The sequence below is a fragment of the Lactuca virosa genome, chromosome 9, assembly GCF_052849685.1.
Source record: "Lactuca virosa cultivar CGN04683 chromosome 9, Lactuca_virosa_CGN04683_v6, whole genome shotgun sequence".
Taxonomy (NCBI): Eukaryota; Viridiplantae; Streptophyta; class Magnoliopsida; order Asterales; family Asteraceae; genus Lactuca; species Lactuca virosa.
The window spans coordinates 42,194,050-42,253,480 of record NC_136434.1 but is presented as its reverse complement, the minus strand read 5'-3'; the positions used below and the strand labels follow the sequence as shown (position 1 = coordinate 42,253,480).

The 59,431-nt window shown below is 36.1% G+C and overlaps 5 protein-coding genes, 1 long non-coding RNA gene and 1 pseudogene across 7 annotated transcripts; 4 read left to right on the top strand and 3 right to left on the bottom strand.

Annotated features, from left to right (window-relative positions):
• Positions 1–9,805: 9,805 nt before the first annotated feature.
• LOC145140953 (uncharacterized) lies at positions 9,806–12,043 on the bottom strand. Of its 2 annotated transcripts, XM_079074326.1 has the most exons (5): positions 11,541–12,043; positions 10,786–10,927; positions 10,526–10,558; positions 10,301–10,395; positions 9,806–10,226 (listed from the first exon to the last, which is right to left on the bottom strand). In XM_079074326.1, exons 1-5 carry the CDS (start codon positions 11,907–11,909, stop codon positions 10,023–10,025), a joined length of 843 nt encoding a protein of 280 aa, XP_078930452.1. In that variant the 5' UTR covers positions 11,910–12,043; the 3' UTR covers positions 9,806–10,022. The 2 variants fall into 2 exon arrangements, with proteins under 2 accessions (XP_078930452.1, XP_078930453.1); XM_079074327.1 differs by lacking the exon at positions 10,526–10,558 and having other exon boundaries at positions 11,541–12,042.
• Positions 12,044–14,131: 2,088 nt separating this feature from the next.
• Positions 14,132–16,000, top strand: LOC145135885 (Tetratricopeptide repeat (TPR)-like superfamily protein). Its single transcript, XM_079070083.1, has one exon. It carries the CDS (start codon positions 14,285–14,287, stop codon positions 15,872–15,874), a length of 1,590 nt encoding a protein of 529 aa, XP_078926209.1. The 5' UTR covers positions 14,132–14,284; the 3' UTR covers positions 15,875–16,000.
• Positions 16,001–19,216: 3,216 nt separating this feature from the next.
• LOC145139171 (hypersensitive-induced response protein 1-like) lies at positions 19,217–23,802 on the bottom strand. The gene is made up of 7 exons (XM_079073092.1): positions 23,725–23,802; positions 23,437–23,644; positions 23,101–23,164; positions 20,870–20,880; positions 19,864–19,955; positions 19,619–19,715; positions 19,217–19,482 (listed from the first exon to the last, which is right to left on the bottom strand). Exons 1-7 carry the CDS (start codon positions 23,800–23,802, stop codon positions 19,217–19,219), a joined length of 816 nt encoding a protein of 271 aa, XP_078929218.1.
• Positions 23,803–25,463: 1,661 nt separating this feature from the next.
• LOC145135981 (transcription factor PCL1-like) lies at positions 25,464–27,389 on the top strand. The gene is made up of 2 exons (XM_079070195.1): positions 25,464–26,625; positions 26,995–27,389. Exon 1 carries the CDS (start codon positions 25,616–25,618, stop codon positions 26,582–26,584), a length of 969 nt encoding a protein of 322 aa, XP_078926321.1. The 5' UTR covers positions 25,464–25,615; the 3' UTR covers positions 26,585–26,625; positions 26,995–27,389.
• Positions 27,390–29,802: 2,413 nt separating this feature from the next.
• On the bottom strand, positions 29,803–30,588 carry LOC145136726 (uncharacterized). The gene is made up of 3 exons (XR_013720692.1): positions 30,535–30,588; positions 30,059–30,206; positions 29,803–29,869 (listed from the first exon to the last, which is right to left on the bottom strand). It is a non-coding gene; the product is annotated as an uncharacterized LOC145136726 (long non-coding RNA).
• A 12,064-nt stretch (positions 30,589–42,652) lies between these two features.
• On the top strand, positions 42,653–44,313 carry LOC145138689 (E3 ubiquitin-protein ligase RDUF2 pseudogene; annotated as a pseudogene).
• A 3,456-nt stretch (positions 44,314–47,769) lies between these two features.
• Positions 47,770–48,330, top strand: LOC145139170 (uncharacterized). The gene has a single exon (XM_079073091.1). The coding sequence runs from the start codon at positions 47,770–47,772 to the stop codon at positions 48,328–48,330; it is 561 nt and encodes a 186-aa protein (XP_078929217.1).
• The last annotated feature ends 11,101 nt before the right edge of the window (positions 48,331–59,431 follow it).

Sequence of the window (59,431 nt, the reverse complement as noted above, 5' to 3'; positions counted from 1 at the left end):
TTAGCACATATTAAAGTCTGGGGTTGTGAAGCTTTCGTAAGACGAGAGACTCACGACAAGCTAGCAGCTAGAAGTGAGAAATGTGTTTTCATTGGTTACCCAAAGCAGTCTTTTGGATATTTGTTCTACAGGCCTAGTGAAAACGTGGTCTTTGTAGCACGAAGAGGAGTCTTTCTTGAAAGAGAGCTCATATTCAAAGAGGACAGTGGGAGCACTATTGACCTTGAAGAAATTCAAGATTCAGCCAATGAAGGAACCTTAGATGACACTAGCACTCAACCAGAGGAAACAGTTCCTGTTGAACCAATCGATAACTCATTACCTCTTAGAAGATCCACTAGGGTGAGTGTGCCACCTGAGTTGTATGGTTTCAATATTACTTCAGATGGTGACACATTCATAAGTGACAGAACACTGGTAAACTTAGATGAACCAGTCACTTATAAGGAAGCAATGGAAGGTCCAGAGGCTTCCAAGTGGAAAGAGGCAATGGACAGCGAGATTAAGTCCATGTATGACAACCAAGTTTGGAATTTGGTTGATAGTGCACCAGGTCGTAAGACAGTTGGGTGCAAATGGATCTTCAAGAAGAAGACAGACATGGATGGAAATGTGCACACATTTAAGGCTCGACTGGTTGCAAAAGGTTTCACTCAAACCCCAGGGGTTGACTATGATGAAACCTTCTCGCCAGTGGCTAAGATTAAATCTATTAGGATATTGCTCGCCATAGCTGCCTTTCATGATTATGAAATCTGGCAGATGGATGTCAAAACTGCTTTCCTTAATGGGAAGTTGGCTGAAGATGTTTACATGAGTCAGCCAGAGGGTTTTGTTGATGCAAAGTTCCCTAATAGAGTGTGCAAGCTTGAGAAATCCATTTATGGATTGAAACAAGCATCTCGCAGTTGGAATCTTTGCTTCCATGAGAAAGTCAAAGAATTTGGTTTCTCTAGAAGTGAAGATGAGTTCTGTGTGTATATCAAAGCTAGTGGGAGTATAGTAACTTTTCTGGTGTTGTATGTCGATGACATATTACTCATTGGTAACGACGTTCCAACCTTGAAAGAAGTTAAGTCTTGGCTTGGAAAGTGTTTTGCCATGAAAGACCTTGGAGAAGCTGCCTATATTCTTGGGATTAGAATATTGAGAGATAGAAAGAAGAGACTAATTGGACTTAGTCAGAGCACATACTTGGATAAGGTACTAAAGAGGTTTAGTATGGAAAATTCCAAGAAGGGAGAGCTACCTATCCAGAGCAATACCAAATTGAGTAAGACTCAATGCCCAAGTACAGATGTTGAAATAGATGACATGAGTCATGTACCTTATGCTTCCGCTGTCGGATCGATCATGTACGCTATGACATGTACTCGCCCTGATGTGGCATTTGCTTTGAGCATGGTCAGTCGCTATCAGGGAAACCCAGGTAGAGCTCATTGGATAGCAGTTAAGAATATACTCAAGTATTTGCGAAGGACAAAGGACTGGGTCCTTGTGCTTGGTGGCAGTGATACTTTGAGAGTAGATGGTTACAGTGATGCCAGCTTTCAGACGGATAGAGATAACTTCCGTTCTCAGTCGGGCTGGGTGTTTTTACTGAATGGAGGAGCAGTTACTTGGAAGAGTTCCAAGCAAAATACGGTGGCTGATTCTACTTGTGAATCAGAGTACATTGCAGCAAGTGAAGCGTCGAAAGAAGCAGCTTGGTTGAGGAACTTCATCGGGGATCTCGGAGTTGTTCCAACCATCCAGGAGCCTATGGAACTGTTCTGCGATAATGAAGGAGCGGTTGCCTTGACAAAGGAACCGAGAGATCATGGTAAGACCAGACATATCGACAGAAAGTACCATTTCATCAGACATAGAGTTGAAGAAGGCCATCTTATAGTAAAGAGGGTGTCATCTGAAGATAACCCAGCAGATCCCCTCACAAAGGGTCTGAGTAGGGCTAAGCATATTCAGCATGCTCGGAGCATAGGACTGAAAGATGATATTAGTTTTAGTAGTTAGATTAGTTTTTGAAACTTGTAACAAAGTAAATGTAATTGACTTTTGGTGATTAAATAATAAAGTATTATTTATAAGTTTGGCTACTACCTTTTGTCAATTGTTTATTATTGTGTTTCATTTTTGCATGTTTTACTTCCTGAATAATGAGATTATTCAAACTCCACAGTCGCTCGTACTCTTGGAAGTAAGTAGTGAATTAAGACTGTCATGAATTGGATTGCAGATTGTCTAAGGATAGACATGGCAATAGAATTGCTGCAATGTTCATGAGTACTCAGAAATTGAGATTTGAGTATTGGATAAACCCACGCTCAGAGTATTACTTCATGGAATTCATCACGAGTAATACTGAGACGATAATATCTTATAATCTTGAAACGAAGATATATGAGTTGTAATTTACAAGTCGGTTGTGCATTGGTGATACGAAAACGCATCAGTAACTTGGTGTTATAAAACGTATTGTCATGCATAATTTGATGAGTAAAAGATACAAGCATATGAGTCAACGTTTATTCGTTCCTTTTGCCCTAACAGGAAAAGCGATATATGTGGGCCCCTCGATGATTTGGTGTTGACTTATGTGCTGGGCCCAGCCAGGACTAAATTGATGTGTTCAATTAGAAGTCCTACATCATCACAAATCAGGAATCGGGAAACATAGATTCTGGACAAAGAGATTGATTATATTCCATGTCTTTTGTCTGGGGATATCAAGCAGAACGAAGGGTTATATGATCACTTATCTTAGGACACATAACTGACTGGGTCAGAGTTCGGCAGCAGCTTTTTGGAAGCTACAATTTGCTGGTCAAATTTAGAAGGCATACTAGCAATTATAGTTACAGACTTATCCAAGTGGGAGACTGTTGGATTAGGTGTCTAAGCCCATAACTATAATTGGTATGTACTTGAATTGACAGCAACACAGTCCTTTTGGGTTGCCCTCAACCTAGCAACTGGACAAGGAAATTATGAAAGGAGAGATATTAATTTATAAGATTAATAAATTAATATATATATAAATGATTTATTAATATGTTAATGGATTAACATATTAATTAGAAATCATTATGTTTAATTAATTGTTAGCCAGAAATTAATCAGAATTGATTTTGGGGTTAAAAGAATTAATTATAAGGTACAGGGACTAGTTTGCAATTATCTAATAGTTGAGTGGAAGGCTCTAGAACCCCCTTGGAAGAGGGTGGACGAAATCTTTAGGGGAAACCCTAATAATTTCGTCCATAGGGGCTTGGATAAGGCCCTTGGGTTTGCTTAGGCCCTAAGCAAAGGATAACTAGGGTTTCCCTTAAACCCTAGATCCCTCAGCTATATAAGGAGCCTCCTGGTTCATGTTTTTGGTACTCTTTCTTTGGAAGAAACCCTAAGGCCGAGATTTTGCATACTCCCTCCTCTCTCTCTTCTTCTACTTTCCTTCTTGCTAGTTTGGGTGTGATTCCATTAGAGGCATTACACTTGTGGTGCTAAAGCTTCCAAGAAGATCAAGATCAAGATCAAGGGAATATCAATTGTTTGCTATAACAATTGAAAGGTATGTAAACCCTAAACCCTAGTTTGTTAATTTCGAAATTAGCCTCTCTCCTCTAGGGTTCTTGTTTTGCAATTCAAAGTTGTATGTTCAATAGTTAAAACATAGATCCAAAGTAGGTTGCATGTGAACTTAGGAATTGTTTCTAGTTTATTTGTTGTACCTAAAACCCATCAAAATCCACATATACCGTGAAAAATCGTCAATTAGTGTGAAAATGTATCGATTTTGACCCTTCGTTGACGGTGTTATCGGACCACATAAATCACCGTGAACTAGCTCCAATGGTCGTGTTGCTTTGTACGTCGTCATTAATGGAAATGACTTTCTTGTTTGCTTGCCCACCAAACAAGATTCACATAATTGATTCTCACTGTCAAAATGGGGTAACCCTTTGACTAGACCTTTCTTGGACATCTTTTTCATTGACTCGAAATTGATGTGTCCAAGTCTTGCATGCCAGCGCCACGTGTCTTCACTTAGTCTTGAATGAAGGCAAATTGGTTCTCCAATAGTCAACTTTATTTTATAAAGGCGGTTTGGAGTTCTTTGTACCTTCATTAATAAGCAGTTGTCGGCATCATGCATCGTCAAATATTCGTCTTTCATCCGAATATCACATCCGGCTTCGGTTGCTTGACCGAGACTGAAAATATTATTTTTCAGATCCGGTATAAAATATATTTCTGTCATCAAACGTTGCTGCCCCGATTTTCCTTGGAAAAGAATTGAGCCTTTCCCTTTTATTTCGACACACGAATTATCACCGAATTTAACCTTTCCGGTTATTCCTTCGTCGAGTTCGGAGAAAAATGAACGATTTCCCGTCATGTGATTACTCGCCCCGTTATCCAAATACCATACATCGTTTTCTTGTGAGTTGTATCGAGACGGTATCACCTTCTCTTCGTTCAAAAATACGGTCTCGTGTAAAAATACTGTTTCATCGGCATCGTCATGTTCGGTAAAATTACTTTCTTGGAATTTTTGGGTTCGGTCCGGACATTTGGATGCGTAATGGCCCGACTTGTCACATCTGTAGCATATAATCTTCGACAGATCTTTTTTCGGGTTTCGGTTTGAGTTCGAATTGGAATTGGGCCGGTTATTGGGCTGTTTGGGCTTATTATTGGGTTGGGTTGATTTTGACCCAGATCCGTTTGAAGACCCGGCTCCACCGGATCCACCTGACCCGGTTCGATTAAAACCCCTCGAACCCCCTTTTCTTCCCTTATTCGACTCCTTCTTCCCTCCCGACGATCCCCCTGAACCAGAACCACCTCCACCGCTCCAGCCACCACCGTGGTTTGAACCTTCACCACTTCGAGTGAACATAACTCTCTGCTCGTTTCCGCCATCATCTTCTCTTATCCTTTCTTCGTACGCCTTTAGTCGACCTACAACATCCTCAAATCTGATCGTCTTCAGATCGAGTACCTGCTCCAACGAGGCGACGATCTGAATAAACTTCGATCGTGGCAGTGTTTTCAAGAACTTCTTAACGAGTTTAGACTCGTCTATCGTTTCTCCGAGGGCCGCTGATTTGGAGGCGATACCGGACAACTTTCCGGCGTAGGAATCTATCGATTCAGACTCTGTCATCTTGAGCCGATCAAAATCCGTCATTAAGGTTTGTAGCCTTGCTTCTTTCACTATTTCAGCCCCCACGTTTCTTGATTTAATTGCATCCCAGAGTTTCTTTGCTGATTCTTGTTCACCGATTTGCATTATCAGGTTTTCTGGCAAGGATTGATATAGCAGTCCCATGGCTAAGCAATCTTTTTCTTCATTTTGGTCGGTTCCTGGATCGATCACGATCCACACCTTGTGGATTCGAAGCACAACCTTCATTCTCATCGCCCATACAGTGTAATTTGTGGGTGTGAGCATCGGACATGTGACATTGGATGAACCGATCAACTTCTCCCTCACCTGAGGAGTAGCACCTCCAGTATCATCGACATCTGACATCTTCTTTTACTGGTGTCCTTCTTGATCACCAGGTATGAATTCAAAGCCCCTGTTCTTGAGCTCTGATACCAATTCTAATATTGCAATAGTAAAGACACAGACAAATATATATATCAAAATAACTCTTTGATTGATTGGAAATATAACTCAAAACCAATTACATATATATGTGTATATGTCTATGTATGTTGCTGTGTTTTTGGTGTGTTTAACCCTCTTGGTAATACACTGAATATATAGGATTGATAGAATCATTTTAATCCTATAATTAATACACATGAGACCCAACCACTTGTTGGTGTCCCTTACTTTGTTCCAGGAATTAAGTTTACTTTGTTGGAGTGGAAAACATTGGTAGGGTATTAAGGAATTTAAGATTCCAACAAAAAGCGATCCCAATAGCTCATCGCCTCCATCGCACATTGACTACACCCCCTGCGCCATCTTCTCTGGCGAAGACCACACAGCGCCGGTGAGGTATGTTTCTGCGTTTTTTTTTTCTTTTGTTTTGCCTTTTCTTCCTGAAATCAAAAAACCTTTGATGTTTATTGTCAAATTACTGATTTCATGCTGAAATCAAAGTTTGAAATTACTTCTTTCATTATTCTTGGATTCAATTAGATTGAAGGGTTAGCATAAAATCAATTGACATGAACTCTTCATAATGTTTTTGAGATGAACTAATGTTTGAATATGTTTGTACATTCTTGTGTGAAATCAGAAATTAAAGATTGTTATATGCTTATGAGATCAAAATTTATTTTGTATGAGGAAATCACATTTATGTGTTTTTGTTTATAAAAGATTGTTTTATGTTGTTGAAAATATGATGAAATCACATTTTTGCTTGATTTATTTGTAAACATGTGTTATGTGGATGATTTATTTGTAAATGTGTGTTATATGAATGATTTAGCTACTTTTTTTTTTCTTTTTTACAATAGACATGACGGATAAAAGAACTAGGGTTAGTTGGAAGTCGGAATTGGTGGACAAAACTTTTTTGGAAGCGTATAAACTTGAATTAATAGTAGCATAGTCCTTTTGGGTTGCCCTCAAACCAAGCAATTGGACAGGATGACTTTTAGAAAGAGAGATTAATTTTTTATATACAAGAATTAACAAGTAATGGCCGGGAGGGTAGTGGCCTAAAAGCAAGCTCATGGGCTGTGGTCGCGGAGAAATTGAAAACAGATCATAATTTTGTTGTCGACAAAAGACAAATGAAAAACCGATACGACTATTTAAAAGCAAAGTATGCAGTGTGGTTAAAACTTAAAAACAAAACAGGAAATATTTACAATCCCGTAACAAATTCTTTTAACATGACTAATAACTTAAAAACAAAACAGGAAATATTTACAATCCCGTAACAAATTCTTTTAACATGACTAATGAAGAATGGGAAGCGGAAGCAAAGGTATATATATACATATTTTTTAAATTAGATTATTTTTTTTACTACTTTAACAACATTTATTAAATTTTCAAATAGCTGAACAAGTATGTAGATAAGCTGAGAAATGCACCCCTCCCTTGCCCTAATCTTTGTACCCAACTATTTGATGGGGCGACCTCGACCGGTGTTCACAGTTGGGGGCCATCTTCGACACTACCTCATCCCAATGAAACCTTCAGTACACATGATTTTGAGGATACAAAGATGGAAGAGACAGCACCTCATCCAGATACCCCAAGCTCAACAGTACCTCAACCTAATAGTGAGGAATCATCTGGGCGGACAAAAAACAAGGGGGGCAAACGAAATGGTCCTAAAGAAACCACACTTGATGATGAGTTGAAAGAAGTTGGAAAAGAAATTATCAAGGCTGCACAAGCATTCACGGAAGCAAATAATCTTGACAAGGAGATGGATGCTTGTATGGCGAAGTTGACAAGCTTGGAGTGGGGAGAATATGATCCGAAATACACCACTGCTCTTATGTTATTTGCTGAAAGTGCTGGCAATAGGAAAATTTGGTTGCGCCTTAACTTGTCAACTTGTGAGTCGTGGGTAACAAATGCGGGAAGAAAGTTTGGATTAGTTGGTTGACTTTAGTATGTTATGGTTTATTGTTTGACTTTAGTATATTATGGTTTATTGTTTGACATTAGTATGTTATGGTTCATTGTTTGACATTAGTATGCTATGGTTTAGTTATGTTATGGATTGTTTTCTTAGGTGCACTTATGTTATATGAATTTATATGTTATAGAATGTTATGCTTTTAGTATTTACATGTTACGGTTTGTTATGTTATGGATTATTATGTTATTGATTGTTATGTTATTGATTTAAATGTAATTTGTATTTGACATCTAACAGGACACATGGATAAAGAAGGTGACTTTTTATATTTCCTTATATTCTCGTGGTATTGGTTGATGTTGGTCCGACAAAGGCAAAGAATAATTAAAAGAATAAGAGCTAGCGAACAGGTAGCAAAGGGGTATGTGTATACACAAAATTTGATACACGGATGTCCTATACAATGTTACGATATGATACGTCTTTCACAAGATGCATTTGTACTATTATGCAATCACTTTACACAGAGAAATTGGTTGCAATGTAGTAGGACGATAAGCGTTGAAGAGAAGATGACTATGTTTTTACATGTTATAGGACATAATGAACGTTTTCGAGCTGTTAAAGAAAGATTTCATCACTCCACACAAACGATTCATCAATGTTTTCATGAGGTCTTACGTGCAATGATGTGTTTTGCACAAGAAATTATAGTACCAACCTCGTCTACTCCAACAAGAAATACCTCAGAACGACATAGACGGCTAATGCACATATTTCCCGGAGCAATAGGTGCACTAGATGGAACACTTATACATGCAGTTGTGCCCGTTGATCAACAAACTCGTTATAGGGGAAGAGGAAAAGGTGAATGTTATCAAAATATAATTGGAATTTGTAATTTTGATATGATATTCACCTTTGTATGGGCTGGATGTGAGGGCATAGCACATGATTCTAAAGTTTTGAAAGAAGTTGCATTTAACCCGACTTCCGGATTTCCATTCCCTCCACCAGGTTTGTATTTTTACTATACGTTTTATTATCTATATTATTTATATGATAAATTTGTCAATCATCTACAGATAAATATTACCTTTGTGATGCTGTATACATCAACATCCGTGGATTTATGGCTCCCTACCGCAATACTAGGTATTGGTTAGCAGATTTTCGAAGAAACAGAGCTTTAACTAAGGAAGAAAGGTTCAATCATGCTCATGCACAACTTAGAAATATCATTGAACGTGCTTATGGTGTATTGAAGGCGAGATTTCCAATTTTAAAACGAATGACTCCTTATCATTTTCCAGTGCAAAGAGATATAGTCATTGTTTGTGTTGCGATCCATAATTTTATAAGGAAATACGATATTCAAGATGACTTATTTACGAACTTTGAACAAAACGCTATGGTTACTCCTAATGTGGGTGGTGGAGGAAGTGAGGGCCCAAACATAGAAGGCATAGAATGGGGTTCAGAAGACGTTGACTATATGACTACTTTACGTAACCAGATTGCTAATCAGTTACTTTCAAATGGTTCACGTTAAATGATATACTTTTTTATTATGTATGACAATTTGTATTTGGAATTTGTATTACACTTTGTATTTGGATTTTAATTGATGTATGTTTAATTTGGATTTTATATGATAATTTGTATTTTTATAATTATTTAATCCAGCACAAGAGACAACATAAGGGTAATATGGTCATTTTTTTCATTCAGCACAATCATTCAGATAAATTATCAAACAGCATAAACTCAGTCAGATATGAACTCAGTCAGCATTTCCAACCCAGTCAGCTCTAACCCAATCAACAACTATCAAACGACCCCTTAGTGCTAAGTTTTTTCTTTCTTGTGTATGAAAATTGAAATGAGAATGATTAATCATCTATTTTGAGGTTGTGAAAGATTATTCTTTTAGATAATCTTACTGATTTTACATATTGATTCCTCTAATTCGGTTTTGATTTGATTTGGTTTTGAAAAATTGACCAAAACACTCCGTTTGCAAAATGTTCAAAGGTCAAACCATAAAATACATTTCTAATTGCTAAAACATAACAATTATTGTATATGACAACTTGAATGAATTTGTAATTGGATACAATTATGGCTTGTATTTGCATATAAATAACTAATTTTCTGAACAAATTCAAAGAACTTAAAACATTTAAAGAGCTAAATACATTTGTTTAAAAAAAATTGACCAAAACACTCCGTTTGCAAAATGTTCAAAGGTCAAACCATAAAATACATTTCTAATTGCTAAAACATAACAATTATTGTATATGACAACTTGAATGAATTTGTAATTGGATACAATTATGGCTTGTATTTGCAAATAAATAACTAATTTTCTGAACAAATTCAAAAAACTTAAAACATTTAAAGAGCTAAATACATTTGTATAAAAAATAATGCCACTTTTGGTGTTGGGATTGGCCTTCACAACCCTAATTCCCTTTTTAATTGAGCAAGTGCAGCTTCAATTTCATCTATGTTTTCTTCAATACTGCTTCCTTTACTATCATTTCCATTTCTACTCTTACCAGAAGTTGCAGGCTCTTCATATCTTCTTTGTGTTTCATCTTCACTATCTGTAATGTTCAGCTCTTTTTCAAGAAACTCAACAAATTCTTCCCCAATTTCCTAACAAATTCAAAACTTTTAGTAAATTCTAGTTTTACCCATTATTGGTTGCATCAATTTAAAGAAACCATTACCCCTAATTCCTCCCATAAGCTCTTGGGCTTTGCTCCAGAAGGAGCACTTGCTTCCCAGTTCTTATATTCTTCTTGCAGATCTCTAAGGAAGTCCCCTATTAAAAAAAAAATCAAGATTTCAAGAACACTAGGCAACATAGATTTCATTTTCAAGATTACAAATTTGCCCAAAACGGTAAATTTTTATGTTACTTTGATATATCTGTGATAAAAAGATGTGTCTACCTAATGATATTTGAACATCCCTCACAAAATTACCTGCAGTGACATGAAGCTCAAATCTTAATCATATCAAAGCATGAGGTTTTTAATGGGACCCACAAAATGAAAATGTTGGATGACCAAAATGGACTGTTTGTAAGATTTTGCAAGAAGGTTATTTCAATGATTTAACATATGATCACTTAATAACATCATACACTCATATACAAATAAGAAAACAAGTAAAAGTTCAATGAGTATCAATTATAGTTAATTTAATTTACCAAAACCATAAAACTCTTCATCTTGAGCACGCTTGTATGCTTCAGATGTACGGTTTCCAGAGTCATACTTCCTTCTTGAATCAGAGTTGAGTACTGTATTGTATGCATGCTTTATTCTCATAAATTTCTCTTGAGCATTGGGCTGAGAATCAAGAATTCAAATATTTGTTAAACCTTCATTATTTTACATGATGAAATCTTTTTGTTCTTTTAATTGCAAGAATCTTTGATGTTTCAAAGGCGTATTCACAAAGTGCCAATTATGACATTAACCTAATGGCAAGCTTGAAGAATACAGTACTCAACTAATCTTTTGGGAGTAAGCTTGAAGAATGCCATTAATTATTTCTTTTGAAACAATTGCGATTCAAACAATAAACCATCTCTGCACACATCTTTGTTACTTGAGAATCAATTAATCAAATGATCACTATTGATGACATAGCACCATACTTTCATTCATACTATATTCTTAGTTCCATCTTCTTACCTCTTTAAACTTTTTATGATTCGAGTTCAATTTGTAAAATTTGTCGATTTCATAGGTTAAAATGGCAAAAAGTTTGCAAGTCTGGCTCTAATAGGTAGATCAGATATCCATTATAAGAAGCAATAATAACATGGAATTAACTAAATTAAGAAACATTGAAATTCGAAACAAAAAGCTCCATGTTTCGTAATCACTATGGAACAAATAAATTCACCAATAGTTCTTTTTTGACTACAAAAGCAAATAATTGAAGAACTTGAAATACCTCTTTGTTTACATCAGGATGATACTTCAAAGCAAGTTTCCTATAAGCCTTTTTGATCTCATCAGGAGTAGCAGAGGGAGAGACACCCAAAACTTGATAAGGGGACTCTCTACTACTGGCTTTGACAAGGGTTTTAGAGTAATTTCGTCCTATTCTTCTTCTCCTTCCGTCCAAATTCCGGTAGATGGGTGAGCAGGGAAACGAAGCGCGAATAAGAAAGTTACAATTGAGACGACCGCCATAGCCAAATCTGCAAATGGGTATGGAAAAAGTTGGTTGATTTTGGAAGGAAAAGGAGATATGGGAAGAACTGGAATTCAAGGGCTTGAGATTTGGGGATAAAGGTTGGGGAACTCCATGCATATTCATCAAGTCATAACCGTGTAAAGATGAGCAGGCAAAATAGAAGGGTTTGTGGATGTGGGTGATGTAACGAATGAGTATATGGTGTGGGTTAAATCAGCACTAGATGCCATTCATCATGAGGAAGGGTATTGTGTATACACTCTGGGTGTGTTTGGGATTGCTTTTTAAACGTAAGCTTTTTATAAAAGGAATTTTTGTAAAATAACTTTTCTCGTGTTTAAAATGTGTTTGGCTTGCCTTTAATGACTTTTAAGTGATAAAATTAAAAGCTAAAAGTCACAAAAAGATAGAAATTCCTGTCTTTTGTCCAACAAACTTTTCCTTATTGTCTTGATTTTAAAAGATCTTTTCAATTTACCAAACAACTTTTAATAATTTTTAACTTTTTGAAAAAATTAAAAGTAAAAAATATGATTAAAAAGGAATCTCAAACACCCTCTATACACTATTCTTGATAGTTATTCACTTGGTCGAATGTGAATTTGATAAAATTAATTATGGTATGGGTCAAAAGGTGTGTTTAAGATTGCGTTTAAAAATTAATTATAATCATTATATTTTCGAAATTTATCTAAGTTTTTGTATTGTATCATATATTACATTATCAAAATACATCTTTTACCATATCCCAATTGCCTAATTTAACTAATTCTATGCATACCCAATTCGTGATGTTTGAAGTTTAAACCATAGGTGATCTTTAAAATGATTTTACATCTTTAGTACCACCAAATCTTGCAGAGTATTTAATTAAATAGATCTTGACAGTTAACTGGAACAGCTCCATATAATCTATAATCAAAATGTTGTTAATACAATTATACAATATTATTAAATGATTTTTTCACAAATTAAATCAGCAATTTGTTAGCTTATAAGCTAGCAAATAGATAATAAAATTTGATAAAAACTAACTAAAAGATATAAAATGACGTAAACGATATTTAGAATGATTCATTTTTATAATCAATTAATGGTATGTTTAGAAACTTTAAAAAAAGAACATGAAAACTAGTTCGACAGCTTTTTAAAATAGTTAGCATACAAGTTATATTTTAATTTGTCAAATATGACATTAACAAGCAATTTTATCAGGAAAAGTATTCATACAATTTATTAATTTTAAGAAATTATTATATATATATTAAAGTTGTGGAAGAAATGAATAGTAAACTTGAGATACTTTGTCCAGGTTTGGTCCCTTGATTTACATATCCGGTCCCTGTACTTCTTTAATTAATTTATTCATGTCATTTTGTTTGTGTTCCATTCAACTTCCTATTTTTTTGGCAGAATTGGTCCCTGTATTGTTGTTGGGTTTGTGTTCCATTCAACTTCCCATTTTTTTGGCAGAATTGGTCCCTGTATTATTGTTGGAAGTTAGAAATACTAAATTTGGATGTTTTTTGACAACTTTGGTCATTATTCTTTACCCATTTTGACACTTTTGGTCCTTGCAATCAATATTTTTACACTTTTTGGAACCTTTTAATATTTAAAGTTTGGCCACAAAACTTTAACGGTTTGACAACTTTGATCCCTTTTCTAAAAAGTTGCTAATTCCTACCCCTTTAATTCTTTAGCCATTTTCACACTTCTGGTCCTTGCAGTCAAAACTTTTACATTTTTTGTCCGGGGCAAAGCCCGGACTTTTCATCCTTGCACTTTCTATGTCTGTCATATTTATCAATTCGGAAACAACATTGAAAGCTCTGGCCCCCGCGTAACGGGGGTAACCTTTCTAGTGTTTAATAATAAATGATTTGTATAAAAATTGTAATTATTAGTTAAATTAGAAATAAACAAGAAAATAAATAACACACAAGAAATAAATGAGTAATTTTATCATACATACGACTCAACATGTAATTTTATCAGAAAAATATTTATATAAATGGTCAATATTAAAAATGTTTAATGATAAATTATTTGTATAAAATTATATATATTAGAAATAAACAAAAAAATAAATAACACAATTACATAATATTTAACGATGATTCGATTAATATAACATATATTTACAGACCATAAGTAAATATTTTTATTCACGAGTGAAAATATAATTGAAACCCTAGCTATCAGCCATATTATATAATCATAAGTAGAACATGCTGGACCTAGTTACAATTTGTCACAAATATAGGGCGTCTAGGTTGATTTGAATATTTTTATAAAAAAAAAATCTTTTTAATCATTACATAAATAAAATTTGTTAACATTTAAACGAGAAAATAGTACATACACAAAATGAGTGGTAAGGTAACACCATTATGTTGAAAAGAAGCTGAGGAATCTCGAAGGAGTAGAATTCGAATTCGGAATTTGGCAATTCCCACGGAAAATGCTCGCTGGTTTTTGTCATCAGCAGTTTTTCTATGCATTGTTTTCATTTTTCACAATCACCTTCCGATTGGTTCGTAAAAATTATCGAAAATTATGCTAGCAATCGAGCACTACAATTAGGAAAACGGCTACATGCTCACCTAATCATCAATGGTTTAGCTCGTTCCACCCACGTCGCCTCAAAGCTCATATCTTTCTACACAGAATGCCGTCAAATATGTGATGCCCGCAAACTGTTTGACGAAATTCCCAAAAGAAACACTCGACGTTGGATTGTTCTGGTAGGCACATATGCACGCCACGGCTTCCACCAGGAGGCCATGGGCGTGTTCTGCGAGATGCAAAGAGAAGGGCTGGAACCCAACAAGTTTGTAATACCCAGTGTTCTAAAAGCATGTGGGCACCTGTTGGATCGACAAACAGGGGAGAAATTACACGCTGTTGTTGTAAAACAAGAATTCGAATCTGATCCATTTGTTATTAGCGCATTGATTGACATGTACTCAAAATGTGGGAAAATCAAGAAAGCAAGAAAGGTGTTTGATGTGATGGTAGAGATCGATTTGGTGGCTATGAACACCATGGTTGCAGGCTATGTTCAACACAGACTAGTCAATGAAGCCTTAATCTTGGTTGAGAAGACACAATCAATAGGAGTAATACCAAATTTGGTGACATGGAATACACTAATTGCAGGATTTTCACAAGCCAATGATGATTCAAATGTCGCTAAACTATTCCAATTGATGAAGGAATCCAGGATTCCACCCGATGTAGTTTCTTGGACTTCAGTCATCTCTGGATTCGTTCAGAATCTTCGAAATCAAGAAGCTTTTGATTTGTTCAAGAAAATGTTGGCAACTGGAATGCATCCAACTTCAGCTACAATCAGTTCTCTTCTACCTGCTTGTGCAAATCTTGCAGATTCAGCTCATGGGAAAGAGATTCATGCATATTCCATAGTTATGGGAATTGAAAAAGACATCTTTGTTTCTAGTGCTCTTATAGACATGTACTCCAAATGTGGCTTCATATACGAATCCAAAACACTCTTTCACAACATGCCTGAAAGAAACACAATCACATGGAACTCAATGATATTTGGATTTGCAAATCACGGAGATTGTGATGAAGCAATTAGGTTATTCAATGGAATGGTTGACCAAAAAGTCAAACTTGATCATCTAACTTTCACAGGTGTTCTAACTGCTTGTAGCCAGTGTGGGATGATTGAGCTTGGTAAAAAGTTGTTCTTGATTATGCAAGAGAAATTCAAGATTGAGCCAAGATTAGAGCATTATGCTTGTATGGTGCATTTGTTTGGACAAGAAGGGAAATTAAAGGAGGCTTATGAGTTGATTCAAGAAATGGGGATTGAGGCTGATGTGTATGTATGGGGTGCGTTGTTGGGTGCTTGTAAGCTTCATGGAGATGTTGGTCTTGCTGAGGTGGCAGCTAAGCGTGTTGCTGAGCTGGAGCCTGAAAGTGCTGGAAGCAGTTTAGTGTTGTCGAATATGTATGCTGATGCTGGCAGCTGGGGATATGCTGCGAGGGTTAAACGAATGATGAAGAAGATGAAGATGAAAAAAGTTCCAGGGAGTAGCTGGATTGGAGGTGTGTGATTGGTTTTGATTTATTGTTATTATTATTTTTTTTGTTTATAGCATATTAATTTTTCTGCTTTAATACATTTATATATTATCCTCAAAACCTATATTTAGAAGACCCTTTTTTTTCTTGTTGTGATGTGAAAGGTGGTTCGAGAGAAAAAGGATTAAAGTTTTTCAAGAAAGCATTTCTTTATTTAAAGGGTTTGATTCTGAACTTTGTACAACAATTTATTTTTTCAATTGTAAGAACCAAATATCCAAATAGATAAATAAGATATTCTTGAATTTATCAAATAAGCTTCACTTTTAAAAGTTTATATGATTCCCAAAAAAGGGGTTGTCTAGCTAGTCTCTATAGATAGCTTACCCACAAATCCTGAATTACAAGATTAAAATCTCTTATATGCGGATATCATATACATTTGGCATGCATATACATACAGTATACTCAAGTCATCAGTCAACACGAACTTATAAATATAATCTTACAACGAAGCTAGAAGTTGTCACCAACACAAGACTTACATACCATTAAGTAAATGAACGAATATAAAGAATAAATTGGCAGAGCTAAAAAAACAAATCAATATTGCGAGCACTTAGCACTATACACTCAACATATATAATCTAAATTCTTAATTTATAATTTCGATATCATCCAATTGAGATATGTGGAAGTTTAATGATCATTACTTTGAAAACATCTCAATTATACAGATATACCCAAGAGATAGAACTTGTGATACATGTTATATGTTTTGCAAATAGTAAAAAATAAATATCTATGATATAAAAAAGTTATAAAACAAAAAGAACTAGATACTATGTAATTTTAATGTAATTACCTGAAAATAATATATATTTTTTAAAATTAAAAAAATTATATATCTGGAGTTTTAATTTTTTTTGTAAAAACATTATTATTTATTAATAGATATATTTGGAGTTTTAATTCGTTCTCTTAAAGAATTAAAAGTACCTTTCTTTTGAACGAGATTAAAATCAGTATAAGAAATGGAAGCACAGTCCAAGACGAATAATAAATTTCATTCTTTCTTGGCATTCAAACACGAATTTTCAATTTGTCATAATGCTCTATTTCATTCATCATTTGGATATTACATATCAAACGCTAATTCTATTCTTTTTTCATATATTTAGAGTTTTTTTTTTTATATATTTAGAGCATGCTTACGAAAAAAAAACGTGTCACCTATTTTAGCTTTTAAGACCAAGCGGTATGGGTCACCACAACGCCGTTAAGGCTGATGTGGGAGCCCATAATGCCGTGATAACATCAAAAACACAACCCCCTTCTTGTTGTATCTTGTTGTGTTGCTTCTTATTGTCTCCATGACGGGATGAAACAGGATCATCTATTGGCTGCACAAACTCTCTCTCTCTCTCTCTCTTAACTTCTATTATAACACCATGAACACCACCCCATCTTCTTGTTGCTTCTTGTTATAACACTACTAAAATGGACCCATACCTAATAGTCTAAATAGTTAAAGTAGGACTTATGTGCCATGTGGTGATATTGCATTTTCTTATAATGTGTTATAATTTATTTTTTTCTTTGAAAAATAATTTATTTCATATATATATATATATATATATATATATATATATATATATATATATATATATATATATATATATATATATATATATATATATATATATATATATAGGGGTGAGATCGGTTGAGAACTCATAGTTTCCCGAGAACCCGAGAACTAAAAGTGGAGCGTTAGATCAAAACTAATTCATTAAGGGCATGATCGTAATCTTATCAATCTCATTTAATGTTTAATTTTTGTGTTATTGTAAATATTAATATAAATGTCTAAAAATTACATAATAAATCAAAATTTTGGATTTTTTAAAAAATAGTATTTTTTAGTTTTTTTTAAAGTGTAGATTTTTTAATTTTTTTTTATAAAAAACATGAATTTTTGAAAAAAAATTGAAAAAATATTTTTTTTAAAAAAAAATTGCAATTTTTTTAAAAGCATTTAAAAATCAATAAATTAAAAAAAACTGAAATATTTAAAAAATACTATACTTTTTAACCAAAAAAATCAACATTTTTGGTACTTTTATGCATATTTTTACAAGAGCATATATGCATATTTCATATATTATAATATTTGTAAAGGAATCATAAGAAAACTCATTTTATTTACTAATCTATAAACATAATACAATAAATATTTTATTCGATACAATATAAAATATCAAAAACAAAAAAAATGCTACAAAATTTTTTCATGTCTCCGTGTCAATATTTCCATATTTTCTTCAATTTATTATTTTTCACCTCTTCAATATTCACCACAATTTCTTCCAAATCTACAAGAAAAATAAAAAGAAATTGATTGATGCAAAAACACTCACAAAAATATATATGTGATTTACATGTGAATCACATGTAATTCATATGTGAATAACATGTGATTTACATGTGAATCACATGTAATTCATATGTGAAATACATGTGAATCACATGTAATTCATATATGAATTACATGTGATTGATATGTGAATAACATTGGATTTACATGTGAATAACATGTGATTTACATGTGAATCACATGTAATTCATATGTGAATTACCTGTGATTTACATGTGTATCACATGTGATTCATATGTGATTTACATGTGAATCACATGTAATTCATATGTGAATTACATGTGAATCACATGTAATTCATATGTGATTTACATGTGAATCATATGTAATTCATATGTGAATCACAAGTGAATTACAATATGAAATATATGAAGCTATTCTATGCAATATTGCAACAAAAAAAGATGTACGAATTTACAGAAAGACCCTTTAATTTCAAATAACTTCACAAAATTTAGTTGCACCTTTATAAAACCTATCTGATGTTCAGAAACATACCCACTATTAACCGATCAAATACACATAGATGCACACACATCTAAATAGAGAAACGCACACACATGTAATCATTGAAATCTCATGAATAAGGCATGAAAAACACAATGAATGTTCCTCCAAAACAGAAAAATAGGGAAATTAAACCTAAAATATTGAATTTCTTGTACCAAAATCGAAAACTACTCAAAACCCATATACCAATCAAGTGCCAAATTTTTTTTGTAAAATAATCGAAAGAGCACTTTAGACGGACGGTGAAAGCTCATATGGAAACAATAAAATGAGGAAATTAAACCTGATCGGAGATGAGAGGCACGTTTAGGTTGAGGATGGCTGGAGATGAGAGAGTTGAGAGTAACATAAGAAACATCGATGTCCACAACAATCAAAACTCTAAAGCCTGTAAAGTGACAACTAATAGAAGTTGAACTATATAAAATTATTCAAATAAAGTAAATGAAAAGATATGCAATTTCACAGACAATAAAGCTCTTATTAGAGACCAATTATAGGAAAAAAAAATGAAAATCAAAGCCTGTAAAAACGCAAGCACGCTATACCTCAAACCATCCACAATCGCTTGATGCTGTCTAGCGATTCCAAGTCCAGATAAGTATTTGGATTCTGCTTCTCCTTCTACTCGTTTGATTTGAAGAATCTTTTCAGCCTCTGCTTTTTCATTTGCAGCAACTCTCATTCTAGCAACTATTGTTATATATATATATATATATATATATATATATATATATATAATGATAATCGGTGTTATTATCTTATAAATAATCTTGTTACCAGTATCACTATATCAACAATGTAATTAAGGTGGTATATATATATACACCTGCATTGATTTCATTCATGGATTTCTTCACATGTTGATCTGGTTCTATATCAACAATCAAAGTATCTACAATCTCAAGACCATAACCTGACATTGCCTAAAAAAATACATCATTAAAGTCAAGAAGCATCATTCATGCATCTGTATGCCAACATTTACAAGTTACAACAACATATAAAAAAAAGTAATAGATAAGTTTGTTTTTGAAGGAATTGCAAACAAATTAAAAGAAAAAGAAGTATCACCTTTTGAAGCTCATCTTCAACGCCTTTAGCTATATCATTCTTTTGCAGAAAAACATCATCCAGTTGGAGCTTCGGTACACTTTCCCTAATTACTACTCAAAACCAGTTGAAGGGAAGGACAATTGAAGCTACAAAAAGTGCAGTTGTTACAACATTATCAAAACTGGATGAAAAGGACTCATTTAGTATAATGGCATTTGTGACATCCCCATTTTCACGGCCAGAAAAGACCGATTTTGTTTATGCTTTATAAAAATCAGAGTACCTCTTTTAATAAAAATGTTGCGGAATTTGTTCCCAGAAAACATGATGAATACGTTATCAAAGCATTTCCGAAGAAATGTATTTTTATCCATTCTAAAACATTTGGGATGTCATCGTCAATACAGAAACATAAGCATAAACAGAACTTACATTCATTATCACTAGTGATTTATATCTCCTTAATCTCTCAGTGTAATGTAACTCATATCGACACCTGTGATACAAATAAACTGAGTGGGTCAGGTTGGGAAACCTGATGAGTACATAGGGTTTTCAACCCACAATAATATAATTATTAAGTTTAAACATCCAACAATCAACCCAATTACTCATCCCCATTATCTTCTTTACTCTCTACCCTAAGAATTCGCTATTCCTCGTTCATTCCTTCCTAAGGATCATCCTAAGGAATGGGCATGAAATCCATCGTTGTCAGGGTTTACTTTACATGCACTAAGTCGCATAGTCGCCAGGATATAGACACTAAGTCTCATAGTCGCCAGGGTTTATACAACGGGCACTACGTCGCATAGTCGCCAGGGTTTATACAACAGGCACTACGTCGCATAGTCGCCAGGGTTTAGGCACTAAATCGCATAGTCGCCATAGTTATCTCGTTTATCGACAGTATCGTTTCCGAGAATCCACTCGCAATACGTGTCAATGGGTTTTTAGAGTACAGCTGGTGAATACACAGTTCAAATACACCTACAGGTTGCGAGCCTGCTAGTGTCCACTGGACTGTCTAGAATAGTCTGAGGTTGTCATCCATACTCTGCTAGATGACGGGGCCAACACTTGGGTAAAAGGCTTCTCTCATGGTTCACCTCTCACCCTTATCTCATGGTCTATATCATCTTGAATCATTTTATTTTTGTCACACAGCAACTATTTCATCTACCCATGTTTTACCCAACACATTTTGTAGATATAAAATACATATACAGTTTAAATCATTTAAAACATGTATAAAATCGTTCATCCATCATAGACAACAAGTATTCAGACCATATGCACACATAACACGTAATTTATAAAATACTTCATATCTATGTGTAAGACGAAAGTAACTATGCACTCACCTGATTAGGCGGTGACTCGGTACTCGGACAGCGCTTCGTTATCTCAAAACAATTTTCCCTTGACAAAACCTAGTATCAATACCACTAGGGTTTAGTCTAACGTTAACCGCGACTAATTAATAGTCTAGCTATTATTACTATTATATAAGCGTTAAACAACACTCTATATAAGTCATAATAATAGCCCAAATAATTATCTTAAGGTCCTAATAATGTTACTATAATTATTTAAAAGCTATATTAAAAATTGCATAGGCGTAACTCACTTACAACGAGTTTTATAGAAAACCGGGCTTCACTTGGAGCAGCGTTTCCGAACCGAAAGACCCTTTTTCTCGGGACTCCGGGAGCCTCGGGGCTTCCTTCGGGTGCTAGGGGGTTTACCTAGGATTAGGAGGGGTTAGGGGGTAGTGACAGAAAGTAGAGAGAGAAAGTAGAAGTGAATTGGTGAGAAAAATGGTTGGCCCTCGCAGCCCTTTTGTAGGCCGGAGGCTGCTGGCTACGTGCTGCGCTCCTTGGTTCTACGCGAGGCATTCCTCGGACACAGGGCGTTCCTCGGTTACGCTCAGCTTTCGTACAAAGACGTGTCCGAGGCCTGTAGGTGCGACGTGGTCCATCCGAGTCCAAGCGATTCCGAACGCGAGGCGTTCCCTGTACGCGCTGCGTAGCGAGGCGATGTGTCTCCATCCGAAGCGAGGCCTGTTAACAGCAAGGGACGGTCGGGATCGCGCCACGTCATCAATCTAGCAACAGCTTCACAATTTTCCTTTCTGACTTCTAAAAATCATAACTTTCGCATACGAGCTCTGTTTTCGACGTTCTTTATATCCACGCGTAGGTGGGAACGTACTCTACAACTTTCGTTTAGACTCCGTCGGTTAATTTTGACTTTATTTTTAAAGTTATATTTTTAACAGGCCGGGACAGGATTGGTCCATTAAAATCTCATAACTTCTTCATCCGACGTCCGTTTTCGTCTGTCTTTTTATCGTTACGCTACTATTAACGAGATCTTCGATTCTCGTTTAGGTTGTGTCGGCTAGAAACCGCTCGATCTAATATTCGAATTTCGGGTTGTACACTGCTAAGCCGAAACTTCGAAAAATCATAACTTCCCCATACGAAGTCAGATTTGGGCGTTCTTTTTATGTACGCTCTCGGTTTAACGTATTCTACGACTTTCGTTTAGATCGCTAAGGCTAAAAGTCGCTCTATCGTAAATTCACTATTTACGCTTCCCGGTGTCGTGCTCGTTTTGCCGTAAAACTTCGACGGGTCATAACTTCTTCGTTATAACTCGGATTTCGGCGTTCTTTATATGTATAGAACCCTTGAGACATATTCTACAACTTGGGTAAGATTGATTATTCTAAATAATCTTTTGTCGAAAAGTCGTTTTCGACCCCTATTATCTCTAAATTGACTAGCCCGGATCTACGGGCGTTACAACATTTAATGATCAGACATATTTGTTTTCATCAACTTTGGAGTTGGCAACTAAGGAAGCTCTTGACAATGTTAATGAGTGGATTGGGATGAATTTTATTCCAGGTGGTGGGACAAATATGTCAACTGCTCTTGATAAGGTTATTTTCTTTTTGAATTTTAACTAAAAAGATATGTCAATTTTCATGTAACATAACTAGAAAAAAGGTACTTTTTGTTTATTGTGGTTATATTTTGTCAGGCTGTAGAGATGTTATCTGGAAGCAAGCAATCTGTTCCTATTGTTTTCTTTATAACAGATGGAGCTGTAGAAAATGAGAGAACAGTTTGTGAAGTTATGATGAAGAAACTTAGAAATGAAGGATCAGATTTATGTCCACGCATATATACGTTTGGTATAGGTAATGATTTTTTTTGTTTATCTAGTTTTTCCTTTTTCTTTCATTAAGCCTGAACTTGTATCTTGGTGTTTGAGAGCTTATAGAAAGTATCAACAAAAGTATTGTAAACTAAAACATCAAAAAGTATTGTAAACTAAAACATAATTCCAAATCCGAAAGATATACAAAAAATGAATAAGAGATGAGGTGTAGTACCGAATCGGTCACCGGAGATGAGAAGGAGATGTGATTCGATCGCAGAAGATGAGGCGGAGATGAGAATCGATCGTGAACTCTAGCACCTTCCTTGTCTTTGACTCGTCCTCTAACAGTTTGAGTCCGGTCTAGACGATCCGATTGAAAGCAAATTTGTAATTGAAATCATTTATTTGTAAATCAACACGCCATGTCTTTCAGCTTCTCTGAATCGTATCTCACCGTCTTCTTCAGTGTCCCAAAGGAAGTCGACTCACCGTCTTTCACCTCCGCCGTCTCAATTTCCGAAACCACTTCGAGGATCGAAATCCGGTTGTGTAACCGCAAGATTGCATCAGGAGAATCGATTATGTAAGCACTAGGGTTCTGAATGGAGTACTCCTTTAGCTGTTTCTGCCGTTTTTCAGTGTTTAACTTATGAAGCACACAATCAAAAGGGAGATAGTTGACGGAGGAGGCGATGTATTTCGGACGTTGGTTCTGGAATGATCAACGACGAAGCGAGAAAGAGGAATGATGAGACGATCGGAGAATTTGGGAGAAAGAGGCATCGATTGATTTGTTGGAATTGATCTGATTTCAATACCCTAAATGCCCTTCGATTAATTTCAGCACCGTACCCCCGTGTTTTATTTTTTCAATTATTTACCAAAATGTCTTAAATCATCTTGGCCATTTATTATTTTGATCAAACGACTCTTATTTAGTTCTCGGGAATATATGAGTTCTCAAATGATCATTTTTTTTTTCTCTCTCTCTCTCTCTCTCTCTATATATATATATATATATATATATATATATATATATATATATATATATATATATATAACCAATCAAATTTATTTTTTACCATTTATTTTTTATTTGTAAGAAATTAAAAGCTATATATTATGATATAATTTTTTTAATAAGCATATTATTTAATAAATAATTATTAAACATAAAAACAAAATAAATAATAAAAAATAGGCAATTTGTGAAGTTGTCAAATGGACGTTGTACGGGCTCTTTCAGGTTCAATCAACTGGTTTATACATATTTTTTAATTTTTTCCCACCTAGACTACGAAGTGGCAATCAATTGCCCACAAATAAACCAATAAATATAGTAAAATATTAAGAACTTCTTTCTTATATTCCAAGTTAAAATTTCTAACATGCCATCCTTATTCGCAACTCCAACAATCCGATATACAATTATTATTATTTTGGTAAGTTTTTAACAAGAAACTAAATGTATATGTTTTTTATTCAGAAAAAAGTATTTAATTTGAAGTATCTTTCAACATAAATGTTGAATATAACATTTTATAAACTTACATTAAATGGTTAAATGTATATATTTTAGATTAGGGAGGAGGGAGTCATTCCCTTCCAACCCACTGAACCCACTGACACATCAATTTTTGTCATTTTTTTTCATCTTTTCCAACCCACAACACACGTAAATTCTATCTTTCTCAACTCACTCAATTAAAAAAAAAATACAAAACAACTAAGGTACAAGTTTTAAAACACATGATACAAAAGAAAATGAGAAAGAGAAAATAGAGAAAGATGATGAAGTGAGTTAGTGAAACCAATTAAACAACCCGTTGAAACGGGAGTGGTACCGGCGGTAACTCTATTGCTAATTAAGATTTTACTTTGATTATTTTGTATTTTTTTTAATTGAATGAGTTGAGTGGGTTCAAAAAGATAGGATTTTCGTGTGTTGTGCATTGGAAAAGATAAAAAAAATAAAAGAGAAAAAATGATATGACAATGGGTTGACTCCCTCCTTAGAAACTTATCTAGACAATAAAATATTATATATATCTTTAAAAATGCTTATTGCAAATAAACTATATTTATTATTTTATGAGTTTATAAATCACATTTTCGAATCATTCCAGTTAGCGAAAGTTAATATTTTTTTTAGTTGATATAAAACTTCGAACATAAAAATTAAAATATAATATCCTATACTAAATGATAAAATATAATAATTCATTAAATAATAAAAATATCTTGATGTATATTTAATTGAGATTCTATTAAAAAGTTATTTGGATTTGGATGAGATATTTGGAAGAATCGAGATTCGAGAGTGAAGGGGGGTAAGACTTCCACGGTGGCATTTGGAATCAGATCCTGCACTTTTGCCACATTTTATTAATAAATAATCCTTCCCTTTCGCACTTTTCGTTTGTGAATTTCCATTTCTACCCTCACCCCCGAAAAATCTCACAATAGTTCCAATTCCATCCTTCACACGTGATCGCCTAATTTCTTCACTCAAAATCTAACATTATTTTTGTGGATTTAGGGATTGAGATCGATTGATTTTGATTTTTTATTGTGATTTCGATTCTGATCTGTAATCATGGGAGAGGAAGTGAGAATCACCGACTACGATGTCGGCGGGGAGGATGACGATCGAGTTTTGGAGTGGGAGGCTGGGTTGCCTAACGCTGATGATTTGATGCCGTTGTCACAGTCTCTGGTACCGGCGGAACTGGCATCGGCGTTCAGCATCACGCCGGAGCCTCACCGGAGTATGATTGACGTCAACCGCGCTTCTCAAAACACACTATCGAATCTCCGAGGACAGACGGTGAAACAGACATTGAATAAATTCAATGGTTTTAAGTCGTTTGGTGATGATAAAGGAGATGAGATGGTTGCGGAAGGCGATGAAACGGCTGATCTAACTGGAGATTGTTCAGATTCGAGGAAATTGAGGAGAGTCGATAGTGGTGGTACCGGTGCGATTGGTGGAGCTGGAGAGGAAGCTGACTCGGCTTTGCGAGCCGATGATTCGTCGGCGAGGACATCGAAGCGACCTCGTTTGGTCTGGACGCCGCAATTGCATAAGCGATTTGTCGATGTCGTTGCGCATCTAGGTGTTAAGAACGCGGTTCCTAAAACGATCATGCAATTGATGAATGTTGAAGGATTGACCCGAGAGAACGTCGCTAGTCATCTTCAGAAGTACAGACTTTATCTGAAACGGATGCAGGGGTTATCCAACGAAGGGCCTTCGTCTTCAGATCACTTGTTCGCTTCAACTCCTGTTCCTCAGAGTTTACACGAGTCCAGTGGTGGTGGGAATGGGAATAGTCACGCTCCAGTGCCGATTCCAATGCCATACCCACCGCAGATGGTGCCCATGCCTTATCCACCGCCGCAGATGGTCTCCCATCCGGCTGGAGCCGGTGGTGGTGCTTATCATCATGGGTTTGATTCACATTCTCATCCATATAATATGATGATGCAGCAAAGGGACTGGTCTGGGAGTAAATTCGCTTCAGTTTCACCATATCAACACAGTATGATTCCCAATGACAAATAGAGGTTCTATACCGTTAGTTGGATATTCAAGCAAAAAGAGAGGTGAACTACTTGTTTGCCTTTGTCTACAGTTTTATACATGATTCAATCAACGTTTATACTCTGCCTACCTTAATCTAGATAGCTTTCTCTATTCTTCTAATCAGAAACCAAGTGTGTTTGAACATCTGTACGTTGGTCTAGATTGCTTGCTCTAATCTCAAATTTTATCTAGACCTTTTATCACTTAACTGATGCTACCATCAATTATTTTTCTACTAATCCATCTTATTCTAAGGAGTGATGTGCTGATATTGTTCTCTTGTATAGTCTACCAAAATGTTATCTGATGAGTTGACATGTCAAACTTATTATATCAGATTCTGTGTTGTATCTGTTTCATAACCATTTCTTTCTTTTTTGCTCTGATAGGTATGTATGGTTACCAGGGCATGGCTGACCAACTTCTTTGCAGCCTCTCAAAATCTATACTGGCATCATCACCAACTTCAAGTTTGAATTGTTGAGGTGTTACAAACTGCTTTGATGATGCACTCCTCTGAATACAAGAGTTGACCTTCAATGGTTTCAAAATTCCAACTGCGAATTTAAATGTAGCATTAATGATTTGTCAACAAAGTAATTGAATTTGCATATAGGATGGAAGCAAAATAAAGTAGATGGCAACAATAGTTATATAAGAGTACATCCATATCCATTTAATTACTTCAAAGTAGTACATGGAATATAGGGTTCAGTTGGTTCTTGCTTTTTATGGACCCTTGTCTCCATATTTGTCTTTTGAGAAATAAAATAGGGATTCAGTATTTCTTTCCAATTGATTGAGAAATTTTAATGAGGTTAACCTATCATTGTGGTTTGGTGGTTTTTTGATATTGGTTTCTTGGTAGAATTGTATCTTTGGATCTTGCTACTCCTGCCAACTCTTGAGAAACAGTACAACAGATCGTTAGGCATTTCCTGGGTTGAGAAAAACAAATGATTTGACAGAATCTTCCTTTTCTTAAAATAAATGTGCTATAAAGATTATTAATTTAGTTGACATATTAATCATTGATGTTATTTATTTATGACTCACGAGTTTGATGACCTACAAATGAATTAATAAATTTAGTCAGCAGATGAGTAGGTCTTGTTTATGGTTGATTAAGGAGTCATTCATTTATTTAATGGGGGCAACGTTGGTACACAATCTAATAAAAAAATTGATAAAGATTTTATACCACTAAAATAAAGCCCTAAGAAAATTCCCTCGACGTTCACAATTTCACCTCCTCCATCTTCATCTTACTTAGTAATAGGGTATAGGGACCGACATTATGCATTATACCCTTGGAAGTATCGAACCATGGATAGGTACTGAACCATCATGGATAAATACCGAATCATGGTGAAATAACAACTAACGTTCGATATGTCGTCACTACAGTACCAAAGGACATGGAAACTCAAAGAAATACAGTTTGATAATAGATGACTAGATGACTAACAGATCCTTACACTTACGAGGAACAACTGTTTAACGGCTACTAAGTACACTAACATGTGCCTTCGGAGACCTAGCCATAAATGCGACAAGACGGTGAACCTGCTCGGTACAAGAAGAGGTCACCACCCTTTTGTCACGACTATAAATAGGTAAGCTAAACCATCTTCACACGGTACGTAACACTCAATATACTAAACAATTCAATAAACTCTTTTACTTCCCATAATACCTCAAAGTCTTTACTGACTTTATCATCGGAGCATGACCCGGGATCCCTCAAGATCATCGACTTAAAAAATTTGTTTGTGTTTCCAGGTCAATTGGCAGTCGAGAGCTTACACATCTAGCTTAGCTTAACCAATGGAAGACGGTTGTTGGAAGCAAATAAGTGAACGGACATAAGTACGTGTGACAAATAGAGGAACTAAAATTGGCAAAGTCTACAAACTTCTGTGGCCAAACACTAAATTGTAAAACCTTACTGTTCTTCAATCCTATGAGAATTAATATATATATATATATATATATATATATTGTCATATCAATTTAATAAAAAATATAGTATATATAAAGTAGAGCTTTAAATAATAATCAAATTAGTTGTGAGACTCATGTATTACATGAGTTAATTTAAAAAAAGTTAAATATAAAGGTCAAAATATCTGAGAACTTTGAATTTATAAGAAAATAAGAAAAATAATGAATTATTATAATTGAAATGTTTTTTATCTTTAAAATTTAAACAAATAATATAAATAAATAAATAAAACTAATGAACTTTCATTTTGGGAAATTTGAATTAAAATGTTAATTCATTAATGAAATTGATATCAATTTATTACTACATTTATTGCAATTATTATATTAAAGTATTATGTGAAATTTAATACAATAAAAAAAAACTCATAAAATGGCATGTAAAAAAAATTAATTCAAAATAACCATAAAATGACATTTGACAAATTTAATGCGAGTGTGACAAATGCCAAAAAAAATCTTTATTTATTAGAAAAGATTTAATAAAATAGAAAAAAACTCATAAAATGACATGTGAAAAAAAATTAATTCAAAATAATCATACATTTGACAAACTGAATGAGAGTTTGTCAAGTGAAAAAAAAAACTTTCATTTATTAGAGAAAATTAAAAAAATGTTTCATAGCAAACCACTACACTAATAAATGACGAGAATTGAAATGAGATGGTAAAAATAAAATGACATCTACGAACTAAGTAACAAAAAAAAAATAATAACTAGAAATGAGGCCCGTGCGTTGCACGGATCAGATGGTTTTGTTGATGTTTGGCAGCTCACGAAAGTAGGATGCTATAATGTCATTCAAATAGTTAGCAACTGGATAGATTGAATATAGTACAATGTCCTAATGTAAGAAATGAAAGTAAACAAATAAATTAGTGTGCGTTGCTATTTTTTGCATTTAACACTTTTGGCTGATAGTAAAAACATTTTTAGTCGAAATCCCATTCCTCATAACTTGAATAAAGCCACCTGAAGAAAAGAAAACATATTTTCTATTATTATCGTATTGACATTTTTTTTGGATGCAACTGTGCATACTAAAAAGATTACAATATCTACCCTTATCCATCAAGAATATGTTATTTAAAAAAACAAAACAAAACAAAACTTTTGGGACCATTTTCCCTAATTGCCATTTTTTTAAATTAAAGCTAAGTGAAACGGGTTTGTTGACCGCAAATAGAATCTACCTGAAGGTATTGAATATTAGAAACTTTGATGGTATTCTCAACTTGAACCCCACGTGGCAGAAATAACTGCAGCAAAAACAATAATTTTTTAGGGAAAATTAAGTACATTGTAGCAAAATTTAGACTACATTGTTGTTTTTGTACAGACATGTAAGTACGTTAGTGTTTCAGATAGATAATAAATGAATGTACAAATCCATTATAAACAAAGCAATAAAAGTACATTGTTATTTAAAAACTGATAACTATCCATACCTCGAGTGCACGGAGCATCACTTCAGCCGGTGGAGATAATGTCGGAACAAAAACCGATGGATGTTTTTGAAGGATGAAGCTCTTTCCTTCTTCTTTACCCGAAGTAAATGTTTTTGTGCTTTTTTTTAGCTTCAGTGACTTTCTCAAGCTGTAAGAATTAACATTCCAAATGGGATCTTAATATTTCCGTTTATTCCAAAGATAAGACCATTCTGCCCTTGTCTACATTAAGAAATAAAACATAACGAAGACGATGAGGCCTGAGGGCATTTTCGTCCTTTTGCATAGATGGGAGATCGAAAGAATAGTCCTTGTCCCACTTTAAAAAAAAAGTGCTACATGTATTTCCTTTCATAATACAATGTTTTTAGTTACAATCTTTAAACTCTTGCAAGTCATTAAAATCAATTTTAAGTTTTTAACATTTTCTTTCATATAAAAGTATGATCCTAGATAATTTTTTTTTTAAAGATTACCTATAAGTCAATACTTCCTAAAAAAATTGTAGATGTGACAGCATCCGAACCACACCTACAAAGATTAATATATGAATGCATGAGAACAATTAAAAATAAATAAATAAATAATACATCATGAATGTTGCGTTTAGTCTCCTCTATCATCATCTTGCTACCTAATTTATCACAAAATTATGATTATCTATCCAACAACATTTAATCAGGAAAAAAATGATAAAGCTTTGAAGGTTAAACATAACCAGGGGAGTAAAATGGAACATTCTTGAATAAAGCGGGTCAATTGTACAAAATACAAAACTCACAAGACCATTTAGTATAATGAAAGTGGTTGATATAATTGACCTAAAAATTTATCCTTTCCATTGGTAAAAAGCTTTTTGTGTGGGAGATTCTTAATAACTGACCTCATGCAGTTAGTCCAAAACAGAAAGTCTTTATTTATACAACACTTAAAAAAGAAAAAGATACAGGTCCTAAAAAAAATGTTAACTTACCCCCACGAATAAATATGGTTACAGCCGTTGAATTAGCACAATGCTCAATATATAGCATCGGATCTTTTGTGGTGCCAAATGATTTCTCTCTAACCAAACCAGCCTGCCCATAAATTTAATAAAAAATTTAAGTCATTTATTATGTATTTTTCAGGATTACAACCAATGAAAATAGTAAATGAGAAATTATACCTTGCCTAGCTTTTCAGCTGTTAATTCCTGAAACCTAGGGACAATTCTTCCACCTGTTGAAAATAAAGAATAAACACCAAAATCATATCAAAAGGGTAAAATAGACAATAATCAGTTGTTATGCGATAATTAGTAGACACAAACCAGTGGCTATTGCTATAAGCTCTAATTCAACACCAACTACCCATCTCACAGCAGGCAAGTTTCTGTGCATTAATAAGTGATTTGCTTCATCATCAAAACCCCATAGGCAAATTACCAATGTAGCCCCAACATCCTATAGAAAAAAATACATATATATTGAGGCATGAGATTACAAAAAATAAAAAGGAGAATGTGATGTGATTAATTAGTAACCAAGTTGGAACATAAAAGAAGATACCTGGATGTGAAATTGAATTTTGGACAGACAATCTCTTAATTTTAATCTGAGACGTGCACAATAAAGTGCACAACCGATGACATACCACTTCAAACTGAACTGCAAATTGAAGCACACTTTAAGTTTTGTTTGTTCATTGAGACATTTAACCAAACACTTAGTATTCATAGTAAAAAAAACCCATCTATATGTTAAACAGACAAATAAGGTAACACGTACGTGAGTTTTGAAGAACATATATTGTTTGCTAACCGAATCAGCTAAGCCATCTTCAGAATCACATAAAGACCAAAGTTAAAAGGGCCCAAGTTAAAATTCTAAATTTTATATAATCCATATAAAATTTACAGTTTAGTTCATGTATAAAACAAACCTGCTAGGATTCCAATTTGAAGGCAACAAATGAAGTACCTAAATTCAAATTGGTGAAATATCAGTTCAAAATTTAACCTGTGTCACTTGTTTTCCTGCTGAACCAACACTGGAAACAACCATTAGTAATTGAACACTTCACTAATAGGGATAGAAAAATACCTTTACATGTTGTTGAAGAAGATGCGATGGTGCCCGCGGTTGGATTCCGGTTCTCATACGCCAGAGTATGTGAGAAACGATAAATCAAGGGTCAGATAAGATAAAAAATTCCCCAATTTGATCTATCATTCAAAAAAAATCGAAAATTTCAAAATCAGAATTGCATCTTCCATAATCGATCTATAGAGCAAAAGTTAGGGCATGAGAAAAACCGGAAAACGCAAGATGTGAGAAGAGTTGGTTGAGTAAGTGAATAAAAGGGAAAAAACCGACATTACATGATGAAATAAGAAACGTAAATTGAGTGTGAAACCCTCGTGGGCTTTGCCTCAGTGAGGGGTTGCGTACCTTTCGATTGGAAAAAAAAAACGTAGGTGACTTGGGTCTGGATTTTGAAATCGAAGCAATCTGAGGGGTATGACAGACGGAGAAAAGGGAAACAATCGGAGGAGATAGACAGAGAACCCCCACGTCCACTCCCTCTTTGCCAGACCACCTTCGTCTTCCTGGTCATCGTCGTACCCCTTTGGAAGGCAGGTGGTGGATAATAGAACGAATGAGAAAGCGGTGGGAAGGGATTTCTGTAACAATATGATCGGTTAAAAAGTGAGGTGGGAGCAGTGAATAACACGTAGAGGGTTTTGGAGAGGCGGTGGGAAGCATCCGGAGGGGAAGACAAAGCGGCGATGAGAAAGGAAGAAGGAAAGAATTAGATTAGATGGGATAAGCGGTGCTAGAAGCTTCAAGCAGGTAATAAAATAACAAAATGTCAAAATATGACCCTAAAAGAAAAAAAAACAATTGCAACCCCACCATAATCAAAGGACCCATTCTGCCAACCCCTAATGCAGTTTACTGTTAAATTTTTTCATAACTTTTATATATATATATATATATATATATATATATATATATATATATATATATATATATATATATATATATATAATAACAATAATAATAATAATAATAATCACATGGGTAGCAGTTAGTGTTTTCTACTCAGCTTAGCTTGGCAACCAGGAGTTTTTCTATTCACCTTGGCAAATGGCAACCATGTGTCATCAACTTCATCTACGTTCAAAACTCCATTTATAGAGAATCATTGGTTTGAAAGTCTATTTCGATTATAATAGGCGTCTAACTTATTTTAAGTTTTTAACAACTAAAGTAATATATAAAAAAAGGTTAAGTAAATTCAAAAGTACATTATGTTTTGACTTGAATTATCAAGTAAGGCAATTCATAGGCAATCAGGCTCGATTCGAGCTCGTTTAAGTTATATGAGGTTCGAGCTCGAGCTCAGCTTGATTCGAACTTTGTTGTACTAAGCTCGACTCGAGCTCGTAAACAATTATACAAGCTCAACTCGTTTTTCCTTTAATGTGCCTAAATGACCTTAACATCAGTTCGAGCTCTCCCCAAATAGTTTTTATTTTAATATAAAAATAATAATAAAAAATTATATTGTATATAGGCTTGTTTAGGCTCACGAGCCTAATCGAGCTTAATGACATAGGTTTGAGCTCGAGCTCGTTTAATAAATGAGTTTAGTATTAAGCTCGAGCTCGGCTAGGGCGTTTAAAATCGATTTCGAGTCGAACTTTTAGCGAACCAATACTTAATAACTCAAGAATAGTTTGACTCGTTTGTACACTTATGTATGAAGTGTGTTTATGGTTGATATGATAATAAGATGATAACATGAACATCATCACCATCATAACGTGGAACACTACATCATTGTGAAAAATTACACAAAATCATTTTTTTCTTTATCTCTTGTAATGTATGGATATTATAAAATCTTTGGGATATTTTATATTAAAGATATTACCACTAAAAACATAATGAAGTTTTTTTTTTTTTTTTTTTTTAAGAAGACAAACGTGCAACAAGTTGCGCTGCGAAGCCTTTTTGTATGGTGAAACCAATTCTTTTGAAGACTACATCCATAGATCTAATGGATATAACATTGCTATGCATGATCCATTGTACTCTATATTAAGAAGCTTCACTGCATCCGGCGCAAGGAAACCAAACGTATCAAATGCAAATGGTATGAACACATGTTGATTTTCCATGCATGATTTCTCATCTTTGGTGACCTTGCATGTAGCAACTTTTAATGCAGCCTCTCCTGCCGTGAAACCTTCGACCCTCAAGCTTACGAGAGTGGATACCCCTGTAAGGTCTACATATGCGTGTTTCCCTCCAACCCATCCAAAAATCAAAACGTCAGTCGGTCTAAGGGTTGACCTTCTTTCTGTCGAGTTAGTCAAGAAATTTACAGGAGCCTCTTTCTTGGTAAAAAACCCCGACACACTTAAATATGTCGACCAAAACATCCCTAACCATATCGTGCCTGTATTTGAAACCCGGGAGTTCTTTGCAATGAACTACATGCTCTCCAAAAGAGTCCAAACATGCCTTGCGCCACACCAGACATATCTCGTCAGTTGGGAATATTGGAATCATGAGTCGATATTTGAGGATGGTATGATACTCCACAGGAGACATATGTTGGCCAAGCCCATCTAGGGATAGCTAGAAGAAAATCTTGAGCATGTGGTGCACGTAAACACTAGAAAACTGCTTTCTGTCGAGCCGTCATGATGAAATGCACTTCCATATCTTGGACAATTTTACTAAAAAAGACACTCGCCAGTGTACTCTGGGATTTAGCGGAGGCAGTGTCCTTAGTAGTAAAACTGCTAAGGTCAATGTTCGGAAGCTTGTTACAAAGAGAAGCTAATGCACAAACATAATCAGAATCCATACCATATATGCCGCTATCCCATAAGATGTGGTATTGCAATACCTAATATTGAGCCCTTGAGGCAACAAAAGTATATGAGGTAGCCTCTTGTAACGCCCGTAGATCCGGGCTAGTCAATTTAGAGATAATAGGGGTCGAAAACGACTTTTCGACAAAAGATTATTTAGAATAAATAATCTTAACCAAGTTGTACAATATGTCTCAAAGGTTCCGTACATATAAAGAACGCCGAAATCCGAGTTATAACGAAAAAGTTATGACCCGTCGAAGTTTCGCGACGGAACCGACACAACACCGGGAAGCGTAAATAGTTAATTTACGATAGATGTAACGACGTAAATTTTCAAAACAATTTTTCATTTTTAAATCATATTTTCAATCATCAGAAACCATATCAACAAACTGTATCCAATGTCATCATAACAAACAATTTCCAGAATCTCAAAACATAATATCTATGAGTGTGTACTGATCATGCCGGCGCCTTCCTGCGATCCTCGCTAGTACTTGAAACATATAACACAACAACTGTAAGCATAAATGCTTAGTGAGTTCCCCAAAATACCACATGCAACACATACGCCTTTCCAGGCCATAACTCTGTAGGATCTTCCGATCCATGTGTCTCAGGGGACTTCCGTCCCGAATCCCGGTAGACCTTCCGGTCCGTAACCTCTTGACCTTTCGGTCCATATCATCTTGACCTTCCGGTCCACATCATCTTGACCTTCCGGTCCTTACCATATATAACATACATAGCACATACATATCACATAACCGCATATAGCACATACATCTCATAGCATACAAGACCTTCCGGTCACACATAGATACCCTTCCAGGTACAGTATAGTGAGAAGACTCACCTCAATGAAGTCGGATAAACTCTCGTGCTCAACGTCCCGACCTAGCCTCCTCCTATTATTCAAATAACATTCCCGATCAATATTCTCTCATAGCCTCATCTCTACAGATAGGGTAGAAGGCCATTCTACCCTTCCCTGAACTCTCTTGAATCAGTCTTGACCATAACCCTAAGGTCAACGAAAGTCAATGGTCAAACCTTGACCGACTCGTCGAGTGCACATGGGCGACTCGGCGAGTCCATGCGGGTTCTCTGAATCCTTCTAGCCTCTCTTGGCTCGTCGAGTCATCGTCCCACTCGACGGGTTACACCTGTCACGAATCGCGGGGCAACCCCGACTCGACTCGTCGAGTCCCATTATGGACTCGGCGAGTTGCATCCATGGCAACACTGAAATGACCTTCTGAGGTCAGATCTACTTCTCTAACCTATAGATCTGGCCTTCCCAACCACTATAATCACGTAAAGGTCCGACCTTTACACTCATGCAATGTCCATAAAGCTTCTTTGGGTGAAATAACCTCTAGAATGGCAACCTAGGGTCATATCTCTAATGGAATAGCAAAAAGCAAGATAGATAGGACTCTCTGGACCTCTTAAGGTCCAGATCTAAGAAGAACTCCACCTTGGGACCTCACATACTTCGAATCCAAGCCAAAGAAGGCATAAGAAAACCCTAGATTCAAGTAGATCACCAAATACACGAGATTGAGCACATATTAGTACCTCTAGCAGCCTCTTCTGATCAAATGGGTGATAGATCTGAGCTCCTCAATCTTCCTTGTTTGTCCTCCTTCCTTCTTTCTTGCAAAATTACACTTAGAATGATGAATTAGCCCTCCTCTTGCACTACAAGCTTTCTCTCTGCTCTCTAGGGTTTCTCAGGGGTGAAGTGGCCGCAATGGAGGCTATAAAGGCCTTTAAATAGGGCACAGACCCCGAGAATTAGGGTTTCAATTTACAGCGCGGACTCGCCGAGTCCACGCATCGACTCGTCGAGTCCTTCATTAAATCAGACAAGAAATGCGCGATCCTACTCGGCGAGTCTGAGCGCCTACTCGCCGAGTCCCTCCCTAAAACTCAAGATAAATACTTAAAATAAGATACCTGGGAATCCGGATGTTACAATAGAGCGACTTTTACCTTTAGCGATCTAAACGAAAGTCGTAGAATACGTTCATCCGAGAGCGTCCATAAAAAGAACGCCCAAATCTGACTTCGTATGAGGAAGTTATGATTTTTCGAAGTTTCGGCTTAGCAGTGTACAACTCGAAGTTCGAATATTAGATCGAGCGGTTTTTAGCCGACACAAACTAAACGAGAATCGAATATTTCGTTAATAGTAGCGTAACGATAAAAAGACAGACGAAAACGGACGTCGGATGAAGAAGTTATGAATTTTTAACGGACCAATCCTGTCCCGGCTTGTTAAAAATATAACTTTTATAAATAAAGTCAAAATTAGCCGACGGAGTCTAAACGAAAGTTGTAGAGTACGATCCCACCTACGCGTGGATATAAAGAACGTCAAGAACGGAGCTCGTATGTGAAAGTTACGAATTTTAGAAGTCGAGTATGCAAATTGCGAAACTTATGCGAGACTGATGACGTGACATGATCTACGCCGTCGCTTGCTGATCACGGTGCTCACTTCGGATGATGACACGTCGCACTTCGGATGCCCAACATAAACTTCGGACGCCCCGCGTACGAGCCTCACATGCCTAGCGTTCTACCCTTCATCGGTCTAGCATCATCCACGTCGCCCCACCGAGGTCTCGCCACCTGTCGTTCCTATCAAAGTTACGCCCCTCATAACTGATAGCTTATTTATTTCCTTATTTTTATTAGTTTATTTTAGATTTTTAGATATTTTTATCATTATTGCATTGTAATTTATTTATTTTCTTTAGTATGGATCGTACCGGGTGCTTTTTATATTGCATGAGGTATTTTGCAGGGGTTTAGAGCTTATTACGATTATGGATTAGAGCGAAGACGGACTTGTGGGCTCTCGAGGCGCTATTGGGCTTGGCGGATCGATAAAAGAAGACTTGGGCCTTAAAGAATTGAAGACTTGGATATTTTTGGACTTGTGAAGATGGATCATGGATAATTAATTTGGGTTTGGAGCATCCACATTTGAAGCTAAAAGATGATTGGCTGATTTGAATCTCATGGATATGGAGGGGACCAAAGGAATCTTTGGTAGTGGAAGGGTGGAGTGGTGGAATGAAGGACCAATAGTATTACAGCAACATTTGCGCGGGTGGAATTTTCGTCGCGCGGGTACCCGCGCAACTGCCCAATTTGGGCGTTTTGGTCATTTGGCTTGCCATTACCTTGGGGGATCAGATCTAGCAGCCATAACTTCGGTTGGAGACCTGGAGGAGGCGATTTTTGAAGCTCAAGACTCATTTCTCTTCATCTTTCCAAGATTTTTGGTAGTTTCTTTATGCAATTAGACTTTTGTGATTGTTGTTCTATTGCCATGAGTGGCTAAACTCTTTATATTGGTTAACTTTGGTTAAAACCTTTGAATGTTTGTGGGTTTTTGAAGGATTCATGCTAGATTATCAATTATCTTATGTTTATGGTTCTAGATCATATTTCTTATGCTTGTTTAATGCTTTGATCATGAGCTTGGTACTTGAATGAGCTATTGTTAGTTTATTTTTTTGATTTTGCATTGAATCATTGAATTAACTTAGAACAAGGACTTTATGATGGTAAAAATCATCTCTAGTCTATGAATCATAGCTCCTTTATGGATGTGTAAGAATTGACATCCTCTAGGAATTGGGGATTCCTTCTTTCTTAAGGCTAATTAACTTCTTGGGTCCAATTGCTTCAATTAAACCCTTGATCTTCATTAAGAAGGTGTGTTGTGGGCTTCCCCAACCTCCATACTACCTAAGAGGAATCTTGGCATATCATGCTTCATGATTGCTATAACCAATTTGGGATGAATGATAAGCTTCATGTTGGATCCTAATGATAAGCACACAAATGTTCATTGTGTTGAATTGCCTTGGTTAACCAATTGTTCCCAACATTTGAGCATCTCACTATCTTGCTTAATTGTAAGTTTTTAGTTATTCAAGTCTTTTAGTTTTCAAGCAATCATAACCCCCCCCCTTTTTTAGTTTAATTGTAGTTAGTTAGTTTATTTTCACTAGTTCTATTGGATTGCATTGGTGATTGAATACAACCATTTCCCCGAGGATCGATACCCCTTTTACCATTATATTACGTTTTATTTGCAAACAAAGGGTGTAATTTGCTTGGTGGACTTGACATCCCACCAATAACAGAGGGCTACACCCAGCGTAGTCCGAAGATCAACTCCTATAAATATCTTGCGAAGGCAGCCGGCTTCTTCACTCATTCCACCACAACTTTCTCTCTCTACTTTCTCTCACTACCCCCTAACCCCCCCTAAGCCTAGGTAAACCCCCTAGCACCCGAAGAAATCCCCGAGGCTCCCGGAGCCCCGAGAAAAAGGGTCTTTCGGTTCAGAAACGTTTCTCCAAGCGAAGCCCGGTTTTCGAGAAAACCCGTTGTAAGTGAGCTACGCCTACGCTATTTTTAATATATCTTGTAATTAATTATAGTAACATTATTAGGACCTTAAAATAATTATTTGGGCTATTATTACGAGTTATATAAGAGTGTTGCTTAACGCTTATATAATAATAATAATGGCTAGACTATTAATTAGTCTCAGTAAATATTAGACTAAACCTTAGTGGTAATGATACTAGGTTTTGTCGAAGGAAATTGTTTTAAGAGTAACGAAGTGCTGTCCAAGTTCGGAATCACCACCTTAACAAGTGAGTGCATAGTTACTTTCATCTTACACATAGATATGATGTATTTAATATAAATTACATGCTATGTGTGCATATTGTCTGTATACTTGCCGTCTATGCTGGGTGAAAGATTTTTATACATGTTTTAAATGATTTAAACTGTATATGTATTTTATATCTATAAAATGTGTTGGGTAAAACATGAGTAGATGAAATAGTTGCTGTGTGACAAAAAATAAAATGATGAGAGGTGATATAAACCATGAGATAAGGGTGAGAGGTGAACCATGAGATAAGCCTTTTACCCAAGTGTTGGCCCCGTCATCTAGCAGAGTATGGATGACAACTACAGACTAATCTAGACAGTCCAGTGGAACACTAGCAGACTCGCAACATGTAGGTGTTATTTGAACTGTGTATTCACCAGCTGTACTCTAAAAACCCATTGACATGTATTGCGAGTGGATTCTCAGAAACGATACTGTCAATAAACAAGATAAAAACCCATTGACATGTATTGCGAGTGGATTCTCGGAAACGATACTGTCGATAAACGAGATAACCCTGACAGCTATGGATTTAGTGCATGATGAGCAAACCATGGCAAATATGGATTTAGTGCCTGTTGAGTAAACCCTGGAAACGATGGATTTCATGCCTATTCCTTAGGAAAGAATGAACGAGGAATAGCTAATTCTCAGGGTAAATCCTTAAGAGTAAAGAAGATAATGATGATGAGTAATTTGGTTAATTGTTTGATGATTAAATATAATAATTATATTATTGTGGGTTGAAAACCCTATGTACTCACCAGGTTTCCCAACCTGACCACTCAGTTTATTTATATCACATGTGTTGATATGAAGTCACATTACACTGAGAGATTAAAGAGATGTAGATCACTAGTGTAAATGATTGTAAGTTCTGTTTATGCTTATGTTTCTGTATTGACGATGACATCCCAAATGTTTTAAAATGAATAAAAAAATACGTTTCTTCGGAAATGCTTTGATAACGTATTTACCATGTTTTTTTTGGGAACGAATTCCACAACATTTTTATTAAAAGAGACACTCTGATTTTTATAAAACATAAACAAAATTGGTCTTTTCTGGCCGTGAAAATGGGGAGGTGACACCTCTACTGTCGAGTATAAACCCAAACCACCAAAGAAATAGTCTCACACAACACAACTCTACGCTTATCTGTAGGGAGGTGCAAACTCTTGACACGACCAAGGTACGCTCGCATATGTATGAGAAGACGCCATAATCACACAAACAAATCTTATTAACGCCTCAAGGGAAAACTCGAAATGAGAAGCAGAAATCCAAAGTAAAATGTGACACTCCAACAAAAGGTTGGAGTGCACAATGAAAAACAACACCAGGAAGAGACTCTACATCTTCTTGAGTCCTAAAATGGCTGCACCACTTGAAAAACTCATTTAGACATTTTATCGAACACTTGTCGGACAGAAAAAGAAGTGTTTGATTTGCATCAATGAAGCTGGAGAATTTAACCCATGTATAATTTCCAAGCTTGATGATTAAGAAGACAAGAATTTCGAGTCTAAGAGAAAACGATTTTGATTTTTTTTTAATATAGTCAAAGATATAAGCTGAGAAGCAAAATCATGAAACGATAAAAATCAAGAAACCTAAAACATGGCAAAGATTAAGCAAGAAACGACAGGAGAGTATTATGAAGTTCTTTTTTTTTTAACCGCTTGGGTTGTGGTGACTTGGTAAGGCATGTGAAAGATATGGTGGGTAATCTATTGACCCATGTTCAAATCCTGACACCACTCAGCCCTTGTGGCCATGGAGGTTTGCCTGCAGTGACTCCAGGGCATGAGGCAAAACCTCATGTTTGCAGCGGGGGATTAGTCGGTGCGCGAAAGCTGGCCCGGAAACCCTCGTTAGGGAAGTTCCCTTTCCAAAAAAAAAAGTTCTTTTTTTTAATTAAAATTTTTTATTATGGGAAACGAGGTGAGGAGGAGTGATTACGGGCATGAAACCATCGAAATGAAAAGTTAAACGCCACCTTCCTTCAAAGCCGAACAAGTGTATAACTTGATGTCTTAAACAATTATTGTATGGTGGATTCATTGAGACTCTAACAAGAAGTTCGAACAAAAATAGAGTACAAGGAGCATGCATTACAACAAACAAGTAACAAAGGGGAAAATGCAACAACAATGCCAACATACATAATTTAGAGTAGAACTTTTTTTTGTCCGGTGGAACGAAGTTAACTATATATCATCCGCCGCTTAGATGAGAGTAGTTTTTTCTGTTGAACATCAAATCATTGCGGGCTTCCAATTGTGGTAATGATATGACGCTGAGGCGAACGACACTTTTGGTGTGGTTATGTGGTGAGTATACTCAATGACTTTATATGTTATATAAGTAGCAAAAGCAGCTACAATCGTTATTATTGGTAACAATGATATTTTTAAAAATATATTTTTGTTTTTGTTTATGAACAAGTTTTGATGATCACTAAGAAAAAAGTGCAGATAGTTATTGACAAATTTTAACTATAATATAATAGACAACATATATTTTATAATGTAATATATAAAAATTTGCATCAAATTTGGTGTATTTTAATAAAATTTTACGGAGTATTTATTACACCAATTAGTATATTGGTGTCTTCTTGTAAATTTGCATCAAATTTTCTGTCTTCTGAAAACTTTATTATTTTTTTATTTTTATGCTAAGTTACTCTAATCTTTAGAAGATAATTGGAAATAGAAGATTGAAATATTTATTAGGGACAAAGATAAAGAACATAATTAATTAATTCCATCCCCTCTCGTTCTTCTATTTCGGGACCAACCTAAAACGGCCCTCCTCCTAAAACATCCAGCTATCATCAAGTCAACATGCATTCCACAGTGCCGTCAATGAACCGTCGATGTAGACCAAAAAAATTAAATAGCTTATCCTCTAAATTCTAAAATATTTAAAAAATAATAACAGGATATAAAGTATAAACTTATTAAAAACTTAGTTTTATTGATAGATATATAGTTTAAAAAAAGTTAGAAGTATTGAGTACCTACCATGGAATAGAGAACGCCGTTAAATCATATTCTGTGTATATAAAAAGCAAATTTACCTCGTTTTCATAAAATCAGTACACCGCACCATCGTCTGTGTGTGCAAGCTTCCGATACCGGAATATTGTTTCCGGCCACTATATTTTTCTCACCGACTCGCCGGATCTTATTGACCTAGTTGAAACCTAGGGGTGAAGGAGCTGATCCTAGTATAATTTATTTGTAAACAACATGCCAACGGCGTCGTATTGGTGTTATCGATGCACACGCTTTGTCAGAGTAGCGGAAGAGGACACGGTTGTGTGTCCTCACTGCGAGGGAGGATTCATTGAAGTTGTGGAGCCCAACGCGCCGCCGCGGCGACGTCTTCCAGCCGCTGCGATGTACATGCTACGGAGCAGCGATCGGTCAGATCTGAGGCTCCGGCGTCGTGGTCGACGTAACAACGGCGACTGGTCTCCTTTCAATCCGGTCATCGTTCTTCGCAGTGTCGCTGACGTTTCGGCTAGCGGTGTGGACGAGAATTCCGGAGGGGGAGAGAGAGGTTTTGAGTTGTATTATGACGATGGAGCAGGTGCCGGCCTACAACCGTTGCCGGCGATGATGTCGGAGTTTCTGATGGGGTCAGGATTTGATCGATTGCTTGAACAGTTATCACAGATCGATATAAACGGATTAAGTCGTTCAGAACAGCCACCGGCGTCAAAAGCTGCGGTGGAATCGATGCCAACGATCGAGGTATCAAGTTTACACGTCAGCACCGAATCGAACTGTGCAATTTGCATAGAAGCGTTTGCTCTGGGTGCCGCAGCTCGTGAGATGCCTTGTAAGCACATTTACCACCCCGATTGCATCCTCCCATGGCTCTCTATGCGAAACTCCTGTCCCGTCTGCCGCCATGAACTGCCAACAGATACAACGGAGTCAATAGAACGTTCGGAGCCAATCGAGGAAGAATCAGCGGCAGTTGGATTGACGATATGGAGATTACCTGGTGGGGGATTTGCAGTCGGCAGGTTCACCGGCAGCAGAAGAACCGGCAGTGGCGAGAGAGAGCTTCCGGTTGTGTACACCGAAGCTGACGGTGGGTTTAGTGACAATTCCGGTTCACCAAGGAGAATTATGTGGGAATCAAGAAGGTATAGGGCGAGAGGACAGGGTGGAATGGGTAGCGTTTTCCGCAACATGTTTTCGTTTTTTGGAAGATTGAGATCGTCTTCAAATTCTTCTGACTCTAATGGATCATCAATGAACAGAAGTCGTAGTCTTTCAAGTTCAGTTTTCGGCAGAATGACAAGGAGGAGAAGTAGAACTTGGATATTGGAGGAACAAAATGGTATGTCCAGATTGTAGAATTCGATTCAAGAGCTTCGAGATTCAAAACTCAAGTTCCAAACATCCAGACATACCTATATTGTAAATAATTTTGATTCAAGTATTCTGGTAAGTGAACTTAGAAGAAGCATCCATGAAGCCTACAATTTCTTCTTCTGTTTGATCAGGAAAAAGGAACCAATGCCTTGTCCAAACAGTTTCTGGATTTTTGCTAAACAAACACTGGTTTTAATTTTCTTGATATGTAGATTTCTGCAGTTTATGTACTTTTAAGTTCATTTCATTTCATTTCAGAACCAGATTATCCCAATTTTGACTTTTCTTAATTTCTTGTGCTCTAATTTTTGAATTTGACTCAAGAACGATATGGTATCAAATCTAGGCTAAAGAACTTTACACCATATAAAGCTGAATTTTGTCAACAGTTCGTGCTTCATGATATCAAGAAGACAAGAACAAGGTATGAGTTTTACTTTATAAAATACAACATAAAGCATTCGAAAATGGTTATTTAAAGGTTAGTATATGGATAAGTTTTACTGAACTATCTATATGAAGTATCTTTAAAGCTTGAAAAAACAAAAAAAGACCGAACTAAATAGAATCCAATGACAATTGGTTTTCACAAAAGAAAGTTGATGGCATTAATTCTGTGTGCAAACTTTATGCTTTGTGGAATTGTGGATTGTAAATACATGTGGAGAAAGCTACTTTGGTTAAAAGAAACAAAAGAAGAAAAGAAAACCTGTTACAAGTGACTTTGATATATAACTTTAGCTTTTGTTTCTGGTATTTGGTATAGCGGAATATTGGGTTTCTGTTTAGATTCTTGCAGAAAAAGCTCTCAAAACTTTTTGTGGACCATGTGTTGTTGTTCAGTGGGAATAGAAAGTGTATTATTCACATGTGCCATAACTTAATAATCTTTTTGATATATTGCGTTTTCAAAAATCTTTTTGATATATTGCGTTTTCAAAAATCATAATAATAGTATATAACCTGTTTGAGAAATCTAGATATGTCACTACTAGTATAGTTGTATACAACCAAAGTTAGTGTAAGAATTTGACAAGAGAATATGACAAGGGTTGGTGAATGGTGATTTTTTGGGATATAAATTTTTTTAACTTCTTATGTGGATTGTGGAGTATGATGTAGACTTTAATTTTTTTAAACTTCTTTTTTGTAAGTATCAGGATAATGGCACCCCTTTAATGATACATGTTATATTTTATTTATAATGGATTAAATGGGTATTATTGAAAACTGTAGGTAAAAGAAAAACATGTCAAACGAGTTAAAGGTTATCCAAATTTTTTCTTAATGCATTCCATTTTTAAAAAAAGTATATATATTCCAAAAGTAGGTTATTTATTATATTAGTATATTTTTATAATCAAATTTATACATTATCTATTCAAGAAATGGACAAATAAGTATCATGTCACCCAAACCCCTGTATCCATTATAAGTTTAAGGGGTATTAACAAAAATATCACTCTTTTGTTTAGTATAATTTTTTTTTTAAATTAATACCGAAATGATTTCTGAGTCCGGGATAAGACATAATACTATATAATGTTTTTTCCCCCTCATTTTCACTAAACACTTTTTAAAGTCTTTCTATTCATGTCTCTAGACTTATTTGGAAATATCCAAATTTTCAATAATCAAATGTCATCTTTTCATTGTTTTATTATTATTATTATTATTATTATTATTTTATTTAATTTTATTTTTTTATAACTTCTTTTTGATAGATTTAAAAAACTAACGAAGATTTCTCACAATTTTGGAATTGTTTATTAGAGTTTAGACTTGCTATTAAAATTCCAGAACAATTATTTATTTAATTATTTTTTATTTTGATGTTCAAAATCCAAAGTCCAGATTGATAAGTCTGAAATGTATTTTTTATCGGAAGAAATATTTCTGAAATGTATTTTTTATCAGAAGAAATATTTTTAATACGACATAAAGTCAGTGAGAAATTACCATTTCGAACAATGATATCATTTTTCTAAACATAAAAACTTGGTCATTCATGATTATCACTTTTGTTGTTATCTCTAAATTTAATCCGCTATGAATGGTTACTTTAGTCGTCTAACTCACTTATCTCTTACATAATATTTGACTTATTTGTTGGATGAAAAATTGTTTCTTATTTAGAAAAGGCTGTTTGTTACTAAAATATGGTTCATTTCGTTTATGTTGTTAACATTGTCCACAGATTTTTATAGTAAAAGGACAATTATGCCCTTATTTAAATTTGAAGAAATTAAAGAGAGAAAAATATCCCATGTTTCCAAAAGATGTCGTTCCTTCTTCCTTCTTCGTTGCTCCAAGCCTGCGATCTCCAATTCTTTTCCTGTGCAAATGTCTAATATCTATTCAGTTAGTTCTAACAATAATGTTCACAGTTGATAATCTCTTCAGAGTGTATGATTCCCTATGTATGTGTTTGATTATATTAGTTCCCTGTGACTCTCTGTATTTATCTTAACAAGCATCTCTAAAAATGATTCATTCTGTTAACAAACATGAGATTCTTAACATTAATCTATTTTTTGAGTATGCATCTCTCTAATAGAAGATTTCTAGAGAAATGCATACTCAAAAAATTTATCTTTAAAGTACACACATTATGACAATAGAAGATTTCTATTTTAACCATTTGGATCGTTTTACTATAAAAATATGTGGAGGGATAAAAAAAAGTCGTGGAAGAATCACTTCCCAACTTTTAACCATTTGGATCATTGGGTACACATTCCAAATTAACTTAACCCTACCATTCTATTAAGTTCAATCGGATAAAGATATGGCCTCACTACAGGTTGTCTTACAAATTACAATAAACGCACACCACACGAATATCAAATCTTATACACTTAGACATAGTTTTTAAATTAGTTAAGCAAAATTCGTCACTATTGATAGAGTTTTTAAATTAGTGTCATCATACTGTCATAAATAATGAATTTAAAATATTTAAATATAATACTTTAAAGACCCCACTAATTATATACCGAAAGATATATTATATTCCCTCCCAAATTAGCAACCATCACCAGCAGAGGAGAGGACAATAAGCCACAGAGTTTTCCAATTGTCGTAATGTGTGTACGTATGTGTCGTGTTGCCAAAGAAACAAAGGCCTTTTACATTTTTTTTTTTGTTTTTTATAGAATGGCGGGACTCGGGAGATACAATTACAAACAAAACAAACTACCAAGAAGCTATCAAAGTACAAAGATGTCACATATTACAAGCGGGAAAAGAAGATTCACTATCACCTTACAAAATAGACTAAAATGGAAGGAAAACAACACCTCTTTGAGCAAGATTACGAGTAACGAGAATTCTATTTAAGAGGGAGTCTCCATATGAAACAATTAAATTTTAAATGGCAGCCATCTATTCCACTTAAAAGCACATGGTTCAGGAGCATAAAGGGTTGAATCGATAATTTCCCTAACCGATTTAACCGTAAAAATTCCGGTTGAGTTTCCGAACCAAATCCTGTTAGACTATGTATATTATATGTATTTTATATTATCATGTTGTATTTACCTAGTGTAGCCCAGTTTCTATTGTATAGCCCATCATGTAATCGGCCCTTTTGATACTTGTATTGTATTTATACTTTATGGAATGGGAAAATAATTGTCTTGCATGGTATCAATAGACTAGGTCTCCAAAAACCCTAGCTAGCCGTCATCATCATCTCCTTCCCGCTCTTTTTTTTTTCTGTCTTTTCCCGATGGGCATTGATGATCCCACACCTTCTGAAAAACCTTCCCCTTCAATCAAAATTAAGCATGTTGTTCCTTTGGTCTTGGATCTCGATCAAATGAATTTTGACCTCTGGCAAGAATTATTTGAAACCCATTGTATTGGGTCTGGTCTCGATCAACATCTGCAACCTCTAAAGGACAAAACAGCAGCTTCTTCTGATTGGGCTCGCCATGACTCCATCGTGAAATCATGGATCTACAGTACTTTATCTACATCTCTTCTTCAAATGGTGCTAAAGAAAAAGATGATTGCGTATGGTTTATGGAATAGTCTGGAAACTCTTTTTCGTGAGAACAAGGAATCCCAGGCACATCAATTGGAGACTGAACTTCGCAACATAGCCATCTGGGATTCCTCAGTTTCCACTTACTGTGCTCGTATCAAGAAAATTGATGATCAACTTGAGAACCTTGGAGCCCCGGTTAGTGATCTAAATTTGGTGTCTCATCTTCTCAGTGGTTTGTCCTCCAAGTTCTCATACATTGCCATCACCATTCGCCATACTGAACCTTTCCTTCCTTCATGAAAGCCCGTTCTATGCTAGCCGTGGAGGAACAAGAACTCATGCACGATCAAACCAAGAACCACATGGCCCCTCACACTGATCATTCTTCCTCCCCACAAGTTTTGGCAAATGATGGTACGTTCCAACACTCATCTCGTGGGGCTAATTCTTTGCGTGGCAACAATCGAGGTGGCAGGAATCGGGGCCACCTCACATCTCCATTCCAATGCATGTATTCTCTCTTCTATTTGTGAAGTTTTCTAATTCTATTTTGAACAAATTACTGAAATCGTCCCTGTGGTTTTACGAAAATTACGTGTTTGGCCCTAATTTTTTTTGCACTCGGACGATCCCTACCATTTTAGTTTGCTGCGTTCTTCGTCCCTGACCAAGGTGAAAAGACTCTTTTGCCCTTTCTAATATATTTTCCCTTATTATTATTATTTGTTGTAAAATACGACGGATCCAAATTGACTTAAATAATATTAGCTCAATGCGGAATGGGATCAAAAATTATCAAAGCGTAATAATCACAACGTAATACGAATAAAATAAATAGAATAGAGACACAAGAATTTACGTGGAAACCCAAATCGGGAAAAAAACCACGGGCGGAGAAAGCCGAGAAACAATTCACTATAATTTGAAGTGTTTACAGGGATTATGAAAGAGATTACAAAATAGAGTAGGAGAGCTAAAATACACGGTGGTGTATCAGTATATATGTAATGCTTTTTTATATATACTTGGATGATTTTTTTGGTTGTTGTGAAACTTCTCTGGCTCAGGCTATTTATAGCCAAAGAGAATACCAATTGCAAAATAAAATGCCGTCCAAATTGTAGGCGTCCAATTGTAGGCGCCTATTAATTATATCTGCGCCTTCAAATTATTCAATTTCACATATACTATTCATAGTCAAATTTTGAATGCGCCTAACAAAAGAGTTCACCGTCCATTCTTTCATTCACATATATATTACTATTCATAGTCAAACTATGAATAGTAAATGATAAGTTACTGAAATAACCCCTGAACTATTTGCCACTTGCTAATTTTAGAGGCAACTTTTCCACAATCTCCACCTTGACATCAAAATTAAGCAAGTCATGCTTTACGATTAGTCAAAACCTATAGCTCATCAAACTCTAAAACTTCCATAAGAACCTGCAAATTTTATATAGAGAAAAAATTGTTTCCGAAAAATAAATAATACTTCCTCCACCACGAGCCTTCAGGCTCAACTGCGATCAGAAATACCCACCATGTCCAAACATAATTTGAACTTGGCTATACGAAGACTTTTGGTGAACATATCAACGGGATTATAATTTGTATGAATCTTGTCCACAACACAATCACCTTTTTCAATGATATCCCGCACAAAATGATAACGAATATCAATATGCTTTGTTCGGTCATGAAACATTTGATCTTTACTCAAGAAGATAGCACTCTGGTTGTCACAGAAAACTGTGGTCACCTTTATTCTATCATCGAGTTCTCCAAATAACCCCTTCAACCAGATATCTTCCTTAACTGCTTCTGTAATCGCCATGTACTCTGCCTCGGTAGAAGACAGGGCAACTGTGGACTGTAACTGGGCTTTCCAACTAACAACACAACCATTTAGAGTAAACACATACCCTGTAATTGATCTTCGTTTATCCAAATCTTTGCCATAATCTGAATCAACATATCCGAACACCCCAGTGTTAGATTTACCAAAACGTAAACACATAGAAGACGTACCGCGTAAATAACGAAAAATCCACTGTACTGCTTTCCAGTGTTCTTTCCTCGGGTTCGCCATGTATCTACTAACCATGCTAACAGCATAAGCCAAATCAGGGCGCGTGCAGATCATAGCATACATCAAAGATCCAACAGCACTAGAGTATGGAACACGTGCCATGTAAGCCATATCAGTCTCATTAGTAGGACTCAAAGCGGATGATAGCTTGAAATGAGCTGCAAAAGGTGTGTTGACAGACTTTGCTTCGTGCATACTGAAGCGTCTTAGGACTTTCTCAATATAACTTTTCTGAGAAAGATGCAAGATCCTAGACTTCCTGTCACGAATAATTTCCATACCTAAAATCTTTTTGGCAGCTCCTAAGTCCTTCATTTCAAATTCAGCTTTCAACTGGTCTTTTAACTTCTGAATCTCCTTCATATCTTTCGCTGCAATCAACATGTCATCCACGTACAAGAGTAAGTAGATCTTTGAACCATTGTCACCTTTCTTAAAATAAACGCAGCTATTATAGGTGCACCTGCTGAATTTGTGACTGGTCATGAAAGAATCGAACCTCTTGTACCATTGTCTAGGAGACTGCTTGAGGCCATAAAGAGATTTGTTCAACTTGCATACGTAGTTCTCCTTTCCAGGAACTACAAAACCTTCAGGTTGTTGCATAAAAATCTCTTCCTCAAGCTCACCATTTAGGAAAGCTGTAGTGACATCAAGTTGTTCTAACTCAAAATCGTTAGAAGCAACCAACCCCAACAACACACGAATGGAAGTATGTTTGACAACTGGGGAATAAATGTCAGTGTAATCAATACCAGGAATCTGACTGTAGCCTTTAGCTACTAACCGAGCTTTGTATATTGGTTTATCATTTGGATTGACAGGTTCCTTGAGCTTGTAGACCCACTTGCATTTAACTGGTCTCTTCCCTTTCGGAATAGGAACTAAATTCCAAGTACTGTTTCGCTGCAAAGATTCCATCTCATTTTGCATAGCGAGCATCCAATCATTTGAGTCTTCAGATTTGATAGCCTCGTCATAATTTGCAGGCTCCGTTGCAGACTCAATATTATCAGCAACAATAAAAGCATAGGCAACCAAATCAGATTCAGCATACCTCTTCGGAGGAATAATCTGTCTTCTCGGTCTATCTCTTGCAATGCTTGGAGTAGTAGCTTGTGGTTGTGAAGGTGTTGAATCTTCACCAACAACATGCTCATCCGACGAAGAAGAATCTTGATGCTGATTTGTACTCTGATTAGTGGTAGGTGAAGTAGGAAGCTCCACCTCCATTTGAGCATTCTCTTTATTTGCTTCGGATGATACATCTGATGCATCTGTTCTTTTAGAAGAGTCAGCAACTGGTTGAATTATAGCAGAATCATCAAAAGTAACATCTCTTGAGATGATAATTTTCTTCAAATCAAAGCTCCATAACTTGTAACCCTTTACACCTTGATTGTACCCAAGAAAAACGCATTTGATTGCTCTTGGTTCTAGCTTCCCATTGTCAACTCGTGCATACGCTGGACATCCGAATGGTTTTAAATCTGAATAATTTACAGGTTTACCGGACCATAATTCAAACGGAGTTTTCTTCTCGATTGCTCGTGACGGTGATCGGTTGATAACATAGCAAGCAGTCGAAGCAGCCTCCGCCCAAAAAGACTTTGGCAATTTGGAATTAGAAAGCATACACCGGACCTTCTCCATAATGGTGCGATTCATTCTTTCAGCTACACCATTTTGTTGAGGTGAATGGACTACTGTGTGATGTCGAGTAATGCCTTCCTTTTGACAATAGACATTAAATTCTTCTGAGCAAAACTCAAGTCCATTATCCGTACGAAGATACTTTACCACCAGACCTGATTGCTTTTCAACCTGAACTTTCCAATTTCTGAAAGTAGAGAAAACGTCTCCTTTATTTTTTAAGAAGAAAGACCACACCTTCTTGGAGAAATCATCAATAATAGTGAGCATATAAATAGCTCCACCTTTTGAAGCAACTCGAGCCGGTCCCCACAAATCCGAGTGAACATAATCAAGTGGTCCTTTCGTTGTATGGATACCACTTGCAAACCTTACTCGTTTTGCCTTGCCATATACACAGTCTTCATAGAAATCCAAATCAACAATCTTTTGTTGACCAAGTAAACCTCTTCGACTCAATTCTGACATGCCTTGAAAGCTCATATGGCCGAGGCGAAGGTGCCAAAGACGGGACTGATCTGGATCAGAAAAAGACTTTGACACAACAGCAGCATCACTCGAAATTGTTTGCCCGTCAAGAAAGTAAAGATCTGAGGTTTTTCGTTCGGCTCTCAGTTTGTCGGAACCGTATTTGAATACCCTGAGAACTCCACCTTTACCAGCAAACTCGTATCCCTTTTTGTCAAAGGAACTGAGAGATAACAAGTTTCTTCTGAGGTCAGGAACATATCTAACATCCCCCATGGTTCGAATAACTCCGTCAAACATACGGATCATGACTGAACCATGTCCAAGAACTGGACATGTAGTATTGTTACCCATCAACACATAGCCCTGGTTAACCTTTTCAAATGTGTAAAACCAACTTTTGTTGTGACACATATGAAAAGTACAACCAGAGTCGAGTATCCAATCACCAGTGGAATCCAGTTTATCTGAATAAACTGTCAAAAGTTCTCCAATACCTTCGACCTCAGCTACATCGGCTTCACCCGAAGTGCTAGCTTGTTTGCCATTTGCTGCCGTCTTCTCTTTTTCTTTATTCTTCAACTTGAAGCATTCTTCAAGCACATGTCCCTTCTTGTGACAATAGTTGCAAAACTTTCGTTTGCCTTTTGACTTGGATCTGGTTCTGTTGGAAGATTGAGAAGTTCTACTTCTCTCTGTTGTTCTTCCTCTGGCATTCAAACCTTCGGCTTTAGCATCACTTGAACCACCACCAGTAATATGCTTCATCTTCTCTTTGGAATCCAAAGCTGTATAGACTTCATCTAAAACTAGAGTGTCACGGCTATAGATAATAGTATCACGAATATGGCTATAGGATTCTGGCAACGACGATAGTAAGAATAGAGCCAAGTCTTCATCTTCATACTGAACATCCATATTCTCTAAGTTATTTACTAACTCTTTAAATGTGGATATATGTTCAGTTAAAGAGCCTCCTTCAATCATCTTGAGATTGAACAACCGTTGCTTCAAATGCAACTTGTTTGGTAAGCTCTTGGTCATCAACAGTTGTTCCAACTTTAGCCATAAAGAAGCCGCTGACGTTTCTTTTAGAACATCTTGCAAAACATCGTTTGATAAGTGCAAACGAATCTGGGATAAAGCCTTCAAATCTTTCATCTCCTTTTCTTCTTCGGTCCATGTATCGGGCATCATATTGAAACCCAAGAGCGCCTTGTGTAAATCCATCTGAATGAGAATGTCTCTCATCTTTACTTGCCACAATGGAAATCGGGTGTTACGATCCAGTAGTGGAATATCGTATTTTACCGAAGACATGATTAATTACTTGATAAAATGATCCCAACGAGCTAATATCACAACCTGGATGCTCTGATACCAATTGTTGTAAAATACGACGGATCCAAATTGACTTAAATAATATTAGCTCAATGCGGAATGGGATAAAAAATTATCAAAGCGTAATAATCACAACGTAATACGAATAAAATAAATAGAATAGAGACACAGGAATTTACGTGGAAACCCAAATCGGGAAAAAAACCACGGGCGGAGAAAGCCGAGAAACAATTCACTATAATTTGAAGTGTTTACAGGGATTATGAAAGATATTACAAAATAGAGTGGGAGAGCTAAAATACACGGTGGTGTATCAGTATATATGTAATGCTTTTTTATATATACTTGGATGATTTTTTTGGTTGTTGTGAAACTTCTCTGGCTCAGGCTATTTATAGCCAAAGAGAATACCAATTGTAAAATAAAATGCCGTCCAAATTGTAGGCGTCCAATTGTAGGCGCCTATTAATTATATCTGCGCCTTCAAATTATTCAATTTCACATATACTATTCATAGTCAAATTTTGAATAGGCCTAACAAAAGAGTTGACCGTCCATTCTTTCATTCACATATATATTACTATTCATAGTCAAACTATGAATAGTAAATGATAAGTTACTAAAATAACCCTTGAACTATTTGCCACTTGCTAATTTTGGAGGCAACTTTTCCACATTATTGATTGTATGTTTATTAATAATAAAAACAATAATTAGGCCCACTTTACAAATCCCCCCCCCCAGCACCATAACCAGTTAACCCCACCATATTTTTGCCCCCACCCACTTCTTTCATCACCGACAACCATTGCCGACGACCTCCAATCGCCGGACACCATCTCCGACCACCTCTTCTTTCCGATCATCACCATCATTCCCACCCTCACCCACCATACATGAAGATGAACCACTCCAATCGCCGGACACAATCTCCGACCACCTCTTCTTTCCGATCATCACCATCGTTCTTTCTGATCATAACCAAAACCTACAACTCTTTTGGAATCCATTTATCAAGAAAGAGAATCCATATACTGATAGAAGAAATCGATTTCATAAAGAGTATATAGAGACGTGAAACTGTAAGGAAAGAAAAAAATGGAAAAGGGTGTGTGGGGGTTGGTTGCGGTAGTGTTAGCTCCGGTGGATGGCAACGTAGATGGGTGAGGTCACCGGCGTAGGGAAACGAGAGGAACGATGGTGCAGAGGGAGGAGCGAGGAGGGAGCAGATGCAATCGATGGTCAGACCTCTCAATGGATCAGATGAGGGCGACGAGAAGAGATGGGGGCGACGAGACGAAAACGGGCTGATTAACGAGATATCCTTCCGTCTTCAGCCCTAAACCTCTGTAACTCATCTTCTTCCATCTACCACGTCTTCTTCACCCACTGACTTCAAGAAACATTTCCTTCAGGCATATCTACGCCATCTCCACCGTTTCCATGAAATGCTTCTGATCTGCTTGTTCTCTGGACCAGAACAACAATGGTGGTGACTAGTGAGGGATCCAAACTGGTGGGGAGTACCAGATCCAAATTTGAAACCCCCTGGTCTTTTCTCCGTTGCAACAACAGTGACGGTGGCAGATGCTAACCGGAAGTAGAACCAAATCTAGATCTGTTGGCGGTGTTCGATAGTGGTTTTCGATGTCAATAACGGTGGTTAGATTGACACATGTGGTGGTGGCGGTCAGGTTTCTAGAGGTTGTTGGTGGTGGATTCGATTTTTCTAGATATGAGTCCCGGTGGTTGTTGGTGGTCTCCGGTGACTACTGGTGGTGTCGAGTGGCATTCGTAGTGGTGGGAGTGAGAGGAGACTAGGTCCCACATATCTATAAATTGTTTAATTAGTTTTTTTATAATTTATAAATGACAAACGAAAAAATTAATAAAGAAAATACAAAGGGCAATATAGTCTTTTTATTTCTATGAAGGACGAAAAACGCAATAAAATCATAACCTAGGGACGGTCCGAGTGCAAAAAAAACTTAGGGACCAAACTAGTAGTTTTAACCAAACCATAGGGATGATTTCAGTAATTTGTTCTTCTATTTTAGTAGGAGATGGATCTTCAATTCCTGTAAATAAAGTGGGGCACACTACTCTTCCGCATACTAACCCATACCGCACTCTCATTTTAAAAAACATTCTTATTACTCCTCAAATTATTAAAAACCTTATTTCTGTTCGTCGCTTTACTAGTGAAAATTTAGTTTCTATTGAATTTGATCCTTTTGTTTTTTTTTTGTGAAGGACCTCAAAACCAAATAGACTCTCATGCGTTGTGACAGTACCGAGGATCTCTACCCTCTCACTACACCCAAACCTCAAACATTTGCTTCCATTGCTCCTCAAATTTGGCATTAGCGTCTCGGTCATCCCGGTCCTCAAGTTTTCAAGAAATTAGTTGATAGTCATTTTATTTCATGTTCCAATAATAAATTGTCAAACTTGTGTGCATCTTATCAAATGGGCACACATTTCAAATTACCTTTTAGTTCATCTAATTCCATTACTATGTCTCCATTTGAGCTTGTTCATTCTGATGTTTGGACCTCCCCGGTCACTAGTATTAGTGGAATTAAATATTATGTCATATTTTTGGATGATTACTCGCATTACGTATGGGTGTACCCTTTACGGGTCAAAGCTGATGTCTACTCTAAATTTGTTCATTTTCGTGCTATTATTCTTAACCAATTTCACACCGACATTAAAACCATACAATGTGACAATGGTGGTGAATACCATAACACGCAATTCCAACAACTTTGTGATCAAAACGGAATTCACATGCGTTTTTCTTGTCCTCACACATCTCAACAAAATGGTAAATCTAAACGCATCTTGCGCACCATAAACAATATTGTTCGCACCCTTCTCCTTCAAGCTCGTCTTCCTCCCGAATATTGGGTTGAGGCTATTCATATGGCTGAACATCTCCTTAATATCCTTCCAACCACTACCATCCAAAATGACACTCCATTCCAAAAGTTATTCAACAAAACACCCACTTATGATCATTTGCGTGTTTTCGGTTGCCTTTGCTTTCCAAATATTGTTGCTCCTCACAAACTTTCTCCACGTTCTACTCCATGTGTTTTTCTTGGATATCCCTCAAACCATAAATGATATTGGTGTCTCAACCTTCACACAAAACAAATTATCATTTCTAGACATGTGATTTTTGACGAGACTGTGTTTCCTTTTGGGTCCATGACCCTCGATAGTGCTCCTTCCTACTCGTTTCTCGAGCATGCACTTCTCCCATCTCTCGACCTTGACTCCTCATCCTCCTCGTCAGATGCTTCTATACCCAATACTTCCCGTGACGAGTCAAATCCAGTGGCGCAGACTCCTCTCGAGTCGCTTTCTTCCAATTCCCTTGACTCGTCGGTCGCTTCTTCTCCTGTAGCTACCGATCCCTCTAGGCCAAATGCCACCTCCTCGGTCCTTAGCTGCTCCGGAGTCTTCTCCTACTCCTGTGGTCTCCACTCATCCGATGCTTACCCGTGCTAAACGTGGCATCCCAACAACCCCCGCCCCCAACGTTTAAATCTTCACGTTGATTCCTCCTCTCCATTGACCCGCACTTATTTGCAGGCTTTCCAAGATTCTAAATGGCTAAAATCAATGAAAGAGGAATACTATGCTCTTATTACAAATAAAACGTGGGTTCTTGTGCCACGTCCATGGGGTGCTAGTGTTATTAATTGCATTTGGCTCTTTAAGAAGAAGCTTAATTCAGATGGTTCTTTGTCGCGCTATAAAGCGCGTCTTGTTGCTAACGGTCGAAGACAGAGACCCGGTGTTGACTGTGATGAGACCTTTAGTCCTGTGGTTAAACCTACCACTATTCTTACTGTTCTTAGCATTGTAGTCACTCATAAGTGGCCTATTCGACAGTTGGATGTAAAGAATGCTTTTCTTCACGGTCACTTACAGGAGACGGTTTATATGCATCAACCTCCTGGTTTTCGGAATCCCTCCAGACCACATCATGTTTGCTTATCACAACGGTCTCTTTATGGTCTCAAACAGGCACCACGTGCATAGTTTCAACGATTTACTGTATTTATTTCGGGACTTGGTTTTACTAACAACAAGTGTGATTCTTCTTTATTTATTTACAGACAGGGCCCCCACATTGCTTACTTGCTGTTATATGTGGATGATATTATTCTCATTTTCACGGCCAGAAAAGACCGTGGGCCCTGCAAGGCGGTCCAGTCAGGCCAAAGGCCCGGAGAGCGGTCCAGATAGGCCGTGGGCCCTACAAGGCGGTCCAGGCAGGCTGAAGGCTCATATATGCATGTTGTTATCTGTTTGGTTGTGTGTGGTGTGACATCCCCATTTTCACGGCCAAAAAAGACCGATTTGTTTTTGCTTTGTTTTGAAAATCAGAGTATCATTTTAAAGAAAAATGTTGTGGAATTTGTTCCCAGAAAAACATGATAAATACTTTATCAAAGCATTTCCGAAGAAATGTATTTTATTCATGTAAAACTTTGGGATGTCATTGTCAATATAGAAACATAAACATAAACAGAACTTACATTCATTAACACTAGTGATTTACATATCCTTAATCTCTCAGTGTAATGTAACTTCATATCGATACCCGTGATACAATAAACTTGAGTGGGCCAGGTTGGGAAACCTGGTGAGTACATAGGGTTTTCAACCCACAATAATATAATTATTATGTTTAATCATCAAACAATTAACCCAATTACCCATTCCCATTATCTTCTTTATTCTTAAGGGTCTACCCTAAGTATCATCTATCCTGCATTCATTCCTTCCGAAGTCTATTTCTTCCAGGGTTTATATGACAGACACTAAGTCCATAGCTGCCAATGTCCATTCATAAAGCACTAAATCCATAGCTGCTAAAGTTCATTTATCGGGCACTAAGTCCATAGCTACCAACGTTTATCTAATAGGTGCTAAGTCCATAGTTACCGACGTTATTTACTAGGCACTAAATCCATAGCTGCCAATGCTCGTCCGTAAAGCACTAAATCCATAGCTGCTAATGTTTACTTATATCATCTTTCATTTCCCATCATTCATCTACCCATGTTTCACCCAACACATTTGTAGATATAACATACTTATACAACTTAAATCATTAAAACATGTATAAAATTGTTCATCCAGCATAGATATCAAGAACACATATAATTTGCACACATAGCACGTATTAAATACTTCATATCTATGTGTAAGATGAAAGTAACTATGCACTCACTTGTTAAAGTGATGATTCCAAACTCGGGCAGCGCTTTGCTTCTAACAATTCTATTTTCATTCGACGAAACCTAGCATTATTATCGCTAAGTTTTAGTCTAATCTTTATTACGACTAATTCTTAGTCTAGATTCATCATTAACTCAAAGTCTACTTTCATGATCTATCAAGTAAGGAACAACCAGGTAGGATCATATCGGAGGTAGGGTCCATTTGGTATACGAAGTATACTGTTTGGAAATCTCACTTTAAACATCTCACTAAATCACAGCCTATACATCATCCCCGTAAGTAGATCAATCAGTATAATGACTTGGAATCACTGAAAAATCTTGTTTATAGGTTCATAATAATGATAATGAACTTAAACATAAGTTATACTTAAAGTAGGGTAAGCATAACTCACTTACAAGGGTGTTTAGCGAAGAACCGGGGCTCTGCGCGGGCAGAACTTCTGAGCCGAAAGCTCTTCTTCTTGGGGCCTTGTGGCACTCCGGGACTCGCTACTAACTCCTAAGAAAGGCTAGAGAAAATACTTGAGGCTTTGGGGGTATTGGGGAGAGAAGTTGAGAAAGGGTGTGAAGAAAATGAGGA

Excerpts from the sequence above, each read along its gene's own strand:
- LOC145140953 (XM_079074326.1), bottom strand. The coding sequence starts at position 11,909 with ATGAATATGCATGGAGTTCCCCAACCTTTATCCCCAAATCTCAAGCCC. Across the intron at positions 10,928-11,540 it reads ATCCTGATGTAAACAAAGAG|CCCAATGCTCAAGAGAAATT; the intron begins GTATTTCAAGTT and ends CTTGATTCTCAG. Across the intron at positions 10,227-10,300 it reads GCTTATGGGAGGAATTAGGG|GAAATTGGGGAAGAATTTGT; the intron begins GTAATGGTTTCT and ends TGAATTTGTTAG.
- LOC145135885 (XM_079070083.1), top strand. The coding sequence starts at position 14,285 with ATGCATTGTTTTCATTTTTCACAATCACCTTCCGATTGGTTCGTAAAA.
- LOC145139171 (XM_079073092.1), bottom strand. The coding sequence starts at position 23,802 with ATGCCTCTTTCTCCCAAATTCTCCGATCGTCTCATCATTCCTCTTTCT. Across the intron at positions 23,165-23,436 it reads GAAGCTGAAAGACATGGCGT|TTTACAATACTTTTGTTGAT; the intron begins GTTGATTTACAA and ends TTGATGTTTTAG. Across the intron at positions 19,483-19,618 it reads CATGAATGAAATCAATGCAG|TTGCTAGAATGAGAGTTGCT; the intron begins GTGTATATATAT and ends ATATAACAATAG.
- LOC145135981 (XM_079070195.1), top strand. The coding sequence starts at position 25,616 with ATGGGAGAGGAAGTGAGAATCACCGACTACGATGTCGGCGGGGAGGAT.
- LOC145139170 (XM_079073091.1), top strand. The coding sequence starts at position 47,770 with ATGGGCATTGATGATCCCACACCTTCTGAAAAACCTTCCCCTTCAATC.